The following is a 71,394-nucleotide window of genomic DNA, read 5'->3' as shown; positions in this document are numbered from 1 at the left end:
CCCTTTAGTGTTTATCAAAGAGGATAACTCATTGAAAAACTACAGAGACACCTACACAAAGCTTGGATTTTTTTTCTTGATGGTAACAATCCCTGGGTTTTTTTCCCCTCAATCCAAGCCAGACATCATGGAGTGAAAGTAAATCCCACCTTAAAATCCCCACAGCTTTCTCCCTTAGTAGAGATAAAATGTCACACAACAATGATTCCTGTTTCTTTTTCTCCTCTGCAGGTACTTGTGAAAAGATCAGTGAAAGAGGTAAGTAGCTGTTTATTTTTATTTATTTATTTTATGTTTATAGTCCACCTTTTTCACAATGCAATCCTATGAGGAGTTACTCCGGCCTAAGCCCATTGAAATCCATGAACCTAGACTGGAATAGCTCTTCATAGGATTGCACTGTCACTGAGACTCCAGGTGGGTTGCACAGTGTAAATGCAATCAATATGGTGAAATATCTAATCAAGCAATGAACTAAGACAAGAATGACAGACATCTGAACCAAGCATGGAACATTAGATATTATTCCGAATGCAGAAAACATGGTATTGCACCATCCTACTTCATAAAAGGCTAAGTGTATTCAAGACAACTCACTTTCTACCCTGGTGCACCACCAGAGGGCGCTGCTGTGGAGAGAAGCTCAGATGAGGCAGCCAGACCTCCAGAGAGCATGCCATGGTGGGAAGCCCAGGCTGGGATCAGGCGTGGAGCAGGTGGCACTGCCCATCTCCCACCTTCACCCAGCTGGAATCAGGAGCAGAGCAGGTGGCAATCCCCACTCCTGCTTCACCTGGCCAGGATCAGACGCAGAGCAGGCAGCAAGGTCCACCCCTTCACGCGGCCGGGATCAGGAGTGGAGTAGGTCGCAATGCCCACCATCTTTTCACCTGGCTGGGATCAGGCACAGAGGAGGTGGCCATGCCTGCCCCCCCTTCATCCGGCTGGGATCAGTGACAGAGGAGAAGGGAATGCCCGCCTGCCCGCTCCTCTTTTCTAGAGCCCGTTTTATTTTTTCCCACAACAGGCTTTGTTTCTAGTTAGATATAATGCATTAAATGATATTACATCAATAGAAAACAATACAAAGGAGGATTTATACATACAAGAAATAGATCCTATCCTCAGTGGTACAAGAAAATGGTATTTACATCACTGGGTTCTTGTTGCTCATCACATCAGCAGAGCACGATCAAAGCTTTGCTCTTCCAGTGTGTGGAGCAAAATATCTTATCCCACATTATGCCTGCACTTGGGGTCAAAACAGGATTTGTTAACATTTGGATTTTTGTTTTCTTCCCACAGGATGATGACAACGACGACGATGTAGAGGTTGTGGTAAGTGTTACGAACTAGTATTATAAAGCCTTTGTGCCCAATGTAATCCCTGAAGTGCAAATAGGAGCTTCAGGAAGAGGGAGAGGAAATTCAGATTTGCAAAATGGGCTGGGAGAAAGTGTGGCTGATCTCCTTCTTCCTAAACTATTTCTCCCCAAGGTAAAAATGAGGTTTCTTCAAAACAACTCCGTAACTATTCTTTGCTTTCTAGGAGGATACTGGAAATGCTGAATATGTCAAAGTGGGAGGAAAAGGAAAAGGAAAAGGCAAAGGAACAGAGAAAGGGAAAGGAAAAGGAAAAGGAAAAGGAAAAGGAAAAGGAAAAGAGAAAGGGAAAGGGAAAGGCGGGAAAGGAAAGGTAAGGATAACTTCCCACAGATCACTCTTTTTTCTTCCCGTGATTCTGATCACTGAACATTCTAGTTTAAGAGGGCTGCTGGCATCCAAATCTCTTAGACCACCACATGCTTCTGTTAGGACATGGGCTGCTTCCACACACGTTGGATAATCTACTTTCAATACTCTTTAGTGAACATTTGAAACTGATTTTCCTTGTGTGGAATAAAAAATCCACATCTAAAGGATTGCAAAAGTGCATTGAAAGTGCCTTATTCAAAGTGTGCGGAAATGGCCATTGACCGACAGACCCCTCTAGGTCCAAACCTTCATGCATCTGTCAGATCTCCTCTTGCTTCCCTGACTGCTCTCCCCATCATACCCTTTGGTTGCCTATAGAGGGGAGTAGGGGGACAAAATTCATGTCACGCGTAGATCTGGGGAAATGTTATTTATTTATTTTTATTTTATTTATTTCAAATTTTTATTCCGCCCTCCTCACAAGGGGGCTCAGGGCGGATAACAACATATTATGATTTGCATTCATATAATATGTGGGTTGAGTCTGCTTGGTGTTTGGGAGGCGACAGAAGTAATCCTTCTCTGGGGGGGGGGGTCGTGGTGAGTTGTAGCAGCTCTTGCCCCATAATACAGCGCTTGCAATTTTCTACATGGAAGTTACAAATCCAAAGCCTGGGAAATCTGTCCTGTTCCCTGCTGTGTCTGTACTATGCACTAATCTCAGGCATTTCCATGCAGGGAGGGAAAGGGAAAGGGAAAGGAAAGCCGCAAGAAGGAGATAGCGATGTAAGTAATCTTGATTGCTAGTCATGTTGATCGCTAGCAAATATGTCTGTAGACATCACGTGACTGACCTATAAAATGTTTTTGTACCTACCTATCAACAATAATGTTAGTTGATGGCCAGAAAGACAAAAACAATCCAATGTTTCTTCTAATCTACAAACACTTTTCCCAGTTTCCTGGAAACAATTTTAACTCACCCTAGGTGACCGGACAAGTTGGCCATGTAGCAGGCTGCTGTGTGTCCGTTAGTTAGTTAGTTAGTTAGTTAGTTAGTTAGTTAGTTAGTTAGTTAGTTAGTTAGTTAGTTAGTTAGTTAGTTAGTAAATGTTCTCTTGCCTCTCCAAAGTCCTACTTGAGACAGCTTACAAGGAAAAATACCATAAATCATCATAAAGTACTAGTATTAAAAATCCATTGAAAACAAGCCAGGAGCATAAAAACAGCAACAAAAAATATTGATAAAACATACTGGAAGCAATCATATCCAGCAGTCATCATCTGTGCAATGTCATGTTTATAGTCTACAGAGATTTCATCTTGGTTTTAATTTGGAATATTTTAATGATTTTGTGAGCCTCCTTGAACTGTGTGGAAAGTCAGGGTAATGCTTAGACAGACAGACAGACAGACAGACAGACGGCGAGGGAAAAAGTTACACTGAGTAGAGACTGTTTATAGGGGTTAGATTAGGAGAGCCCAGTTCAGATCTCTACTCTGCTATAAAGCTCTTTGTGTAACCTTGGGACAGCCATTCTCCTTCATCCAAACCTACCCCCTAGGGATGTTGTGGCAATAACATGGAAGGAATTCTGCCTGCACTTGATCTAAGGAAAGATCAATCCTTCATCTGGGAAGTTGTCAGGTGAATTACACAACAAGGCAGTCATAGAGGGCTCCCGATGTATTGAGTCGCTCAGAGAAAATGGAAGAATTAGGGGATACCCTTAAAAATAGATTATGCATTGGAAAGCAATAGGCCTTCCAGTTAATTATTACTGTAGATGTTATTACCTATCATGCTTTGCTGAAAAGAAATACGAAGCTCAGGATGCATTAAACTTTGTGTTCTCTCTAATAGGATAGTGAATAGACTGAAGAAGGATCCTGCAAATGGTAAGTCTCTTGATACTGAAGCTTCCAGAGGGAGAAGGTAGTGCCTCCAGGACCATTTTTCTTTTACCTAAATAAATGAGAGCCGTTCATTCCTCCGGGGATAGAGACTGGGTGAATTCAGATGCCCTAATGAACTAAATCTGCTCAGGTAACTCCTGTTTGTCTGTTATGATGGGGTGATTCTGCCCAGACTGCAGCCTGTATCATTCCTCCCATAGAACTGAATGGGAGCCATTGAAAATTGAGTCTGCTCCTTTCTGCCTAGCTCTACCCTCACCTCTCTTTTCTGAAGAAGTGCACTGAAACTCACAAAAGCCTTACCATACATTTTGTTAGTCTTATAGGTGGTACTGGACTCTTGCTCTTTTCTACTCTCTTTTCTTGGCAATACTAGAGAGGAATATGGGAAAACAGCTACTGGGAACAGAAAGTTAAATTCTGCAAATGCGGTGGTGAATGCTCATACTTTTTTGAATGCTGGCATTCCCATAGAAATGCCAACAATCCCACTTCGATTGAGAATGTCCAACAGCAGCGGAAGCAGCAGGTCTGAAGTCCCCCAGTCCAGGGATATATACAGAGTGATTCTAGCAGTCACATTTGGGTGAAGGTCAATATTTGCTGCTGAATCTTTGAATTTCCAGACATTCACGACATTTATCTGGAAGGTCAAGATCCACAGCTGAGCATCACCATTCACTGCTTTTCCAAGTTCCGCTGCAACATATAAATTAGTATTTGAGTCCGTTGGTCATAATTTCTCCTTCTTCACTTTTTTCCAGCTTTTGCCTAACGTCATTTGACATCTGAAGCAAGAAATTGACTGCTGATCTATAGACCTTCATCCATGTTAGATAAATAGACCAGAGATTCCACTAAAAAATAATACAAACTGTAGAGTACCAGGAATAAATGTTGCTTCTTTGCAAATTATCCTTTTTTTCCTGATCTAATTTGCTTCTACCTTCTGGGGCTTGGAAAGGTTCATGCCAATAAAATCCTAACACATCCGCAAGAATTTTGTTATCCTTTCATATTTATAACAAATGGGTTTTACATATCCTTGCAAGAAAGGCTAGGCCAAGTTACCAGTGGTTTCCTTACCCCCATATGCCAATGTTGGTAATTCATGAAAAGTTAAAGAGCCGACCCTCTGCTACTTAACAAAAACTTCTTTTGACTGGTTCTTTAGTTTGTCCACCAGACCCAAAATGGAGAGGATCTATGAGTCTTGAGTTTTGCCCTAATAAAAATGTACATTTTACCATTGTGGTGGAGAGTGATGTCAAGTCATAGTTGACTTATAGCAACCCCTGGTGGGGTTTTCGTGGCAAGAGACTAACTGAGGTGGTTTTCCATTGCCTGCCTCTGCAACCCTGGTCTTCGTTGGAGGTCTCCCATCCAATTACTAACCAAGGCCAACCCTGCTTAGCTTCTGAGGGCCAAGCTACACATGACGAATGACACTTGAATGACAAGTGTATTTCTCCCTGTTCACTTGCCCTCCACTCAATCCACTTGCCGTTCAAGTGTCATTCGTCATGTGTAGCTTGGCCCTGAGATCTGACATTTTGTCATTAATGGCAGGTGTTCTCCTAGAAGTTTGGAAGGGCTGTTTATTTGTTGTTGCTAATTCAAGTAACTATTTGTCTTCTGTTTTCTCTCCCTAACTGGGCTTCTGTGTTGCTAACGGCTGCAGAAATGTAACTGATGTGATTTGGTATCCCTAAGCCTCCATTCATGAAAAAGCTACCTCCAACAGCTGAAATGCAGTTTATTAGAGGCTCCTCCCCCCTTTTGTTTATTTCTTAACAGTCTGATGACCCAGCGGTCTTGAATAGAACCTATCTTACAAAGAACACTCTATGATCATTCTTGGACGGAAGCCACGGCTTTGAGAAATTGTTAGAGGCTTAAAATCCCTGTCAGAATCCAAGGTGGCTGGCTACCTTGATTTGGAATTATTTAGGAAAATAGATACTTGGTTTAGTTCCTCACTACCTTCAAGAACAAGTGCTATCAATAGGCAGAATTTACTGAGAGCAGCAAGGTATGAATAAATAATGGACATCCGTTGGAAAGTGAGGTCGCTTCAAGTTTTTTTCCCTGCACAAATCATTAGCATACATGTAGGGAGATGATAGCAAGAGTTAGCTTCCATATTTATAATTTCCTTGTAACAGCATTGCAAGGCAAACCTGTGGCATTATGCCCCTGATTTCCAAACAGAGATGGTGGTGGAACATGGTTGCCAACTCTATCTGGAGCTTGGAATTGGACATACCCAAGGTACACATCCCAAGAACCTATCAGAAACCTGACTGATAGATGCAATCTTTCTGCTTGTTCCCAAATTACAAGGAACATCCCATGCTGAAAATGGTGTTGCATCTTACACTGGAGCTCCAGCAATGATTTTTAAGAGAGCTGTAAGTTGCATTGGACAGCCATTATTATAGCCCGTGCCTTTCTTTTGCCACACTGCCATCTACAGTCCAAAAGATTTGGAAGATTTTTCCAATAATTAATTCTAGAGGGGAAAGTACGATAGGTATTTTGAAGTACTATGGAAACCTCCAAAATCAGGGAATAGAGACAGATGAAAGTGTATATCACATGATGTGCCTCTTGTATGTAGGGTTGCCAGCCTCCAGGTAGTGGCTGGGGATCTCCCGGAATTACAACTGGTCTCCAGGCCACAGAGATCAGTTCACCTGGAGAAAATGGCTACTTTGGGGGGTGGACTCTAGGGAATTATGCCATGTCAATGTCCTTTCCCTCCCCAAACTCCACTTTCTCCAGGTTTCACGCCCCAGATCTCCAGGAATTTCCCAACTTGGAGCTGGCAACCCTACTTGTATGCCACCTGTAACTATCCGAAAACCCTGATTATCTGTTTGCAGCCGTAATGTCTGGTCCTATGCATGTTTGGGGTGGCCTGATCTCATCAGACCTAGGAAGTGAAGTAGGCTCAGTACTTGAATGGGAGACTCTGCAGAGGAAGGCAATGGCAAAGACCCTTGCTGATGTTGCCATAAGTCGGTTGTGACTTGATGGTGCACAGACGTGCATGTTTACTTGTTCACCACCCAATTATTCTCACTAAGTGGGCATAGGATTGCTGGTGTAGTTTCATTACTTCGACAACATCATGGATAAGGTTCACTCTATTCTGAATGGTCATGCAAGCCTCGGTCTCCTCCGTCCAGTGCAATGAAACCACAGAGTTACAGAAATGGAAGTCTGTTTGTGGAATCAGGTTTCTTTATTTGCAAAGGGATACATGAGGAAAGAGCAACAGAGAAAGCTCATGTCGGAGGATCATTCAAGAGGGAATGACAAGTAACATTCTTGGATGGTGGAGGGCAGTTGGGCAGCTGTGGTGGTGGTGGGTTTCTGGTTGTCTAGTACTGTAAAAGAGGAAAAGAAGAATCCGTCAGAATTCAAATACAAGGAAGAAGAAGTGGGGTACCTGTCCCAATTACCCCATTAATGCAGAAGCAATTCTTTGAAGGTGCCAATTAGAGCAGAAGAGTGCATCATCTTTGTGCCACTAATAATGTCACCCTAAGTAGACTTACAACTGTCTGAGCCCATTAACCTCAATAATAATAACTGCACTTATATATCACTCTTCTAAATTAGTACTCCCCCATTCAGAGCAGTCAACAAAGTCAGTGTTATTATTATCCCCACATTACAACTGGGGAGCTGGGGCTGAGAGGAGTGGCTTGCCCAAGACCACCTGCTGAGCTCATGGCAGTAGCGGGATCAAACCAGCAGAATGCTGATTCACAGCCCGACCCCTTCTCCACTACGCTACAGCAGCTACTTAGACTTAGAAAGGCGATCACTCTGCTTACACACTGTAAATCCTGTAGTTAACAAAGAGGCATAGATATATTAATACTCACCCAAACTACAGGGCTGCCGTCATTATTCTGCAAGACAAAAAAAAAATCCATGTTATTCCAAAACATGCATAAAGCTGATCTAAACAGGTGATTTCCAGCTATTAGACCCTCTTCAAGATACTCCAGCATCCATTATGTGATGAAAAAATTATCTAATAAATACTTCACACTTCCTGGGAGCTGTAGAATGGTACAAGAGAGCTTCTTGCTCCAAACGTTCTGATTTGAAGCACAGCTGTATCATTGGAAGCCATCAGAGTAGATATAGATGCAATATAAAGTCCTCCAGGGATTAGCATCTATGGCTTGAGTTTGGGCCTAGCCAGTAGGTGGGGCTTGTATTTCTCAACAGTACCGAAGTGGAAGGCTTGCATGTGATAACTGCAGTATTTAAGTGAATGGTGGTGGAGAGTGCTCTCAAATCATAGCTGACTTATGATGACCCCTGGCAGGGTTTTCAAGGCAAGAGACTAACAGAGGTGGTTTGCCATTGCCTGCCTCTGCAACCCTGGTCTTTGTTGGAGGTCTCCCATCCAATTACTAACCAAGGCTGACTTTGCTTAGCTATTGAGATCTGATGATATATAGGGGCAGCACCAGGGTTTCTGGCAACCACAGCTGCCCCCACGTGCGCGCGCACATAGTGCGTGTGTGTGCTCCCCGGACTGTGTGATGACGTCACTGCATGATGACATCAACATGCAGCAAGCCAGTCCCATTGGCCGGCGGGTAGCTGGGACGGCATGTGGAGGCTGCCTGTGCTCCCAGTCGGGCGTGGTGGGTAGCCAGGGAGGTTCCGCATGCTACCCCGGACGCCTGCTGTGCCTGGCCCGCAGCTGCTGTGCCCAGCTGGGGGCATGTGTTGGTGGCGGCAGCAGCAGTGGCAGCACAGGACTGGCTGGCTGCAGCAGCTGTGGCGTGCACCTCCGCCCCCAGCACCCCTTTCAGTGCCCCCTTCGGCGCCCGCAGCACCCGCCTCACCACCTCAATGGTGGCGACGGCCCTGATGATATATATATATATATAGTTGATGATTTGTCTTCAAGGTCAAGCCTTAGGAAAAGCTGGCTGGCTGGTAGTTTGAGAGATGACTAATGGAAACCATAGACTATGTTGTTAAGGACTAGCGATATGATAAGATGTAAAATATCCACTGGGCTCCCTGGAACAGCTCTCCAGTATTTGGGCTTTTGAATGCTACAAGTATGACCCCTTCTAAGCTGCACAGTCAAGCCAAAGGGGTGGTTGGTGGAGCTGGAGACCCAATGAGATTGTGTTGACCTCTCACACTTACGCCATTGTTGTTGAAGCTGTTGTCCCCAACAGTGTTGTCATCGAAGCTGCCACCATTCTAGAGAAAAAATTGCAAGAGGGAGTGTTGGTTATGGGGGATTCCTCATTACCCTGAGGAACAGAAAGATTCAGACTGCACAGTTATGGAGATTTCAACATTGCAACTGTTGAAATCATTATGTGATTTCTTGGGGACAACCTGTTTCTCTTGAATATCTGATATAAGAAACAAATACAATTTCGATTCTTGTCAGTTCAGGAACTGAACATGAAATTAAAGCAGATGCCTGCAGTATTTAAGATTTAATACTGATTAGTCCAATTCCTTACAGAGAAAATTAGACCGATTTTTAGGATCCTAGATTTCAGCTCTGCAATAGAGAAGTGTTTCCCATGCTCTGAACAACAGAGGGCAGCAAAATACTCCTGTAGGATTAAACTGTGATTTTTTTTTCAATAGTAGCTTCAAAGAAGCTGCTACCCTTGCTACAATGGAAACATTGCAACTGTTGAAAAGACGGATGGTACAATTCTAAGCAAAGTTACTCTAGCCTAAGACCATTCATTTCAAGGACCTGAGGTGAAACTGACAGAGCCTTTGGGAGACAAAGAGGAAATTAACAAACCCTCTGAGGAACAATCTCCCCTGCTCTGTAGAGAGAGGAAATTGACACAGCCTTCCGATCTCTTTTAAAACTCAGCTTCCTGGCTAACATTGTGACTCCCTTCACGTGCTCCTCCTCGTGTAATTCGTCTCTTGTAGCTTGGCTCTGAGCTGCCTGCATGCAGACAGAGTGACTGGAACAATCCCTTCTGCTCCACAGCGCCACCCTCAAGATGGCCAGCAGAGGGACTGCCCACCAGCTACAAGAACCAATGAGTGATGCAGACATCAGCTGATCAGAAGAGCCAATGAGATCTACTCTGGAAGTATAAAGCTGTTTCCTCTGGGCAGTTGTGGTCTTGAGAAGATACTCATATTTCATATATCCCTCCTTCTGGCCTGGCCTAGTTCTTCCATGCCTGGTTACCAGTTGCCTGAACCTGATACTCTATTTACTTGATCTCTGGCCAGACATTAGAGTATTCCACCCTACCATGATCAACTTCACTTACTGGTTCCCAGCAATTCAACTGATTTTATACATTTTTTTTTTTTAGGATTTGGAGAGAATCCCAGTAGTGATATAGAATATTTGGAAATAGTGCCAGACTAGAAGTGTCTTGTGTACTGTTCAATACTTACTCCAGCAGCATAGGAATTCTGTAACCAAAAAAGAAAAGAAAAGGAGAGCTTAGGAACATCAACAAACACTCAAAACGTTTATCAGCAGAACACGTATCTCCCTAGTTTATTTAAACCTTCTGCAACAATAAAACGACTCGTCTACCCCTTTACATTACATGAAGATGGAATGATATGCTAATGGCCCAGAGGAGCTGTAGCACTAGAGGAGATTTAAAAGGGTAAATCATTCCATCTCTTTTGTTTTTTAAAATCTTGTGGAAGGCTTCAAAGAAAGAGTAATACTAACGATCTAATGAGCATAATCCATCTAAAAATATACAGAGATTCTGGGTACTTACCCCGTTGTCATTGAAGCTGTTGGATCCTACATCATTGCCATCAAAACTGCCAGAGTTCTGCAAAGGAACAAAAAAAGAGCGTCCTCTTAGGGGGGGGGTGACTGGACAAGATCGGGGTGTGCGGACTTTCACTTTAAAAAAAAAATTCTTCTGTTCAGTTGAGGAGAGGTTCAGATTGGAGGGTGGTATCTTAACACTGTTTGCTGTGCAGTTTTCCAGATTAGAATATTCCCCAAAATCAGCTGTTTGCCTCCAGTGGACAGCCATCTATGCTTCCGCTCGTGAACAATAGCTGCTTCAAGAGAAGAAGTGTTGAGATGAGGTAGATGTGTTGAGATGAGATGAAGTGAGGAGATGAGATGCTCCTCAAATAGTTTAAATTCTTTTTTTCCCAAAGGTAGTCTCTCCACTACCTTCAATCTATTTATTTATTTGAGTCATTGAGAGTCTACCTTTCTCACAGAGGCTCAAGGTGGATTACGTGGTGCAAAACAATATAATCCAGTATCATACAAAATCTGATAAGCAATGCAATAGAACTTGGATGATAAAAATCAGAAACAGTGCAAGACAAGGGTCAGACATGACATGTAAAGTGATGCAGAAAATGGAATTACTTAGCGAAAAAGGGGGGAGAGAGTCATGGAGTAACATGCAAAAAATAAATAAACTGCCAGGAAGAAGGGGATACCAGAAACAGGCACTCCTCGCATGCAAACCCGTAGCAGTTACTGCTAGTCTTTTTTGCAAGCTGTTTAGCTGCTATGTTAATTACTTGGGTTGTCACCTTCTAATCTTTTGTACGCAAACTTCCAGCTGCACTGAAACTGATTTATACGCTGATGGGACTGTGAACCCTTGTATCTCTTGTACCATGAAGAGTTCAGCATTTGCACTTTATAATCAACTTTGAGTGTTCACATGGGACTCGTTACATCCCCAGTAATTTTGTACCTGCTGTACTATTCACTTTAATTATTTATTGATTGTATTACATTTTGATATTGCTGTCTCTTTAATTGCTTTAGTTAGTCGGTCACGAAAATGGAATTACAGCAGTAGAAAACAATGCAGTGAGAACAGAATAATATATATCACAAATTATACATATATCTATAGAAATTATCTATAGTGTATACAACAGATGAGCTATGCTACTATATTATTCTCTATTAGCAAACACCATGCGCGCCATGTGTGCATATGAACACATGAAACTGCCTTATACTGACTCAGAACTTTGGTCTATCGGAATTTTGGTATTGTCTACTCAGACTGGCGGAGGCTTTCCAGGGTCTCAAGCGGAGGTATTTCCTATCACCTTCTACCTGCAACTTTGTTTTCCTGTCACTTTCTACCTGCTCTTTTGTCTTTCCTATCACCTTCTACCCGCTCCTTTAACTGGAGGTTCCAAAAATTGAACCCGGAACCACAGATGTTCTAACCACTGAGCCATAGTCCTTCCTCAGTCTTCTTCCCTTCATAAAAGCACCTTCCTGGACCATTCTGTTAAACTATTGCTCTGTTACCCTCAGGGCTCTTTTTTCAGCTGGAACGCAGGGGAACGGAGTTCCGGAACCTCTTGAAAATGGTCACATGGCTGGTGGCCCCGCCCCCTGATCTCCAGACAGCGCGGAGGGCAATCTAAACTCGCCTCTGCCTGGAGATCAGGGGGCGGGGCCACCAGCCATGTGACCATTTTCTCCGAGGGCAACCCACTGAGTTCCACCACCTCTTTTCCCAGAAAAAAAGCCCTGGTTACCCTTATTAAAATGCCTCCAGGACAATTCTGTCTTACATAGTTGGTGGAATGACAGAACTGTGGGGGGTCTGTCTGACCTCCTCCTCAGGTAGGCCATTCTACAAGGTGGGAGCCATAACAAAGAGAGAAAAAGAAAACAGATCCAAGTAGAGATCTCTCAACATGTCAACTAATTTGATCCTTAATTTGTTTTTCTGTTCAAAAAGTTCAGCCACCGTTCCCTTTGCAGGGGCTGCTTAGCCACCCGTCTTCCACCCATAAATCATGATAATTCTTACTGGAGCAGCTCTGATGCCCTGCAGGGAAAGCAGGCAGACCGCCAGGAAAGCAGCCACTAGCTGGACCTTCATCTTTTCTGTAGGAGTTCTCTTTCTCGAGTCGAATGTAGGAATGGCAGAGGAGGAGGGCTCTATTTATAGTGAGTTTCCTCTTTGGGCAGTGCCAGCTTCTGTGGACCAAACCCAGTGACTCAGACTTTGGGCCAAACCAGAGAAGAATCAAATGATTTGAGATTAAGATCTTCTGCAATTTTTAAAAAAATTATCAGCTCCAGCTGTTTTGAAGGTTAAAGAAAGTTTGCTGGCATGAGGCTGTTAACCCTTTCCTAACTACAATGTTTAACACTTCCTTCCTATGGCTCTTGCACAATTTCAATAGAATCCCACTCTCGGTTCCAATTTATTCTGTATGGAGAGAAACACAGTTCCAAGGGTCTGTGCATGTATTCTCAACACAGGAAAATATGCAGCTTTGGAAGTTGAGTGGGTGTTTTAATTGTAGAAGAGGCATGGATGGATAAAGATAAATATCTCTCTCCTGACAATGACCCTTTCCCAATTTTCAAAGCAACCACCTGGAATTACTCATTAGGTTTCTTCAGAAATTTTATTTTTATTCTTCAATTAGATTTACAGTCTGCTGACCTTACAAGTGGGCTCAGAGGGGATTACAACCATATATGTCACATAAATAAAAACATGGTGGCATAGAACAGTATAAAAATATCAATATATAATGTATTAAAAAACAGCAGTACACATATTGCACAACCCTCCAGCATCAACAAGCCCATGGGGCAGGGTGGCCACCTGACAAATAAACAGCAAAAACAGGGTGGGCTCCCATATGGCAGGAGGCCAGTTGAATGCCTCGCCCACCTCAACCACCATGTGCCTGGAGGAACATCTCTGTCTTACAGGCCCGGTGGAATGATAACAGATCCTGCTGGGCCTCAGTCTCCACAGACAGAAAGTTCCACCAGGTTGGTGCCAGGGCCGAAAAGGCCCTGGTGCTAGCTGAGGCGAGGCGAACCTCCTTTGGTCCAGGGTCACCAGTACATGTTTATCTGATGAATGGAACACCCTCCAGGGGACATATAGTGAGAGGCAGTCCTGCAGGTAGAGATCTTCATCACAGATCTCTCCTAACTCCTCTGGTCTAACCCTTAGCAAGAATTCAATACTTGCTCCCAGGTCTCTTCTCCAAGGAAGGGTTGCACATTTATTTGTTCAATATCCATGTGTTCCCTCATAATGGTGCTGCATCATAGGTTTTGTAGTATACAGGCTGTGATGAAGATCTTCATCATAGATTTTTCCTAAGTCTTCTGGTCTGAGCCTTAGCAAGGATTCAATGCTTGCTTTTCCTAGGTCTCTTCTACAAGGAAGTGTTGCTTGTTTATTTGTTCATAATCCATGTGTGTTCTCATAACGGTGCTGCATCATAGGTTTTATAGTGTACACGCTGTGTAAATGCCCATTTCCATGTGTGTGATTCACTCAAAAGAATACAGTAGTTTAACAAAAAAGAGTCAAACGTTTTGTCATCTAAAAGTATGCTAATTCTTCCAAAATTAGAAATCTGAAAATGTTTTAAATTCAAAAGCATGGAATCTGAAATCCTGCCAAACTTCAAAATGCAGACTGTTTGGCATGCAGATGTAAATAATGTAAATCATGGAAATAGTAATTATGCATCGTAAATGGATTTGTCCCAAAACATGACAGTATGTGAAAAGTGACAAAGTCTCCAATTCTGAACTGAAAGTGGTTGAGCGGAAATATTTCATCCCAGTTCCATTTTATTTGAATTTTTCAACATCTCCAAATTTTGAAAGACCAAATTACATTAGATGCACAACCATATGTAGTTTTCCCTTTATCTTTTTTCTTTAAGGGAAAAAAAACAGCCATTAACTCTAGTAAAATCTGAATTGGAAGACTGGGGAGGGCACAATCCTTCCCACTCTGGTAGTTTTCTGTTAATTCCCCCATGTTGTTTTCCTCCCCAGAGCGGGAAAGATTTAGGTACCCATGGGGGAAAAGAAATTGGGGCTATTTTAATGGGGGGAAATCCTCTAGATGGGGAAATTTTAAACAAATTGCTTCCTCCTCACTAATCTTCCTATCCAGACTATAGTTTCCATAGAAGCTTTTTGTAAATAAAAAAGCCAGGTGCAAATTAGCACAGCAAACTTTCGCAAGACTGCCAGTGTGGTGCAGTGGTTAGCGTGTTGGACTAGGACCTAGAAGAAGGGTTGCCAGGTTTCCTTACCCTCCCAGTGGGAGGGGAGACCTGGCATTTACCTATTCACCGCTCTTAGCATGCTCTTTGAGCTTACGTAATGACATCACTTCTAGGAAATGATGTCATCATGCAGGCATGGGGGCACACGTGCTTTGCAGTGGGCCGATTTGGGCACCAAATGGGCCTATTTGGGATCCAAATTGGCCCGCTGAGAAGTGCAGGACTGTTCTTGGGTGGCACAATAATGTCACTCTTGGGAAGTGACATTCCCTCACCTTCCCTCTCCACCAGCCAGGTAAGTGGTGGTGGAAGCAGAGGATGGAAGCAGGGGATCCCTGACCCTAGAAGACTTGGTTTAAGATTCCCACTTTTGTCAAGAAGCTCACCGGATGATTTAAAGCTAGGCATTTTCATCCTCACCTATCTCACAGGGGCCATTTTCACACTGCTTACCTTCCCTCGGAACGACCTGGAACATTGCACAAAAAATGTGGAAGATCACGTTTTCTCACGCAAGATTTTCGCAACGTCACGCAAATCTCGCACAAGAAAACGCGATCTTCCACATTTTTTGTGCAATGTTCCAGGTCGTTCCGAGGGAAGGTAAGCAGTGTGAAAACGGCCAGGGTTGTTAAGAGGGTACATTGGCAGAGAGTTATGTACACCCACACCCATGAGCTCCATGGAGTAAAAGTGAGATTAAAATGGATAGATAGTCCTGTAGGTTGCCCGCTTTGCGAGTGGGAAGAGCTGCATAGTCATTGCATAGTTAGAGGCCCATTTGCATGTTTAAGCAATATATGGTAAACTTTTGAACACTTGTTTAGTGGCTCTGGGTTTTCTGAATCAATCTTTCACAGAGAGAGAGAGAGTGAGAGAGAGAGAGGTTCCAACTCTGTTCATTCATTTTCCTTTATTTGCTTAAGGTGGATGGAAGTCAGTTTGCACAAGCTAGGTAAGACCCACCAAGAGTACTGTGCAATTTGTCTAAAGATAAAGGCCTGAGGGAGGGGTAAGATCTTGGGAAGGTGTCGATAACGACCGATAAAATGGGATTTGTTTGGACTTTGATATGGCATCATCAGTGAGATTAAGTGGAAATTTAAGTGCAGAGCAAAACCACAAAGACCAGGTGACCATATTCAATGTGGAAATCAAAATGGGCGTTCTTCAGGCATAGTGTGCCATGCGTCTAGTGGGATACCCTACGGCCTACACAATCCACAATACACCCCGCCACCCTTAAAGTGAAGCATAACATATTTTGCCCCAGTCTGAGGACAAAAAAATTGATATATAAAAGCACCCAGTGGGTAGCCCTCAACCATATTTTGATGCAAGCCTCCTGGCCCTTAAGATGACTTTCTACTTGAAAATCAAACTGAGAATATTACTAGAGATGCTGCAAACCTTGTAGGGAACAGATTTAGTAGGCGAACCTACTGTGTTCAGCAGCTTTCTAGGCAGTTAACTTCAGGAGTGGCGCCAGGGTTTCCGGTGCTCGCAGCCGGCTGGCCAGGCATGTGCATGCACGCACCCACACACCAGCCTGCATGATGACGTCACATGTGACATCATCACGGCTGTGCGCACGAGCCGCCCCCGATTGCTGCAGCGGGTGGCTGGGATGGTGCATGGGGGGCCTCCCAGCTCTCCCACTCAGTTGCCCTGTGCTGCCCCAGACGCCTGCCCGTGGTTGCAGTGTCCAGTGCTGGCGGCAGTGGCAGCAGCAGCGTAGGGTGGGAGGGCTGGGAGGCTGCAGCTCCATGGCACACACTTCCACCCCCAGTGCCTCCTCTGGCACCCCCTCTGGCACCCCGCACCCTGAGGCAACCACCTATCTGGGCTCAATGGGCGCATCGGCCCTGGCTAACTTCCAGGTGGATCCTGGAGATCTTCTGGAATTACAGCTGATTTTCAGACTACAGAGATCAGTTCATGTGGAGAAAATGGTAGGTAACCCTGTTGGTCTGCAGTAGAACAGCAGGATTTGGGTCTAGTGTCACCTTAAAGACCAACAAGATTGTCAGGACGTAATCTTTCAAGATTCATAGTTCCCTTCATCATGGAGAAAATGGCTGCTTTGGAGGGTGGGTTGCATGGCATTATACCCTGCTGAGGTCCCTCTCTTCCCCAAACCCTGTCTTCTTCGGGGTCCATCCCCAAATCTCTAGGGATCTTCTAATGTGAACAAGTTTATGAGTGATTGGCTCAGGGCCAAGCTACACATGACGAATGACACTTGAACAGCAAGTGGATTGAGTGGAGGGCAAGTGAACAGGGAGAAATACACTTGCCGTTCAAGTGTCATTCGTCACTTGTAGCTTGGCCCTCAGATTAGGGGAAGGGAATTAAGAGGCAAAAACAGCTGTGAAAAACCCTGTGGTGCGGGGCCATGCATGCACACGGAGTGTCTGGAAACAACCAGGAAGGTTAGTGCTGAGACCCCTCCGCTCCCACCAGGAGGGTACGTGGACCTGGCCACCCTCCTGCAATCAGAATTGGTGGTGGAGAGGGCCCTCAAGTCACAGCTGACTTATGGCGACCCCTGGAGGGGTTTTCATGGCAAGATACTATCAGAGATGGTTTGCCATTGCCTTCCTCTCCAGCCCTGGTCTTCTTTGGAGGTCTCCCATTCAATTACTAACCAAGACTGACCCTGCTTAGCTTCTGAGATCTGACGAGGTCAGGCTTACCTGGGCTATCCAGGTCAGGGCACAATCAGAATTAGGGAGAGGTAAATATGTCCTTTTTGTTGTCATGGTTTCAGTTCATCCAGTTTTGCTGCTGGCATTTTATTTTCTTTCATGGATACTGTATGATTTATTTATTTGCAACATATTTACTCTGCCTTTTTCCAGTAAGGACTCCAGGCAGGTGACAATGTTATTTAAAACCATAATTCAAGATAGAGAAATTAATCATAACAGTGTCACTGTTGTTGGTGGAAAGTGCTACTAAGTCACAGTCCACTTATGGTGACCCCGTAGGGTTTTTAAGGCAAGAGACAAACAGAGATGGTTTGCCATTGCTTGCCTCTGCATAGTGACCCTGGACTTCCTCGGTGGTCTCCTGTCTAAGTACTAACCAGGGCTGACCCAGCTTAGCTTCCAAGATGTGATGAGATCACACTAACCTAGGCTACCCAGGTCACGGTATATAAAATATTACATAACAGGAAATCTGCACTGTAGCAAAAACTTATTTCTCAACCTAGAACTTACACACCAAAATATGAGAGCGCCCAAGTTCACATAAACGCCCTTCTGAATAATTCACCATGCAGTGCTTCCAAAGAGCCAATAATACGGAGGTTGGTGTCACAGAGTGTGGTTGGTTGTGTGAAGTATATCCTTCACTTGTTTGCTAAAGGTGTCAGTTTGCAGAAGCCAAGAAAGACGTACAGAACAGTTGAGGTGCCGGATTTGAAGATAAAGGTACGTGAGGGAAAATCTCTTGGGAGAATGCCAATGAATTCACCAGAAAGTGATAAGATGAAGTTTATTTGGCTTTGAGTATGATTAATTGGAATTTTAAATGAGAGAAAAAAAGAATGTGCTCTGATCAGGTGTCCTAGTGGTTACACATTATAATGACAGTTCTTTAGATTCCATCTCTCTGATAGAACCCCAAATCTCCCCATGATTTTTTATAGGGACTCAGTTCATTCCCTCCCTTCCCAAAGAATCATGAAATACAAATATCTTTTATGTTACAGAGTGTGAGGTAGAGGTTAGAATGTGGGATTAAGATCAGGAAAATTCAATGCAAATCCTCACTCTGCCATGACTTCTCTGTAGGACCATGGGCTGGTCACCCTCTCGCAGCTGAACCTACCTCGCATGGATGTTGTGATGGTTAAATAGGGAGGGGGGTACCATATATGCAACCCTGATCTCCTGGGAGACAAGTGGATAAAAACGTTAAGAATACATAGTATTACAATTAACTGTAGGGTTGTCAACTTCCAGGTGGGGCCTAGAGATCTTGTGGAATTACAACTGATCTCCGGACAACAGAGATCCGTTCCCCTGGAGGAAATAAGCTTTGGACGGTATGGTATTATGATATGCTATGGTCCCTCTGCTCTGTAAACCCCACTAGCCACAGACTCCATTATGAAAACTGGCTTGCTCCCAGACCATTTTTACAGCTCAGTCTGGCCATCAGCTTTCAGTCTGATAAACTCTGTGAGAGAGTAGAGCAGGGCCTTCTGTGCTGTGGCACCCACTTTTTGGAATTCCTGTTGAGAGCAAACTTGCCTTCAATTTTGTTTCCTACTTTTTGCCAGCAGAGAATGATCTTCTTTTGTCAGAACTCAAGCTCAGCCTGTTGAATGGGGAACGGGGGGGGGGGGATGATGTTGACTTTTGAAGTAATTGCTGTGTGATGGTTTTTCATTGTGATAGTAGAGAACTTTTAAACAAAGATCTATGTGGCTGTTTCTGACTTTAACTCTATCTAGGTCATCTCTGTGTGCTTACAGCTTAAGTGGGACCGGGGGTAACCACAATTCTAACCACACAAGTTCAAGGTTAGGCCAACTGGCTAGCCACAACAACTTCTCTGTGTGGGAACTTTCAGACAATATATTCCGAGTCTGTTCCTTTTGAGTTGTGGCACAGTGGTAGCCAATGAAAATACACTTTGCATCCAAGATTGAATGCCACAGAGTTAAAGTAGGTTAATGGGACATCTCTCTGATGCTGGGAAGGGTGCAGACCCCAGGAGCTGTCCACCCACCGAGGCTTATAAATTTCCAGAAGCTACTGTGGTGTCACTGTTATACTAGGTCAGGGGGAGTCCTGGGTTCAAATCTCTATTCAGACTAAGGTTACCAGTCCCTTCCCTGGCACCACAAGAAAGGGAAGGTTCCTGTGCCGGGCTGATTTGATGAAAATCAGTCCCTTGGGTAAGTACCCCACATGTACCCCCCACAACCCCCCCATCCCTTGGGTTGGGCTCCATGAGACCTGGCAACCCTAATTCAGTCTTCCTGTATGCCCTGTCCTCCCTATTTAATCTGTGATATTCTATATGATCCTTTTTATTAGACTGTCTTCCAATAAATAATTATTAGTTGCCTTAAAATCCATTAAATATACCTGTTATCCAAATGTACAGTTTACCACTCACTGTAAGCCAAAAAGAACATATTGAATACTTCCCATTTTCTATTGCTATAGTCCCATATTCTGTTAATTCCATATTTCTGTTAATTCCATACTTTAGCATACATGAACCAAAACACATTCCTTCCTCCACTTCCTAATTAGCCTTCTCTCACACCTCTTTTTACTCTGTCCACTCCTTATCACTTCACTAGTTCATTACCTTTCACACCCCTTATCTTCACTCTCCGTGCTCCAAGTTATCTCTTGCTTCCCAACTAATCTAGCTTACTTCAATATCCATAAAACAAACATAAAAGAAAATGAATAAAATAAAATAAATACCCTGACAATAGAGCATAGCCCACAAGTGTTATAACTCAACATAGCTGGAACTGGAAACCAGCGAAAACACACTCAAAATATGCAACTCTGCCCTTAAAATCCTCCACCAGAATTTGCTTTATTTGTTCAAAACTGATTAATTAGCAAAAGCCTTGAACTGGCTAATTATTGGTTCAGCCCTTCAAATTCAGTTCAAAGGTTTAACATTATTTTGCATAATTTTATTTCTTTGTATCTGAGGTAATTAGGAATGGGGCAGGAAGGGAACTTTTTAGTCTATTCTTAAATGACCGAAGAAGGAAAAAGTAGGTGGGTGGGTTCTTGTAAATTTCTTTCTTTCTTGTCAAAAGTTTTAGACCAAGTGGGAGGGGGAGGATTAAATGTGTTGCCCATAACAGGACAACTGTTCTAATGATAGCTTTAAAATTGTTTTCTGGGGAAAGAAAATGGTTGGTTTCAGCCCCAAGTAAAAGTATATGGGAGGAGGCATATTCTGTCAGACGAAAAAGGCCAGAAGCGATCCACGTCCATGCTGTCAAACAGGTAATAAAGCACTTAACTCAATCGTTAATCCATCAAAATGGAATCATTGGTGTTACAGATTTAACCCAAGGGAATTGGGTTAGAATGTGAATCCCCTTTTAACAGGTCCTAACAGGCCCGTGATGATTCTGATAGCCTCTCTAGACCAAAGTGACAAAGAGAAAGATAGCAAATGGGGAAATGGAAAAATACAGAGCACGCGTGGACTGAAAGGGCACTGCCATTTGCACTAAGAATGAATCCAAAGTTTGCAAATTTTCTGGACTTCAGTCTCACTGAATAAGGAAAAGATTAAAGATTTGGGGGGGATTGTTGCTATGGAGTGTGTTTTATTATCTCTTGCTTTTACTTGAAACCTGTTTCTTCTTTGCCTGTCAGGTAATCCACTACACACCAGCATGTGAAAGTCTTTGTAACACTAAGACAGGAGTCCCTAACATGGTGCCCGTGGGCACCATGGTGCCTCCCAACACTTGCCTCCCAACACTTTTTAGAAAGTGGGAAGGCCATGGCAGGGTTCTTGATCAACCACTAGAGATCTGATTAGCTGTGCAGATTCAAACATTGCCTCAGCAACTGCTGTCAACATAGCACAAAGATCTTCACTGCATGACTTAAGGAAAGTTGTGTGTATGCAAAAAAAAAAATTAAGAACAATATCTTCATTTTTAAAGGCATCATGTTAAGCAGAGTTTTGGTCTGAGATACTGAAGAATTACCATAACCTCACCTCCTTGGTATTTTGTGGTTGGCTCCATCTCCTGAAGCAGCTGTTTTGTAGTTGGCTCCGCCTCCAGTGGCAGCCATTTTATGGTTGCACCCACCACCTTGTATCAGAATTCCAAAGATGCTCAAAACATGCTCAAAAACTCTGCACTATTACCTGAAACATGTGCTTTTTGATTTTTGATTTTGTATTTTGTAATATCTAGCCTGATGAAGAGTTCTGGGGGACTCAAAATGTTGCCCACTGTTACGTATCGTTGGGTTGGTCCTACTAAAGTTACAACATGGTCTCAATTCAAATACACCCATCTCAATTTCATTTCTTCCTTATGAGCATCAAAATGCAATTTCTGTTCCTTCGTGCTGAGTTTTCTGCATTAAAAAATAGGCATTTTTCAACAGTGTTTATGTATCAGCTGCCTGGAAGGAAACAAAAGACTTGGTAACAAAAATGAGGTGGACTGAAACAGACAACACACAAACTCAAAAAGAAAGAAAAAACAGATGTGCTCTTACACAATTGACTAGCAAAGAATTCATTACCTACATATATCATTTTTTCCTATCTACATGTCCCAAAACTCTGGCAGAAAGAACCCATTAGGATCATCTACCAATCATTTGTTGTCTTATCTATTTATTTTGCTCAGACACTCTTTCCTCTACAACACATATTTCCCTTAATACGTTCCCATCTGGAGGAAAGGTGAAGCTCCAATTAGACCAGCCCCTCTGATGTCCAGTTTTTATCCATGACTTTTGTGTCCCCTCTTGTTAAACCTCACATTCCCGTGAAAAAGTTTAGAGTTTCAGTGCAGACACCGTCCAGCCACAAATGTAACACCGTATAGACTGCTGTTTCCAGTGGCAGTGTGTCCCAAAGATCAAACTGGAAGCAGCGGAGGGAAATCTTGTATTTGGTTTCATTTGTTACAGATTAATTGAGTGGCCCAGCGAATTTGAAAAATGACTGATAAGAAGCCCAAGCAGCTTATTTTCTCTTCTTTGGGACCTGCACTAAAACAAGTGCAAAATTATATCTCCACCCTGTTTCAATTTTTCAAGGGAGGTGGCTAAGACAATGTGGAGATATGGTCTGTGTGGCCTCTAGTTCCACCCAAGATTTTAAAAAAATCTTTAATGAGATGCTGATTCCAGGGCGGGTTATAGTACAACCCCATCAAGGAACGAGAAAAATGCAATATCAACACAGGCGATAGACATTTAGCTACCTTTTCCGGAGTCAGACCTGTGGACTGTCAAGGTCAGCACTGTGAGTGGCAACACTTCTCCAGGGTGTTAGGCACAGGTCTTTCAGACCACCTGCTCACTCAGTCCTTCAACAGGAGACGGCAGATTGAACATGGGGCATTCTGTACACAAAGCAAATACTGTATCACTTGCTAATTGCTGCCGATCAAATAGCAGGTAAAGGGAGATCTGCAGGGGACATTGTTAAAAACCGGCACCTCTACCTCACAAAGAAGCCTCCCTTTTGCAACTGGGGAATGCTTGAAGCGGCATTTTTTCTGGGTCAGACCCTTTGGGGGTGCAAGATTTCCCATGCCTCTAGTGCAAAAGCCACTGGCTAAAATCTGACCTAGGAAATTGGGGAAAGAAATTCCACCAGGCACATGGTTGAGGTCTGGGCTTCCACCAACCTGAAACAACAAGGAATGTATAAAATCTAACCCTCCCTGTGAAGGCTGTCCACTATCCTGTTTTTTGTAAAGCTGATTGCTGTATAATTAGAAATATGTTTTTATTTTAATGATGTTTTTAAGTGTTTTATGGAGATGGAATTTTACTGTATTTTAATGGATTGTGATCCACCTTGAGCCCGCTTGTGGGGAGGGTGGAATAGAAATGTGAAATAAATAAATAATAAATAGTTCTTCCTTCCCCATTTTAATCTTACAACGACCCTGTGAGGAAGGTTAGGTGAAGTGGTATGACCGGGCCCAAAGTCATGGAGTTAGACTCCTTGCAGCATGGAGATCATTCATCATGATCCTAATCTAACGCTGTAAGCCTCATGCAATGTTGGGATCTGTGGAATCTCACAAGGGTGATCAGCCTTGTGCAATGTCTTGATTTCTATGCATGTCAGCTTGCCTGCAGTGCAGGGCTTGCTGATACGTTTTCCAGAAGGCTAAGACCTTCTACAGAGGAAGCAAGGACTCCAATCACTAAGCTATGGGTCATTTTGACTTACATGTGCCAGATGCTTGTGTTGCCCAATTGCAGTTGCTCAGCAATAAGGAGAAGCCATTCTACGGATGTTCTGAAGCACCTTTTTGGAATTATTAATGTACAGGTCCCAGATAATACCTGTAATACAAATTTTGGGGCTGAGCACAGATTCCACTTGGATCTTGGGGAAGCGTCGGCATAAAGAAGGAAGCCCCGATAAGTTCAGCTTCGTAACCTTAAGAGGAACTGCTGGGTTTCTTTTCATGTGATACTCGAGCCTCGTTGGTTCTCTGGAGGGAACTTCAGTCCTTAGTGAGCTATCAAGCTGAGCAGCCGTACGCCATGGGTCTGAAACAAGATGTTTTCTTGCTGGGGATTCCCATCTTGTTCTGGGTTCCAAACTCCTCCCCGGGTGAGTACTAAGCCCATATCTGCTTTTATGTGAGACTAGAAACAAAGCCCATTGTGCAAATAAATACAATGGGCTCTAGAAAGCTGGGGCTGGGGAGGGTTGGTGGGGGGGGGGGGTCTAGGAAAGGCTGGCAGGCAGGCAAGCAGGCAGGCAGGGGGGGCTAACAGGCAGGAGGGCTCTGGGGAGGCATGGCAGGTAGGGGGCAAGGGGGGTCTCGGGAGGGCTGAGAGGCAGGAGGGCTCTGGGGAGGGTTGGCAGGGAGGGGGCAAGGGGGGTCTGGGGAGGGCTGAGAGGCAGGAGGGGTCTGGGGAGGGTTGGCAGGTAGGGAGGCAATGAGGGTTTGGGGAGGGTGGAGAGGCAGAAGGAGTATGGGGAGGTTTGGCAGGTAGGGGCAAGGGGGGTCTGGGATGCAGGGGATGACATGCCCCTCACCCTGTGAGCCCAGGTCATGCCTTGCTGCTCTTGGTGGAGTCGGGGTTATGGGGCGGGGGGGCAAAGTGCCCGTTGCTCTGTGATCCCAGCTGGAAGGGCATGCCCCGGCTCCAGCAAGGCTTAGAGGGCAGCAGGCACATTGCCCCCTGGCCCCATTGCCCCGGCTCCACCGAGACCGGCGCTGCTCAGCTCCGGCAGGGCTCAGAAGGCAGCAGGCGCTTCACCCCCACCCCTCCACCCCTGCTCTGCGGAGAGCGACATTCCCGGCTCTAGCAGGGCTCAGAGGGTAATGGGCACTTCATCCCACCCCGGCTCCACTGGCGCTTGCAGATGCACTGCCCTCCTCCTCCTCCCACTGGGCATGACCAGGGTGACGGGGCGTCCGCCAAGAGCGGTATAGCATGGCTCAGCACGGCTCCAGCTGGGCTCATAGGGCAGCAGGCACTTCATCCCCCCACCCTGTCACCTTGGCTCCACGGAGAGAGTTGCCGCCCAGCTCCGGCAGCACTGATAGGGCAGCAGGCACTTCACCCCCGCCCCATCACCCTGGCTCTGCCAAAAGCAGTGCAGCTGGGCTCCAGCAGGGCTCCAATGGCAGCAGGTGCTTCACCCCCACCCAGGCTCCACCAGGGCTTGCAGGCGCACTGCCCTTCCCATGCCACCCTCCTCCTCCTCCAGCTGGGCTACAAAGCCCTGCGGCAGAGGACCGGGCAGACTCGCCTGGCCCTCCACCGCCAGCGATGCCCTCCGGAGTCAGCATTCCGCGGCACCCTTTTTATCCTGATGCACCCACGCAGGCATACCAGGATAAATGTGCGTAGTCTGAAACACACTAAGAGAATTATGTTGTAGGATGTAGCAGCATCCCTGTATTGCTTCTATAAAAATGATATGAGAGTGTGGAAGGAGACCGAACTCTGTTGAATTTTAGCTCCAGCTCTGAAAAGGAAGCAGTCTAGCCAGAGAGTGATGGCATGCTGCAATTTGATTCCAAACTCTTCTGACATAAGACTTTCTTACTATAGCACTTCATGTGCATTAGAATAACATGCTTGTAGCATCTTGTGTTGGGAAGTTCCACAGTCTTTTCTGAAAATAATTTTTATACAACATGTGTAGATTTTCTATGGAGAGCACTGTAGAAAACTGAAAGTGTGCTCAAGTCTGAACATTTTGCTTCCATATTCCCATATCTAAACAGCCACAGCCAGTGTGGTGTAGTGGTTAGAGTGTCAGACTAGGATCTGGGAAATCCAGGTTTCAATCCCCATTCTGCCATGGCTGCTTGCTGGGTGACCTTGGGCCAGTCACATACTCAGCCTAACCTACCTCACAGGGTTGTTCTGAGGATAAATGGAGAAGAAGATAATGATGTAAGCTGCTTTGGATCCCAACTGGAGTGAATTGTGGGGGAACTTCATGTGTTCATGTCACTTACAATAATTCCTCACTAGGGTTCTTCACAGGATCCCTACTGATTAACTTAATTTGTTATAATAATAAGCCCTAAGCACTGGGTTAATAACACAGGAGGCAAATTAGCAACCATTGAGGCTCATTATCCCATTAGCAACAGCTGTATTAAAAACCCTGCTCTAAAGTTCTGAATGGCACTTGTCTCTTTCAAAGGGAAAATCAGCTTCGCTAAAACATTCTCAGCGAATATTACCATCATTATAGAACGAGAGGCGAAGCTTCTAATGAAATGCACGTCATCTGGAAAACCCGATGAATAGATCTGGCCGTCAACTCTATCGTGGCAAACAAAGGCTCTCGCATTTCCAGTCGAGGACCAGACAAAAGCCTATTATGCAAATAGACTTGTTTAATTTTGGCAGAGTCCATTTGCAAAAGGGTACATGGCCTTTTTGAATAGAAGCGTTCGTTGATACATAGGGAAGCCAGGAATTCTAATTCTAGGTTGCACAACCAGCTCACAGCTCAGTGATCATACCACTCATGTGTCTCCATTGACTCCCGCCACTCTGTTTTAAAGGGGAAGATCAAAGGTGGCAGACAAAATTTAAAAAGTTCCACTGAAGAGCCCCTGATCATCCGTCAAGGAACCACAGGTTTCCCACAGTTTTGAGGGGCAAAACATCACTCCCCTAAATAGTGCATAATTTATTTGATTGGAAGGAAGCATACATGGATTCCACACACGCACACATACACACTGTGCCCATTGTATAGGTTAGCCAAGAGGGCTGAGACTTGCCTAAGGTGAGTTTCATGGATAAGCGGGGATTAGAAACTGGTCCAAAGTGCTTCCACATGCTGGTCTGGGGCAGCCTGCCCATTAGGCAGACATTGCGATTGCCTAGAGCTCCAGTTGGTGGCGGAGGGGAGAAGGTTGCTGGAGGTAAGCTGCAGCCCTGAGTGGTGCCCCCAGCCTGCAACCCCATGCCCTGTCACCATGAAGGTGGGAGGAAGAACGGAAAGCCTCTAGCTCCACCATCACCAAATTCACTCATTTGCTGTGCTTTAGGACTAGAGATGGGCACGAACTGAAATACGAACCAAAATTCATGACAAACCAGGCCTGTTTGTGGTTCGCGAACAGCAGTTCGTTAGATCCCATTTCTGACAAACCGCCACAAACTTTGGGCTGGTTCATTTAGTTCATTTTTTAGTTCGTCACTGCATACAGCCTGGTGCCAATCAATCAGTTTCCTAGGCAACAGGGGATGGACTTCCTGCAGACCTTCTGCTAACCCAGAAGTGGCCTTCTGCTGATCCGGAAGTGACCTTCTACTGGTCCAGAAGTGATGATTTTCTGACCTGGATGTGACCTTTTCACGAACCAAACGAACCAGTTCGTGAACTGGGGGCAGGTTCGTGAAAATTCGTGGTGTGTGGTTCGTGAAATTTGACGAACCATGAACCACATGGTTCTTTTTTTTCTGGTTCATGCCCATCTCTGTTTAGGACTAGGGTGCAGAGCATGCTCGAGGTCTCACATGGATATGTTGCCAGTACACTGAGAGAAGGTTTAGTCTTCACTTATGGAGTTACGCATCCAGTCCCGTCCATGTTGCCCCTCTCCAGATCTTGTTGCTGATGATTCCGTGATCCAGTTTCCATCGGAGGTCAGTGCCATCAAAGGAGACAACATCACCCTGAAATGTTCCTTCTCCATCAGGGCTGAGCAGTCCTCTTCAGCCAAAGGAGCTATGACCTGGTTCAAAGGCCCAAGAGAGGCAGAATCTGTGGTAGTTTCAGGGCCCCGATTCAGCCTGATCTATCCTGACACTTTCCTCAGCCCAGGAGAAGGACTGCTCGTCATCACCAACATCTCCTTGGAAGATGCTGGGATCTACACTTGCCAAGTGATACTGTGGAGAGAAGGGGAGATGCGTGGAAATGGTGCACACCTCCGTGTTTATGGTAAGAGAGATCAATTATGGATAGACCCATCAGAACTCTGGCAAGTTGACTTTTTTGTTCCTAATCTCAAATGAGGCCTCAGCTTTCCTTATAATTGTCCCATTATCTGCTAAATGTATTTTTATCATGCAGATATATGAAAGGTGGTCAGCCCTAGGACAGGAGTGTTTGGCTAGGAAAACCTCTAGACTGCAAAGAGCTTTATAGTTAATTTCTCCTTGGGAGAATTTGGGAGAGAGATGTTGGTAGGGAAAACTCTAGGAGCATGTCTATTGAGTCGTTATTCTGCTGCCCCCTGCAGGAGACTTGGAAGCTATGTACACATATTAGCAAGCTGAAGATCTCTTATATCTCGATGTGAACTGTCTTCTGTAGCCTGCTGTCTCTCTTTTTGCTAGAACCTTCCTATCCACAAACATTTTTAAAATTAGAGTGGACACTTAGTATCCCATACCAGGAAAGACACAATGAATCAGCATTAACTTAAGGTTTTAGGGTTTACCCAGGGCCGAATCAATGGGGGGCAGGGAGGTAGTCTGCCCCTGGCGCCATCAAAGAGGGGGCACTGGGCGCAGCTGCCAGATGCTGGGAGCGTGCTAATGAAGATACCGCCGCCTGGTCCTTGGAGCATTTGTGTAAAGTGTGTAAAGTGTATGAGAGGTTGATCGCAGAGGCCACGCCCCTGAAGAAGATATTCACGAAATCCGATGCACAGCCGGCCCCGGATTGGGCGCACGGCCCGGATTGTATTGTTCAACACTCCCGTGATCAAGGAACATATATTTGGGACCATTTGGACACAGGACTGCTTTTGTGAACAAGTCTGGGGACTTTGAGTTTCATGTGAATTGGTGTATGATTAATAAGCATTGTGGACTATGAATAAGATATATAGTAAATAATATTCTTAGTACAAACTTTTGTGTAATAATTTTGACTCTCCCTGGGGTATCCCCTCCAATTGTGGGAGCATGCAGACGGCTGAGCAGAGGGCTGGAAGCCCGCCCATGTCATTTGCCTGGCCCGAGGGCAGGGGGCGCATGGCAAGCCTGCCACCCTGTCAACATGCCGCCCACTCAGAAAGCCGGCCACCCACTCAGTGGGGCAGGCGAATGGCATGGGTGGCCTCCCAGCCACCCGTGCTGCCACCACCAGTTCCACGGCACGCTGGGGCAGCTGGCTTGCTGTGCGGGTGGGGTGCTCCACCCAGCATGATGATGTCACGGAAGTGATGTCATCACACAGCACTGGGAGCGCACGCGTGCTGTGCGCACACACACAGGTCAACTGCATATAAATAGCATGCATTATATCACTGGCATAAAATGGCATAAAAGAAAAACTAATTAGGAACACCAGTGATGAACACGATTTGAAAGAAAACCTTCATGATAGCAATATATAACCCACCACCAAAAGTCTCTCTACACAAGACACCTCAATGCATGTTTGTCAAGTGTAGGGAGACGCAATGTTAGCCGGGAAATGTAGTTTAAAAGACAGAGCTGGTGGAGATCACTCATCAGAAGGTTTGTTAATTTCATCTTTGCCCCTCTGAAGGCTCTGTCAATTTCATTTCTCCAGTCTAAGACTGTGTGGGATCTCAACCAGAGTGCAGAGAGGAATGAAAAAGGGTTGGAGCTGCCTTCCAGAGCCAGGCTTGGACCGGGAGAGGTTATAATGGGCTGAAGTGGCATTTCACGGCCCCTTCACACAGCTCCAGTGTATAGCAAAGCCTTTGCCCTGCCACAGAATCTGTCTTTTTGAACTACTCTTCCCAGCTACCATTGTATCTCCCGACACATGTTCTTCACATGTCAGATGGCTTGTGTAGAAAGACTCCAAGAAACAGGAAATAACTGTGTTTATGCACCCTTCATTGATTCCTGAAGCAGCTAAGAATAATTGAATACAAACAAATATCCCTAAAATGACAGCAGAAAATAGCTGAAACATAAACCTCATTAGCAGCAGCTGAATACAAACTAATGACAGCTATTTTAAAAGCCAGTTAGCAGCATAAAGCAGTAAAAGGCAATCCACAGATGGGGGAGGTGCTGCAGTTCAGTGGCAGAACATCTGCTTGGCATGTAGAAGGTCCCAGGTTTGATCCCCAGAATCTCCATTTAAAAAGGTCAAGAAGTATATGATGAGAGAGACCTTTTTGCCTGAAGATCCAATGACAGCCAGAAGAGACAACACCCACCTGATTAGACTAATGGTCCAACTCAAGAGAAGGCAGCTTCTGGTATATGTGTGTATGAAGAGTCAGCATCAATATATAAAGCGAGAGCAAAGAGCAGAATGAAAAATAGCTTAGAAGTCACAAAAAAGCCAAGCAACAGTGTATCATGCCCAGAGCAAAAAAAATAAAGGCACCAGAGGAACGGCCATGGGGTGGACATTCCAAGGCTGAGGTGCCACAACTGAGAAGGCCCTGTAGTTTGTGGCTGCATAGGTGGGGCACCTTGAATGAAGCCTACAAAACTATGGCAGCGGTTGGTCTTTTTAAGCACCCTGATCTACCACTCATTACAGCTTTAGGCATTATTTATACTCAGGGCCAGGGCTTTTTTTTCAGGGGGAACGCAGGGGAACGGAGTTCCGGCATCTCTTGAAAATACTTGGCAATAGTGCTTGAAAATAATATATCAAATATAATAATATTTCAAAGAATCCTGTGTGTTTCATCCTCATTTCCCTCTTGAGAGTTCCGCCACCTCATTTCCCAGGAAAAAAACCCTGCTCAGGGCCAATTGATGAGACTAGAGTGGGGCCCAGAGACCTCCTGGAATCACAACTGATCTCCAGTCCACAGAGATCAGTTCCTTGGGAGGAAATGGCTGCTTCGGAGGGTGGACTGTATGGCATTATACCCCACAGAGGTCCCTCCCCATTCCAAACCCTTCCCTGCCCAGGCTCCACCCCCAAATTTCCAGGAATTTCCCTACCCAGAGTTGGTAACCCTAGAGGTAAATATTTGAGTGGTATCTTGGTCGAATTGGTAATGTGGCTGTACATAACTGTTTCCTCCTGTTCTGCAGCTCGCCCTTCCCATCCAGTCATTTCCTTGCAGCTCCAAACCTTGCCAGAGACAAAATGGACCTTCGTTTGCAGAACTGATGGCTTCTTCCCTGATGCAGTGGTGCTTACGTGGTATCACTTAGGGCTCAAGCTCCCTTCCTCCCAGCATGTCTACACAGACCTCGGTGGCTTCCTCCAGGCCTCCAGCTATCTGGAGCTGCATAATCCTGACAAGAGGGCAAATTACGTTTGCAGCGTGGAGCACCCATCCTTGGCCAATCCACTGAGAGCTCAATATTATTATGGTGAGTGAGGGCTGAGGAGCCAGGATTTTTTATGCTATTTGCTGCCCCTTAGTGGCGCCCAGAGAATGTGCACAAAATTCAGCACTCTGGCTGAAAAGATGTTCAGCGAGGGTTCTTCTCTCAAGCAATTATCTCCATTTCAATTTTGTTAAAAAAAAATACACCGAAGATACCACATGATAGACATTTAAAGTCAAGGCACTAGATTTACTTCTGCCAACACTTGAATGGTCTGTTACATAAATATAAATGTACAGGCAAATATTTAATAACAAAATTATGATGTTACCAAAAATATGTTCTGTCCATAACATTATGAAGTCCAGTCCTTAATCCTATGCACATCCGGTATCCCATGCATTTCAAACACTTGGTCAGAGTCGCATTCCACAAATCGTCTGGACAAGAGAACTTGCAATTACTATGCCTGCTTGCAGGGCTTTTTTTCTGGGAAAAGAGGTGGTGGAACTCAGGACCGCACAATGTCATCACTTTGGGTCAGCTGGATCAAGTTTAAATTGCCGTCGGCGAAAATGGTCACATGGCCGGTGGCCGGTGGCCTGATCGCCAGACAGAGGAAAGTCGAGATTGCCCTCCATGCCGCTGGCACAGAGGGCTATCTAAACTTCCCCTCTGTCTGGCGATCAGGGGGCGGGGCCACCGGCCATGTGACCATTTTCAAGAGGTGCTGGAACTCCGTTCCACCACGTTCCTGCTGAAAAAAAGCCCTGCCTGCTTGTAAATTCACCTGAGCCGAGTAGCTTCACTGCTCCTTTTAAGTAATGAAAGTAATGTCAGAAATCTATCATACAATGTCTTCGGTGTATTTTTTAATGCTCACATGATGGTCCAGTTGTATTGTATTTCAATTTTGTTAGCAAAATTGATATGCTTTTCAATGGATTTTTACACCAGTACCAAAGACACTTGGACTATACCAGAAAATAAAAATTGACAATCCTTGAAGAAAAGGTATCACTTTCTACTCTACTAAAATATGGGTGCTTCTCCTTCCAGAACCGTTCCTTCAGACCCAACTGCCTCCCTCACTGACCATCGTTCTGAATTCGCTGAAGATCGTGGTAATCTTGGCCATCACAACTGGCTTTTTCACAGCTGGTATGGTACAGTCCTCTCCTCGTCCCCCTGTTCTCATTTCTGTATTTATATTAGAAAAAAGAGTTGTGCTGAATATTCTCCAGTTTAATTTTTATGTGAAATTAGCAATTTTGGTGGAGTATTTTTTTTTCTTGAATAACTGCTTAGATAACACATTGAATACCACCCCACTTCCCCATTCTGGTTTAGTACCATTCTTTACTCCAGCTTCAGTACCAGTTCTTTCCTCATTCCAACTGTTGCAACTTCCTCCTTCCTCACATAGGGGATCCCAGATGATCAGGATTTACCCGATCTCATCCGGATCTCATTTGATCTCATCCTGTTCACTGGGATTTACCCAGTGGACAGGATGAGATCAAAATATGACATAGCTGTATTTGGATGCATGATGACCTATTGAGGGCAAGTGAGGGCAATGGCAAATGAGGGCAAAGTAAATAAGCAAGCAAGCATTTACACCCCCAAAAAAGGAAGGCAGCTTTTGACACTGCTCCAATGGTTTTATAACTTCAGTTCAGCTCTGTGCTGAGTGATCAGATACAAAGAAAGACAGTTAACAGCTTTGTAGAAGAGGCAAAGCAACTTCTCCACACTGGAGCATTTGGGTTTAGCTCAGATATCATTGCAATAGAAGGGATATTTAGAATTTAAAGGCAAGGCTACCAAATGACCCCCGCCCCAATACCAGGCCCAAAATGGTTTTGTTCTTTAAAAACAACCTGGTCTGTTGTCCCAATGTTGTTAATAGCAACTTCTTCCACAACAGCTGCTTTAGCAGAACTGGTTGCCATTCAAAGCACAGCTACAATGGTTAGCTTAAAAAGTTAGCAATCCTCATTGTTAACTGGCAGCTCTAGCTACCCTGACAAGCAGAAATCCAGCCCTTTCCAAATAAGAAGGTGGAAAGTTGGGGAAAGTTTCCTCTTTTTCCCCTTTGTTATACAGCCACTAAAAGTACAGAAGCTGATGAAGGAAAGCATTTGGCAATCCTGTCTAAGACCCTCAGCCCTCCTGGTTGCCTGTGCCCTTGACCACATACCTTTGCTTCTTCTCTCACAGGATGCCTACATTGCTGCAGAAAAAATCTGAGCAGATCTCCGGTAGTGATGCTCCAGAATCAAAATGGTCACTAGATTGGGACACTGCAAAGTGCGTATAAAGGCAAAGGCAAACGTAACGTCTGTGCCACTCTATCACTTTCGTACGGGTGTGTGTACCTGAGGCAGGAAGGCACCCTCCTTGAGGGCATCCCAATGTGGAATCCTTGCTGTATAATTCCATTTCAAATTGCAGGTGCCCCCCCAAACCAAACTGACAGCCCTTTGCTTCTGTTTGGCCGGAAGCAGCCTGCTGCCTCTGAACATGGAAGTTCCTTTGGCCTGTTCTGGCTCATATCTGTTACAATGCCTTTGCCTGGTCCCCTTCTAAACTCTCCTTCCAAGCCAGTGACTCTCTCTCACTTCCTCTTGTGGCAATAAATTCTTCCTTCATGTGCCTCATACGAAGAAGTGCTACGAATGGTCTGTGTGAATCTATTGCCTGACGATTTCCTTTGGTGACCCGAGTTTCAATGCAAGAGGAGAGGGAGAAGAAATCCTCTCCGCTGACTTCTTATCATCTGTCTCATCCATGTCTGGTTATAACATATTAAGGACAAAAGGCAGCGCATTCCTGAGAGTTTTCGCATTTGTTCCATCGGCAGCCGCTGTCCCCTGCCTCCGAGCTAGAAAAATGTCAACTTCTGCTGGCCAGAATGCTGCTTAACATCTCTCTTCCTGACAGCTGCAATAACCCATAGCTTATTTTAATTGCTTATCATTGTTTTCTCCCCTATGTGCAAAGCAAGCAGTGTTATATAGTGGTTGCAGTGTTAACTCTGGACTTAGGAGTATTCAAATCTTCACTCCACCATAAAGCTCATGGGTAGCCTTCGTCCTGTCCTGTGCTCTCTCTCTCTCTCTCTCTCTGCAGCCTCCCTCACAAGCTTGTTGTGAAGGCAAAATCGAACAAGGGAGAATAGTGAGCTGCCCAGAGGATCAAAATGTGATAGCTTCCTTTGTCCAATTACCCTGTGAGAAAATCTTGTATTACATTTTTATCTCTCCTTTCCTCCAATGAGATCCAAGCAGTATGCAGGTTACCTCACTACCCTCTATCACTATAACAGAGTATTGCAGCTAGAGTGTGGAAGGTACAGCCAAAGAGACCTGGGTTCTAATCCCCACTCTGTCATGAAGCAATCTGGATAACCTGGGGACATCCCAGGTCTCTTAGCCTACCTCACAGGGTTGTGAAGAAAAGACGGGAGACCTGTATACTGCCATGAGCTCCTTGGATGAAGAGTAGGATAAAGATCAGAGAAACAAACAAGCCTGCAATGTAGTCTAGGCTGAAAGACACTGACCAGCCCAGGATCACCTGATGAGCTTCTTGAGCAATGGAGAAATTGCATCTGGGTCTCTTCTGCCCTAGTTGGATCCTCTGACCATCACCAGTACAAACAGGGTTTTCAAAGACTATGTAGTACATTGACTTGAGCTTTCAGTGTAGAACATTCAGTAATTTATTTGGCATCAATGGGTATGACATCTTACAAAGTACAAGAAGAAAGATCTCTGTCCCAAGAAGTTTACAACCTAATGCTCAGTGGTAGATTGGAAGGGGGAAAATGGCCTGGGAAAAGCCGCCCTCCCATGGAAGGATGGAGGAAGGCGCCTGCCCTGTGCTACATACAGCTAAGTCAGGTGCTTCCGTCTCCACCTGGCCTGGGACTCATCCCATAGGGTAAAGACCGCCAGTTCATGGGGGAGGCTGCTACCTGCCCTGCACAGGATGAAGGCTTCCCTTCATTTTATTTATTTTATCTCCTGCAAGCAGGCTGGGGTGGCTCAGGGAGAGAGGAACCGGAGATGGCTCCTTAGGCCATTGGATTAAGAACCAAGAAAGTTAAAGAAATCCAAATCACAGGGCCAAATATTAAACTTACTAAGTGCAGAACATAAATATATATCAATGTACAACAATATGAGGAGCCCCGTGGCACAGAGCGGTAAGCTGCAGTACTGCAGCCCAAGCTCTGCTCACACGACCTGAGTTCAGTCCCAGCGGAAGCCGGGTTCAGGTAGCCAGCTCAAGGTTGATTCAGCCTTCCATCCTTCCGAGGTCAGTTTCCTGGGTGTAAAGTGCAGATGACTGGAGAAGGCAATGGCACACCACCCCATAACAAAAAGTCTGCCAAGAAAACGTCATGATACGACATCACCCCATAGGTCAGTAATGACTCGGTGCTTGCACAGGGGACTACCTTTACCTTTACCTACAACAAAATATACATTTTTATTACAGAATAATATAAAAACCGATTACAGGCCCAAATATAGCCTCAATACAGATTAAAATCTTACAACAAAAAAAACAGACCAGAACCTTATGCGATCCTGACCAAACGCGTTTCGGACATACGGCCTTCTTTTGTGATCAAGCATTACAAAGTAACTCCAGACAATACAGTAATAATTAATAAATATAATCAATATAGAACCAAGTTGGAATATATGTCCAAATTCATATCAATAACTCAAGGCAGAGATAGGCTTAAAAGTCCTTCTGCCCTAGTCAGGTATATGTGTCTTAGGTGGCAATCCAGATTGTGTACTTTCTTATTTTGGTCCAAGAAGAATCAGTGGTATTTGTATTCTGAAGTCATGTAGTAATATGTAGAGCCTTCTTGGTTCTTAATTCAGTTTTGTTTGGGTTTAGGTTCCCCCCCCTGCCCCCACTTTTTTCCTTCCCTTAGCCCACAAAGTAGGGGTACCAACTCCAAATTGGGACATTCATGGAGGTTGGGAAAGGTGGGCATTGGAGAGGGGTGGGAGGTCAGTCGGGACGTGATGCCACAGATTCAACTCTCTGAAGCTGCCATTTTCAGCAGGGGAAGGAACCCCTGCAGTCCAGAGATCAGTTGAAATTCTGGGACACTCCAGGCCCTACCTGTAAGTTGGCAACTTTACTGCTAGAACTTTTTCCAGGGGCCTTAATGGCCAGTCTGTCCCTGCTAACACTGGGCATAAGACCACAAAAGGAAAGAGATAGACATGGGGATAAACAGGGGAAGAACTCTCTTAATTTCATTGTGGGTTCATTTCAGTCGTATTTAAGTTCACAATTTACACCAGTGCCCCCTTACCAACGATACACCTGGTAGTATATCCATACTCCATAGCTGTTCACTTTCCCCACCAATGCTGATTAACCATTGTATACTCCCTTGCTGGCTTGCCCTTTTAACCCCGTAGGAGAGACTAAAGCAGTGCTTATCACGTTATGATCTCATCTAACAACATCAAGTACTTTGCAAACATGAGCTAATTAGATTTTCTTAAGCTCCTCTGGAGCTTGGTACAGCCAAACACTCAATAGCGTAGGGTGCATGGCAACCAGAAGGCACATGGAAGAGGGGGTGAGGCACCTAGGGAATAGAAAAAACCCAGAAACTCTGCCTCCTCCAATCCCACCCTCCATTTCTAGGTATGGAGGGAGGACATCAGGTTTCATGGATGGAACCACAGAATAGACCATAGGGGTCTGGCCCCTTCAGGGGTATTCTCCTAGCCCTCAGTCTAGAAAAGTATGTTGGTGGTATATTGATTTAAGAAACAGGTAGAGCAAATACTGAGAGTGAGACTCCTGAACCAGTCATGTTATTAACTAAACGTACTGGAGATCTGACCTGGATAGCCCAGGTGAGCCTGATCTCGTCAGATATCAGAAGCTAAGCAGGGTCACCCTTGGTTCATACTTGGATGAGATACCTCCAACGAAGACCAAGGTTGCAAAGGCAGGCAATAGCAAAGCACCTCTGTTAGTCTCTTACCTTGGAAACCCCATCAGGGGTCGCCATAAGTCAACTATGACTTGAGGACACTCTCTACCTATGGGAGATCCTAATGGGACTGCAACACTGGTCAAGGGAGATTTAACCCTTTCTCCCCGCACTGTTTCCCCAACCTCAAACTATCCCCTGGAGCTATTTACACCATGAGCTTGGAGCAAAGGGGAGGAGGACAGCATAAGGCAGTTTATATGTTCCCGTACCAGAACACATACTTTCTTGGGGAGTCTGAGGTTCGGATAAGGGCATGATGAGACTAAACTCTTCTCCATACCAAATACCTGACCCAGCTGGGATGGACACACACTGTAGATGCTAATGAAAAAAAAATGTTTCATAAATGCATTTGTGCATTTCCAAGTGTCCAATGTGGTTTGGCTCTAAGATGTTAACCTGCTCCTACCTCCCCACGTTCTAGATGCTGAATTCTAGATGCCCAGGATAAGCGGCAAGTACCAGGCCCTCATTTATGAATTTTCTAAAATTATTTTCTAACATTCAATACAATGCTATCTCTTAATTTGGCAACTTGGATGGAAATTTTCTGAGTTCAGCTTGGATTCTGTTGTTGCTCCTACACCCCTTCAGATCTTTCTCCTTCTCAGTACAGTTATGGCTGGCTCTCCTTTTCTTAAGCTTTCCTCTTCCAAACAGCCCCTCCTTCATTTGAAGGAAAACTGTCATGCTATCCAGTCTCCAAGCTTCTCTTTTCTCTCTGCTCATTCCCCACCTCTCTTGCGTCACAAAGACATCCCCAGGATAGTCAATTGCCCAACATAGGTGGCTCTTTTTTCAGGCTAGTCACGTCCCTTCGAGATGGGCAAAGTCTGCCAAGCTGCTAATGAGCCACTTTTAACTTGAGAGGGAACAAGCGGTTGTTAAGATACAGGGCGGGAGAAAGGACGGCCAGGTCGGCACCCCCAAGCCAGACTCTGCTCATTTCAGACTCATTAACCTGATGCAGTTAAGAAAGCGGTGTTAATTCAATTGTCAGTCATGCCCCCTCTGTTCCCCTATACCACATCCGTCACTAGCGCTTGGTGCTCCATACAGCAGGCAGGGCCGAAAGCCTTACATTTCAGTGTTCTTCATGTGTCCTCAGGGGCCAACTGTACTGTTCAGATTTCTTCCACATTTTTAAAAAGGGATGAGACAGACTGAGCGTCAATCTAGGGTTGGCAACTCCAGCTCGGGAAATTCCTGAAGATTTGGGGGCAGAGCACGGGGAACGTGGAATTTGGGAAGGGATATGATCTCATAGTGGGGGATATGATGTCATAGACTCTGCCCTCCAAAGCTGCCATTTTTTCCCAGGGAACTGATCTCTGTTTTGTGGAGATAAGTTGTAATCCAGGGAGATTGCTGGCCACGACCTGGAAGTTGGCAATCCTAGGTCCATCAGTAGCGATTAGCCATGGTGACTAAAGGAAATCTCTTTATTTAGAAATAGCAAACCTCTGAATGCTAACACTACGAGCCAACATCAGGGGGATGTTTTGGCCTCTGGCCTGTTTGTTGGCCCGCCATGGCAACTGGTTGGCTGCTGTCTGAAACAGGAGGCTGAGCTATATGAACTAATCTAGTCTGATTCAGCCAGCATCTTTTTATTTTCTCTTGTCTATTTTAATGAACTCCCCCACCCCTCTTTTGCAAACCCAGCTGCCCAGGATTGCTTGAGCAAAAAGGAGAACAGCAGAGGGCTAAGAGGAGAGAAACATTAACCCTTTCCATTCTCTGCTTTTCCCCCCTCACCCAATAAAATACCCAAGTTGCTTTTTTTGTTCTTTCTGAAGGGAAGAAGTACAAATATACATCAGCTTTCTCCAAAAGGAGCCCAGAGGTGGATTCTGAGAAAATGGATTAGTTCTTCACAGTTTTCTTCCTTGTTAAAGCATTCTCAGAGTCCGCACTGGACTTGTGGAAGCCATGCCACATACTCTATTCACAAGCTCCATTTTGGAGAGGAGAAAAAGGAAAGCGAATGGGACATATGGCAGTGGGATGGCTTGTGGGAAGAGGCTAGTCTGGAGAGAGAATGCACAAAAAGCAACTGTGCTCTCTGCAGAGAATAACCTCTTAATGGGCTCAAAAGTAAAACTGATTCGCTTTAATGCAGAATTAAATTATTTGGTTCACTCTCCATTCTAAACTGGGGCAAGAGGAATTTGCCAAACCTACGTTTCTAGAACAGAGTGGGAAAACAGATTTCAAGCCAGTGAAAGAAAGACAATGTCACAGATGTCCAAATTAGGGATTCCAACTCCAGGCAATGAAATTCCTAAAGATTTGGAGACAGAGACTAGGGATGGCAAAGTTTGGGGAGGGGGCGCTCAGCAGGGATAGAAGCCATAGAGTCTGCCCTCCAAAGCTGTCCTTTTCTCCAGTGGTCTGGAGATCAATCGTAATTCCAGAAGTCCAGGCCCCACTTGAAGGTTGGTAAACTTAAGACCAGACATTCTCTTCTCTCCAGAAGCTGAAGCTACAGCTATGAACATTAATGACATGGGAGCTTTGGAGAACTGATGCTATTTCAGAAAATTCCCAGATCAAATTTTGACCATTTTGCCTATATAGAAGGAAAGGATTCAGTCTCTGGAGGTTTCCATAAACAGAGGAGATCAAAGCTTGGAACAGCAATCTGGCTCCTGGGCACTTACTCTCCTCAGTTTCTCTGTCTCTTTGCAGAAGAGTTTCCGGACTAGAGGAGGGAAAGTGCGGAGCTTTTTGACCTTGGTCAGGAAGCCCCAACATGAATGTTGCACAGCGGAGGAGGAAAAGTAGAAGATGATGGGGTCCAAGCTTGCATTGAAGGTGCTAAGGAGCAAGGCCTTATCTCTCCAACATGGACTCTCCCCGATGATAAAACCGACTAAGTGGGAAATGTTGTAGGGGGAAAAGCAGATGAGGAAGACAGCTAGAGTGGCTGCCACCAACCCCACAGCTCGTTGCTTTTTGTTCCTGTGGATATGGGGTGAAGAGATCACAATCCTCATAAAGCCACAGTAGCAGAAGGAGGTTATCACGGATGGGACCAGGAAGAGGACAATGCCAAGCTCCAGCCGGGCTGGGAGCAGGACTTCAAGCTGTTCCTTTGTGAAGTTGTCATAACAGATGTTACTGTCATTTGGTGAAGAATAGTTGGGCTGATGGAACTCAGTGATGAACACAATGCTGCAGTGGGCAAAAGAGCAGGCCCAGAGGCCTAGGCTGGCCACTGCCGCATAGGCCGAGTGGCGCCTCAGCTTGTACTGGATAGGATAGGCCACACCCAGGTAGCGCTCCACGCTCACTGCCGTGAGGAAGAGAGTACTGGAGTAGATAGTGCTGAAGTAGAGGAGGCCACTGAGGGGACATAGGACATTAGGCAGTGGCCAGTAGTCGGTAGTTGCCTCAACTACCTTGAAGGGCAAGAAGGCCAGGAAACAGAGGTCAGAAATAGTGAGATTGAGAAGGAGGACACAGTTGGGTGTGGCCTTGGTCTTCAGCTTCCGGATGAGGGCCCATAAAGCCAGAATGTTGGTGGGAAGGCCAGTGAGAATAGTGAGCAGGTAGATGGAAACGTAAAGACCCCCGTTCTTCATGCTTGGGAGCCATGTTGGAGGCATATCACCTGGAATGAGAGAGCAGATTGTGAAAAGGAGCATTAAGAAAGACTAAGAGGAAATAAATAAAGAAGGCAACTCCCCAAACATTCTCTTCAAATTTCCTCCACAAATTCTGAGGGGTGAAATTTTGCATATTTTCACCAGCCAATAAGGCTGCTCCCCAAAAACTCTCTTCAAATTCCCTTCACAAATTTTGATGGGCAAAATTTTGCATATTTTCACCAGCCATTCATCATTTCCCATTATTTGGTAGAATGCCATTATTTTGACAACCAACCATATTTCCTTTCAGTATTTGATCACTGACCTGTTAAAGAATTGATGTGTCATGGTATTTCGTATGGGACTGATGGTATCTGAGATCTCCTGTTGGACACCTGCCAAAATTACAGCAGACGAGAAATGTCACATGTATTCTAAACGTTGCATTTAAAACTTGGAAACCAAAATTTGAAGACAGCCCTGGGACTAGGGTTGCCAACTGCCAGGTGGATCTGGAGATCTCCCAGAATCACAACTGAAAGAGACCAGATGAAAGAGACCAGGTCTCCTAGAGAAAATGGCTGCTATAGAGTGTAGACTCTGTGGCATTATACCCTGCTGAGGACCCTCCCCTCCATAAACCCTGCCCACTCCAGGCTCCAACCCCCAAATCTCCAAGAAATTCCTAACCTGGAGTTGGCAACCTTTCCTGGATCTCCAGGGTACTCCACATTCCACCTCCGAAACCCAGGTCTTCAGTGATGCTCTTCCTGATCGTTCTTCCTCTGGCCCACCCTACTGCCAATGCTATTGTCACTTGCTTCTTATTTATACACAGACCCACCTATAATCAAAGGGGGTGCCAAGAACAGAAGCAACTCTTCTGATTGCAACATGAAAAACTGCTGGGGAAACAGATGGAGCAGACCTGAGCGAATGCCGAGGCATCAATTTGTCCATCTCAGGGCAAACATCTGTCCCAATCTCTATCAAACAAATCTCTCCGGGTCATAGCTTTTCTATTGCTGATAACTGGGGGAAAACTAACATGTGAATATCTACGTCTTTCATTTCTCATTGCTGCTCAATAGGGATCTTTCCCACCTTTGGGCAGACTGCCTCTGAACACAGAAATTCTGTTTAGCCATCATGACTCGTCAACATTTTTGAGCCGTCCCTCCAGTGATCTGTCTAAGCCTTAGCCATCTAAACCAGAGGCTACAACCATGCAGCTGTGAATCCCTGAAGTTAATTGTGCATTATGTGAAGAAGTGTTTCCTTCCGTTTGACATGAATCTATTGCTGACCAATTTTTCTATGTGATAAATAAATCGTATGTTGGCCCCAGAAACCTAATTAAAGGATTCCATGTTTGGGCTGTTAGCAGAGTTTATCGTTTAGCAGAGGAAGCATGATTATCAGTGGTGGTGAGCTGCTTCTGCTAGCTGGTGTTTGTGCAGGAGAGAAAATAACAAAGCATACACTTGCTTATATTTAGAAAGGAAATAAGAGTGCTTATAGTAGGAACTCCATACTCTGATAAGAAAGGAGGAGAGACCGATCCTAACTACCTATCTAGTCTAAGGATGGGCATGGATGCTAGGACAAGTCCTGCATCCATGCTTCCAAGATGGAGGGAGGAGGAGAGAGAGATGGTGCCTGGAACAAAGCCAGGAAGAGAATAATGAGAAGGAGGATGTGGAGGAAGAAGTCCTGGGAATAGCAATCTACATATCAAAAGGATAGTCAGAGCAGTAAACAGTAAACAGATGCTCTGACCTCTCTGTCTTTCTAACTCTTTGGTTTGCCCCCCTCTGAAAGCTGAGGAAAGGGACAGTGCTGAGTCCTCCTCTTCCAACACTATGTTCCATGTTCTAGTATTATCTATTACATTTTCATCCCACCATTTCCCCAAGGAGCTTGGTGTGGTGTATATAGTTCTGTCATCCATTTTATCTTCACAACAACCCTGTAAGGTAGATTACATTGGGAAGGAGGAGGAGGCACAAGGTCATAGAGCAAACTTCACTATAGAGTGGGGATTGAATGCATGAAGACGCCTTCCACCGAATCAGACCTTCGTATTTCTCTACTCAGATTGGCAGCGGCTCTCCAGGGTCTCAGGTCTTTCCCATCACTTCATATCTGATCCTTTAACTGGGAGACGCTGGAGATTGAAATAGGCAGGGCTTTTTTTCAGCAGGAACACGGTGGAACGGAGTTCCGGAACCTCTTGAAAATGGTCACATGGCTGGTGGCCCCGCCCCCTGATCTCCAGACAGAGGGGAGTTTAGATCGCCTCCACGCTCGGAGGGCAATCTAAACTCCCCTCTGTCTGGAGATCAGGGGGCGGGGCCACCAGCCATGTGACCATTTCTCTGAGAGCAAACCCACTGAGTTCCACCACCTCTTTTCCCAGAAAAAAAGCCTGGAAATGGGGATCTTAGCTTGGAAAGCAGATGCTCTGCCGCTGAGCTATGGACTGTCTCTGAGCCACAGCTGCGCAGATTTGAATCTGCACCTTTCTAATCCTAGTCCAACACCGTTAACCACTATACCACACTGGTTCTCCATCCCTAATTGTCAAGCATACTTTATGTGACAACCGGCATGGTTAGAGTGTCGGACTAACAAGGCATCTTTTATTTTACTAGTCAAAAAGAAAGAAAGAAAGAAAGAAAGAAAGAAAGAAAGAAAGAAAGAAAGAAAGAAAGAGAAGAAAGAAAGAAAGAAGGAAGGAAGGAAGGAAGGAAGGAAGGAAGGAAGGAAGGAAGGAAGGAAGGAAGGAAGGAAGGAAGGAAGGAAGGAAGGAAGAAAGAAAGAAAGAAAGAAAGAAAGAAAGAAAGAAAGAAAGAAAGAAAGAAAGAAAGAAGGAAGGAAGGAAGGAAGGAAGGAAGGAAGGAAGGAAGGGAAGGAAGGAAGGAAGGAAGGAAGGAAGGAAGAAAGAAAGAAAGAAAGAAAGAAAGAAAGAAAGAAAGAAAGAAAAAGAAGGAAGGAAAGAAAGAAAGAAAGAAAGAAAAAGAAAGAAAGAAAGAAAGAAGGAAAGGAAGGAAGGAAGGAAGGAAGGAAGGAAGGAAGGAAGGAAGGAAGGAAGGAAGGAAGGAAGGAAACTAGTCTACTTCAAACCTGGCCCAGGAAATCATGGCAAAGGAGCAGCAAGGATTATTTAAACCCTGCCCCCAGTTCCCCAGTGCAGTGTGATGTGCTGTTGGGATAGTTCCTTCTTTGTCCTCAGTGTCGATAAACCCATTCCAGGGTTGGCTGCTTTGATCTGCAGCTCTCTCTTCCAGGTTGGCAACATCCCCAGAAAAGTTGAAAGAGAAAGTGTAGTTTACAAAGCTTGCAGTAAGGAATTGTGTGTTTGGATAAAAAGACTGCTGAATGGGCCCTGGGCCAGCTGGCTGGCATAGGCCATCCTGATGCACTTTGCATGACACTCTAGACACCCTCGACTAGGATGGAGCATCGGGAGGGCGAAGTTTTGGAAGGGGAGGGAGCTCAGTGTATATATGATACCACAAAGTCCACCCTGCAAAGCAGCCGTCTTCTCCAGGGGAACTGATTTCTGAAGTCTGGATATCAGTTGTAATTCCAGGAGATCTCCAGGCCCCACCTGGAGGTTGGCATGACAACCATAAACATAACAACATCCTAGTGGAGATGTGGGCTCTGGACGGAGTAAATATCTTAGCCTCTAAGATGTCACAAGGTTCTCCAGTTTGGCTACAGAAGACTAAGATGGCTACCTCCCTTTCCGAAAATTTCCCACGAAACAATACCCACCATATTTTTACCCCATCCCAGTCCTCAACGGAGCTCACAGGAAATCATGAAGCTTCCTTGTCCTGAGTCATACCTGTGACCTCCCAAGATCAGGTGTGTCTGTTCTGACTGGCAGCTGCCCTTCAGGGCCTCAGGCAGAGGTCTTTCACACCACTTCCTCCACGATCCCTTTATCTGGGTATTCTGGGGATTGAACCTGGAACCTTCTACATTCAAAGCTGATGCTGAATTTTATGTTTCAATTTGATTTTATTGTGATTTATACAATGGGCTCTAGCAGAGTGTGTTGGGTCGAGCCGCCCTACACCAGGCAGCCCCAGGCGGCTGGGCAACCCGTGCTGCAGTGGTCCGGCGGCCTGCATCTCGGCCCGGTGGCCCACTCACCAGCCCAACATGGTATCCCAACCTGACAGCCCAGCCCGATGTTCCAGCATCCTACACCGCAGACCATGTCGTGTCCATGCCTAGCAGCCCACACCACATCCCAGCCCGCCACCCTCTGCATCCCAGCCTGGCACCCTCTGCATCCCGGTGTCCTAGCATCCAGCACCGCAGCCCATGCCATGTCCCAGCCCAGCAGCCTGCTCCACATCCTGGCCTGCAACCCTCTGCATCCCAACATCCTAGCATCCTGCACCACAGTGCACGTCATCATGGCCCGGCCTGGCCGCCTGCACCACATCTCAGCCCAGCAGCCTGGCACGGCGTCCCAGCATCCCGCATCATGGCCCAGTGATCCACCCTGGGCCACCGGGCCAGGCCACCACAGGCCACCAGGCCAAGCCACCCCATACCCCGCTGCCAGCTCTGCAGGCAGGCCTCTGAGGGGCCGGAGCCAGCAGGGAAGCACAACGCGGCCCGGAGCTGCTGCAGAGGCAGCAGGAAGGCCATGGAGGGGGGGGGGCTCCCCGTGCCACACCTCCCCGTCAACTCTGCAGCCCCTCAGAGGCCTGCTGCCCAACAACTCAATTCTTATTCTGGCGCAGGCACACTTGCAGACCCCTCAATGCTCCAGCACCAGGATAAGAAGTAAGTCGTCAGGAACACGGTTTGGCTTTTATGTCTTTGGATGATGTTATCTGCTCTGAGCCTCCTTGCAGGGACAGCAGACTACAAATTTAATACTGATGAGGAGGAGGAGGAGGAGGAGGAGGAGGAGGAGGATCTCGCATTGATCTACAGCCTCTTCCCTCAAATTGCTCATTAATTTGCTTAACTTTCAGAGACAAAGACAAACAGAAAGTGGTGTACAGTCAAAACAGTGCATGCAAGAAAACTAGCATGGGATCCTTATGTTTTCAACATTCACCCAAAAGTTCAATTTAGATGGGCATTTTTGTAATCTCTTCCAATACAAGTCTATCAGGAAATGATATGATCCAAACAAAATCTCTTTTTGCTTACAGATCTTCATTTCCCAAATTCTGTTGCATGTGTTTTTAGTTCCTTTTAAAAAAAATAATAATAATTCACCAAAAGAAGAGTCCCTGTTGGTACCACTCAGTAAAGTTGGCTTTAGTCAAGCCAAAGGACAGAGATAAGGACTAGTTTATGGCACCTGGATTTATTGACAAGGGAAAAGAACTGTTCCTCTTATGAGATAACACTGCCTGATTTAACAGCTGCCCTGCATGGAGACAACAGGGCTAATTACAAGCTCTCTTATTAAGAAGGTAAATGAAATGCCTGCCATAGATGTCACTGGGAGATAATAGCAGTTGGTAAAAGCAGAGCTCTGCAAACAGAGAGGCGAGCTCATTTCAGGCACAGAGCCTGATAAGGTGGGAAGTCCCTTCCAGCTGGGCTGTGCATCATTTAGTCTTGCTGGGGGCTTGGACACGGAGCACCCATCTGTCCCTCCGTTATTGTTCCTTGTTTTCTCCAACTGTGGTTATGCTGCAGGTGGCAGAATGCAACTCAACGTAATGGTGCCCTCTACTGAGTCAAGCCCGTGGTCCATCGAGGCCAGTCCTGCTGCTCAGGTCACCAGAGTCTCAGGTGGGTGGCTTTCCCATCACCGCCTACCTGATCTTTTAAAGAAGAGATGCCAGGAATGAAACCAGGTCTTCCTCCAGGCATTGAGCCGCAGTCCCTCCACATCACGTGAACACATGAAGCTGTTTTCTCCTGGGTCTGATTATTAGTCTAACAAGATCAGTCTTGTTTACACTGACTGGCAGCAGCTCTGCCTCCTCTCCAAAGCAGAGGTCCTTCACATCATCGACTACCTGATCCTGTTAATTGGAGAAGCTGGGGATTGAACCTGCAACCTTCTGCAGTCAAAGCAGATGTTCTGTCACTGTGCTATGTTCTCTCCCCTGCATCCTTCTTTCTTCTTTTAACCCCACTGGTACTGTTGGGTCTGGAAGTCATTGCCATGGAACAGGGGCCTCTTGGCTAATTGGGAGGAGCTCCTAGAGGAGGCAGCAGAGCACAACTGGGGAGGAGCTTTGGGTCGGTGGTACGGCATCCGCTTGGCATGCAGAAGGTCCCAGGTTCGGTCACCAGCAGCTCCAGTTTAAAGAATGGGACAGGAGGTGATGTGAAAGACCTCAGCCTGAGACCCTGAGTCACTGCTAGTCTGACGAGACAAAACTGACTTCGATGGATCAAGGCTTTGTGTGAGCTTTCATAAACCACAGCTCACTTCATCAGATACAGCTAGAATGTAAGTCCATCTGTCCTTATATCTTGGAGAGTGGAGTGTTTACAGACAAAGGCAGGTGGGATTCCTGCAGAGGAATTTCAAAGGGAGGTTAGAAAGAGAGACTGCTGAATTGCAACTGATAACGAAGCTCAAGACAATGCATCCACCTGGACTAAATCAAGACCTAGGCTTCCTTTCTTATTACCAATGCTGGTTTCTCCACACCCACTACCCCTCTGCATACCCCACCCTATTCAATCATGCCTGCCTTTGTCATTCACCAGCTATTATCATTTGGCTTCTGTAATCACTCCACTCTCCAAGACAGAAGGACAGATGGACTCACATTCTAGCTGTATCTGAAGAAGCGAGCTGTGACTCACGAAAGCCTACCACTAATTTTGTTAGTCTTACAGGTGCTACTAGATTCTTGCTCTTTTCCACTGCTACAGACAGACTAACACAGATACCCATCTTGATCTAAGGCTTTGTGTGTCCCTCTGTGTTCACAGTTCATCCTCTGCCATTGGAAACTAGAGAATAACCCAGTGTTTCCAGTGTGTGCGTGGGGATGGAGGGGGGGACCTTCTGCCATGGTTGCCAAACTTCTGGTTGAATCTGGAATTCTCCCACAATTGCAACTGATCTCTGAACTACAGAGGTCAGTTCCTCTAGAAGAAATGGAACCCTTGGAGAACTGACTCTATGGCCCTCCAAGTCCAACCCTGCTGAGATCCCTCCCAAAACTTTGCCCTCCCTAGACACTGCCTCCAAATATCTAGCGATTTTCTGAGCAGGAGCTGGCAACTGTATCTGCCAGGCTGGCGGTCTCAGCAGGTGCTCAACCATGCCACGCGTCCCCTGATGCCAGCCTCGATCTGCCTAGGGTTGTAGAGCCTGCAGGGTCCACATCTACACAGAATCCGCCTCTATCTTTGACCAGAGTTTGCTCTCCTCTTTGGTCCACAAGCTGCCCATCTTGTTTCTTTCAGTGCCACGAGGACCAGAAAGAAACTGCAAGGTGGACTTCCCAACACACACACACACCTTGCACAATTGCGGGAAATGGCTAAGTGCTTCCTCCTCTCCCCTTTCCATCAGTGACCAAAGAGCTGGCTGGGACCTGAAATTGTGGCCACACACTCCCTGAAAGCATCAACAGGCTTGGCTTCCTGGACAAGTTGCTTCCCTGGAAGAGTCACTGCCCTGTTCCAAAGGAAATGCCCCCATGTTTGTAAATAAACAGCATGAGATCAACAAAGCAAGCAATTGATGGAAGGAGACAAGCCCAGGAGAGACCAGAGATAAGATTTTGCCAGATCAGATGGCAAATTGCTCACTCCAGCTATTGACTTGTGTTCTTATTACCCTGCAAGAGGAAATTGCTGCGGATCTAACACTATTGCCTTTGTCCCCAATAAGGTGAATAATACATTTGCCGGGGGGGGGGGGGGGGGGTTCAGCCACATGCTGTTGGGTTCATTCATTTCTGGAGTGGCACTGCAGGCTCTGAGACTGAGGCAATTATCACATGTGACATTTATAAGTCAATCCCACCAAGTTGTTTCAAAGGACCTAAGGGGACTTTCGACCAACTAGTCTTTTCTCCTCTTGCATTAAGTCCCGAATGAAACCAGGACTTAATGCAAATCAGAGCTCAATAGGATTTCAGTTCTGATATTTCTCTTCATCATATAGTCCCCAGGGTTTGATAATGATGAGAAAGTTTCCTCTGAGCATGTACAGAGTAATTCTTCCTCAGCACTGTCTGGGCAGGAAAAATTATATATTTATGTGTTTACTCCATTTATATCCCGCTTTTCTTGCCCATTGGGGAGGGACCCATAGTGGTTTACAACTTTCTCCCCTTCTTCATTTTGCCCTTCTCCAAAAATTCACAATGTAGTAAAATTGTTTATATACTATACCACTTCAGGGTTGCAAATGGGGAACTATGTGACAGAAAGTTCTCCCATGACAATAACCACAAACACTCTCCTACCTAACTAGCATCTCGCAAAGTAATCCTAGATTCTTTTCACAGACGTTGAACTTCCTACATGCAGGGAAGATTTCTTACTCTGTGGGGGAAGCGTGCATTCTTGCAGTTCCTCATTTGCAGCCTGAAGTGGTACAGTCCTAGCACAGTACAGACACCCGTTATTCGCCTATAGAACCACTGAAAAATTAAAGCCCCCCCCCCCCAGTGTGGAGTCTGGAGTTCTCTCACAATTATAACTAATCTCAAGACTACAGACATCCCTGGAGGAACGGCAGCTTTGGAGGGCAGCCTCTATGGCATCTCCAGGAATTTCCCAAGCCAAAGTTGGCAACCCTGGAGTCGGAATTGTGAGCCACATCAACAATCTCTGGTATATATAGCATTAGGGTTGCTAGCCTCCAGGTAGTGGCTGGAGATCTCCTGGAATTACAACTGGTCTCCAGGCCATAGAGATCAATTCACCTGGCGAAAATGGCTACTTCGAGGGGTGGACTCTATGGAATTATGCCATGCTAAGGTCCTTTCCCTCCCCATACCCCACCTTCTCCACGTTTCTCCAGCTTTCACCCCCCAGATCTCCAGGAATTTCCGAACGTGGAGCTGGCAACCCTATACAGCATCCTCCCTTTTGTTGGTTCGAGTGATTGGCATGTGCACTTCAGCAACAAAGTCAAAAGAGTTTGTCTCTACAACCCCTTGGGAGATTTTGTTCCGACGTACACTGGCCTCTGTGGCGCCAGCCAGGTCTCCAAGAGAGAGCACTATGCAAGAAAACATGATGCCAACAATATCTCACACCTAAGCAAGCACTGACAGAGAGCACCGATCTCATCATAAATTTTGATACATTAAATGGCAGTTGAGGGGGCGGGGAATGAAGGCTTGAAGTAGAACAGAAGGCTTACTGTCTCACAGACTCTAAGGGCGAGTAGAAATGTCTGTCTATGCATTTTTATTCTATTCTTCCAGTGAACTCTAGGTGGTGCACATGGCTGTATCCTCTCCCCATTTTACTGTCGCAACAACCCTGTGAGGTATCTTCAAGGCTGCCAGCTCTCTCTCAGGGCAGCAGGAGGAAAAAATAGTCAAAAATTGGTAAAGAGTCCAGTAGCACCTTTAAGACTAACCAGCTTTATTGTAGCATAAGCTTTTGAGAACCACAAGTTCTCTGACCCAAACTCACCCAAAATGACCCCAAATCACCCAGATGCATGTGACTAAGAGAGCTGTGGTTCTCGAAAGCTTATGCTACAATAAAGTGGGTTAGTCTTAAAGGTGCTACTGGACTCTTTACTATTTTGCATTTACAGACTAACACGGCTAACTCCTCTGGATCAAAAATCGGCGTTAGTGTTTCCGGTGAATGCTAGAGCATTGCATCGATGGTGTGATGGCCCTTCTGTGTTTGCACTGGAAATGATGTCATGAGGTGATGGTGTGACATCATTTCCAGTGCTAACCTGGAAGGGCCAACATGACATCAATGCAATGCTACCCCCCCTCCCCATGTTCCCACCCCAGTCTCCCACTGGCTGGCAACCTTAGGTAAGTCAAGCTGATACCAGTCATATGGGGAGCTTCATTGCAGAGTGAAGATTGGAAATCTGGTCTCCCTAGTTGTAGTCTAGCATGCTAACCACTACACCATACCACCCTCCCTTTTTTGTCAAAGATGAGATGGAATTTAAAGTCTGAGCTGTCCCTAAGGCACAGGAACAATCTTTGAAGATTAGCGATGCTTCTGTATGTTATCCTTCATACATTCAGAATATGCTTCCAAAAAGCATGTTCATGAGGAGGGGCTGTGGCTCGGAGGCAGAACATCTGCTTTGCACACAGAAGGTTCTAGGTTCAATTCCCGGCATCTCTAGCTAAAATTAATAGGTGATTGTTAAGATCTTAACCTGGGAATCTGGAAAGTTGCTGCCACTCAGTAGACAAACAGCCCTTCATAGTCCAATGGACTGACTCAAAATAAAAAGATGGATTCAAACTAAATTCACAATTTTCAGCGATTTTCCCTTCCTACTGAGACCTCTGCCCGCAATGTTGTTCTTCAAGAGTGGTATATCATGGAGACAAGTGGGCTGCAGTGGCAGGAAATTTTCATACTGTGACAGGAAAATTTAGTCCGGATCCAACCCAAAGCATCTCTGTGGGTCCACATGAGAATGTTACCAAAGAATGACAAACTTAGAAAACAACTGATGTGGGGAAAAAACAGGGAATCTATTTTTAGAATGCTTTGATTAAACATTTGGTTGCTGATATATCAACTTAAGCACTGGATCTTTGCCTACTTTTTCTGACCTGCCTGCCTCCCTTCCCCTGGCGTGTGTGAACCTCTGTCCCTTCTCCTCTGTTTTTCTTAATATGCCTCAGTGGTGCCAACTGTGCTGTCCTAAAAAGGAGATGACCGGGCCACATTTGGCACATGAATTAGATTTATGTTGGCTGGAAATGGGCTGGTTAGTTTTGTAATGAGGTCAGGGTGCATATTATTGGAAGAGTATCATTCCGGACTATTTTGAAATGTTTTTCATGCTCCTTTTATACCAAAAACCATTAAAACTGTTAATAGAAAAGATGGCACGCTCTGTAGATATAAGTGGTATTGAGGAATGACATCTTGTGGCCTAAAATCCTTTGACTTTCACCTCTGTATTGGTACGGTGGAGGGGGGGATCCTACCAGTCTCAAAGGAGTTCTGGGTGGCACATAGGGTTGCCAGCCTCCAGGTAGTGGCTGGAGATCTCCCGGAATTACAACTGGTCTCCAGGCCCCAGAGATCAGTTCCCCTGGAGAAAATGGCTACTTTGGGGGGTGGACTGTATGGAATTATGCCATGCCAAGGTCCTTTCCCTCCCCAAACCCAACTTTCTCCAGGTTTCTCCAGGTTTCACCCCCCAGATCTCCAGGAATTTCCCAACTTGGAGCTGGCAACCCTAGTGGCACACAAAGTCCTCCCCTCTCACATTCAGCCCTACAACATCCCTGTAAGGTAGGTTAAGGCAAGAGAGAGATTGAATGACCCAGAATCACCCAGCAGTAACTAATACACCAAACTGGTTTCCACACTGGCACAGACCACAAAGTGGTCAATTCCCAATTTGTTTTTGACTGCCCAGAGAAAGGAAAAGCATCACTGGTTTCCAGTCCATGGCCTGCACATTTGTGTGTATATGTGTGTGTATATGGAGGTCCCTTCAGTCAGTAGGCTTGCCAACTTCAGCCTGGAGAATTCCTGGAGATTTGGGGGGGTGCCTGTAGAGGGGAGAATTTGGAGAGGGGTTTTGCCTAGAATCTACGGTACACTGTAGAGTTTGCCATCTAAAGCTGCCATTTTCTTCAGGGAAACTGATCCCTGTAAAATGGAGAGCAGTTATAATTCCAGGAGAACTCCAGCCCCAACCTGGATGTTGGCAACGTTACAGCCTGGATCACTTCCGCAAGGCCAAATCAAAACGGAGTATAACAAAATTGAGGCACGTTGCTGCCCCATGCATCCAAATATTAGCTATGCATCTTCATCTTTTCCAAACGGTGCTGACACTATTGGTCATCTCCAGGCCACTGGCAAATTGCTCCATAATTGCTCTGTCTTCCTCGATCCTCTGTAGAATGTTCATCTCTGAGAATCATTACAGCTAATGGCTTGAGGGCTGTCTGGCTCCTGGACTTGTATCATCCTAATTGTACACTAACACAGCGTGTCATAACTAGACAGAAGTCCTGTTATGATAAAGTTGCTTGAAACAAAGAAAAACCCAAACTCCCCTACTGAATAATACTCCCGGACCAACTTATAGATTTGAAAATCCAAATGTCTCCTCCTCCCCTCCATGTAATTTGAGGCCCAATCCACTGGGAAGTTCTCCAGTAGGCAGAAGTGCTGCCTTGCAGATGTTGTCTATTGGACTTTAGGGCAGAAGTTGAGAGTCCCCCTTCACAGTCTTAGCAGGGAATCCCAAAGCAGAGTGTAACTTCACATCTGAAGTATACATTATTGGAGCACCAACCCATTAAGTACTGATTGCTCTCTTCTCTCCATTCCCCACTTAATGAGACTCCTAAAACACTCCTACAATGGCTGTCTCCTGGCACCGCATGGCAGGGACACTTTTGCACCGAACCCAGGTTGGTCTGCAGTAGAACAGCAGGATTTGAGTCCAGAGGCACCTCAGAGACCAACAAAATGCATCTGCAGAAGGGCTCTTGGACTCTTGAAAGCTTATACAATAAAAATCTTGTCGGTCTCTAGCAGGGCTTTTTTTCTGGGAAAAGAGGTGGTGGAACTCAGAGGGTTACCCTCGGAGAAAATGGTCACATGGCTGGTGGCCCCGCCCCCTGATCTCCAGACAGAGGGGAGTTTAGATTGCCCTCCGAGCGGCATGGAGGGCAATCTAAACTCCCCTCTGTCTGGAGATCAGGGGGCGGGGCCACCAGCCATGTGACCATTTTCAAGAGGTTCCGGAACTCCGTTCCCCTGCGTTCCCCCTGAAAAAAAGCCCTGCTCCCCAGGCAAACAGAGGAGGGAGTGGAGGGCAATCTAAACTCCCCTCTGTCTGGAGATCAGGGGGCGGGGCCACCAGCCATGTGACCATTTTCAAGAGGTTCCGGAACTCCGTTCCCCTGCGTTCCCCCTGAAAAAAAGCCCTGCTCCCCAGGCAAACAGAGGAGGGAGTGGAGGGCAATCTAAACTCCCCTCTGTCTGGAGATCAGGGGGCGGGGCCACCAGCCATATGACCATTTTCAAGAGGTTCCGGAACTCCATTCCCCCGCATTCCCCCTGAAAAAAAGCCCTGGTCTCTAGGCACCACTGGACTCAGATCCTGCCATCAGATGAAAGTAATTCACTTGCCCAGCTCCATGGGACCCTGGAGTGATCAGGAATTTAGTCTCCCAGTTCTCCCTTCTGAGCAGCCCTGCCAAATGGTACTTGAATTGTAGAGGGGGGTGTATGGGACCCCCTAATACAATCCACACACCGTACCATCTAAGTCCCACGATTCAATACAGCTGCAAAGATTAACACTGCAGATCTAAGCAGAGCTTAATCAAACAGACTTAGAAAGGTGCGGATCTGCTTAGGATAGCATAATAAGGCTCCAGGTGTCTTTCGGATGCTATAAATCTATTCAGATAGCAGAGGAGCACTCCTCCAGCGCAAAGCTCCCTCCTCTGGTGGAACATCTTTTCTGCACCTTCTTGCGCCACACGAAAGCTCCACACCAGTAGAATGGATTCATAAAATCTTATTCAGTGTTTAAGGCTGATTTCACACACACTGGATGATGCATTTGCAGTGCACTTTAGTGATTGTTTGCAACTGGATTTTCCTGCGTGTGAAAACAGATGGGTGCTCACATAAACACACACACTCCCCATAATCGGAACAGCGAAGTTGACCAACAGTCCTAGTTGATGCTGAAATCTATACAGATCAGACCTGAATCTAACATATAGCAGTGATCAAAAACAACAACAAGTCTTTGTAAGATGCCCTTTAGCCATAGTGACTGGTAGCTGTCTCTGAAAGAAGGGGCATCTATTTCACAACACAAGAGCAATCCACGTACTCTCTCTCCTCTAGGCTGATGCAAGCTCACATCAGCAGACTGGTGACTGGTTGAGAAACTGCATCCTAGCTAGGAGCAGCAGACTGAACGGTGGTGCTGTGCAGGAAAGCACCTTGCCACAACATAGTCACATGACCAGCAGTGTCCCACAATTGTAGCCCTTGCCAGACTACCCCTTTGATGGATCTCCAAAGTGGGGGGAAGGACTTTGCCGGAGCACACCCAAGCACCCATCAAATCCAGCACATTTCCACAGATGCCCAATGAAGCCCACAGGCAGAACACATTGTCCTCCCCTGTGCTCTGACCTGCCCTATGCTCTGATGTCTCTTAGCAACTCAAACTCATCAGCGACTGCTAATGGTCTGCACGTAGAAAGCTACCATGTCAGGGGAAAGAGTAATACCCTATCCCTCCCTGCAATATGCTCATTTTCCATGTGGGCAGAAGATCACATCCCTACCATGTCAGAACAGTGATCCATCTTGCCCTGCTCCACACAGTGGCCAACTAGATGAACCTGGAATCAGGGTGAGAGGCTCTGTCTTTGTCCTGCAGTCTAGATATTCAAAGGTACACTGCCTTTGACCATGGAGGTTCCATTTAGTCCTCATGGCCAAAGATGGACCTCTCTTCTGGGAATATAGTTTCAAGTGCATAGCCGTGTTGGTCTGTAGTAGAAGAGCAAGATTCAGGTCCAGTAGCACCTTAAAGACTAACTAGATTTCCATAGGATGAGCTTTCAAGAGTCAAAGATCCCTTAGGGGGTGCTTTGACTCATAGGCTCATACCCTGGAAATCTAGTTGGTCTTTGAGGTGCTACTGAACCCATGCCTTGTTCTTCTCCCAGGAATGTTTACTTTATCCATGCCCCACCTTTCTCCCCAATGGGAACCCAAAGTGGCTTACATAATTCTTTCTGTTTTATCCTCATAACAACCCTGTCATGTAGGTTACACTGAGAGCCAAGCTACAAGTGATGCCTTACACAGGTTGGACACTTGTCAGCTTCCCTCAAGTTTTGATGGGAAATGTAGGCATCCTGGTTTTACAGCTTGGCTCTCTATTACAGCTGCAAGACCAGGATGCCTACATTTCCCATCAAAACTTGAGGGAAGCTGACAAGTGTCCAACCTGTGTCAGGCGTCACTTGTAGCTTGGCTCTGAGAGTGTGTGACTGGCCCATGATAACCGAGCAAATTTCTGTGACGGAGTGGAAATTCAAACTTGGGTCTCTACATTCTAACTCCTACACCACAGGTTTCTTCAATATAAGGATGGGTTCATACGTATGATGCTTTGCCTGCAGTCAGAAGTGGGTTCAGGCTGGCAAGAGCTCTGTCACGTGATGCCCTCGCTGAGCATCAAAGCAACTGTAAACTGATGCAGCCATGGGAACATGGCCTCAGCTGGTATCTGTCAGCCTTCGTTATCTTCCTCCATAAACCACTTTGTCGTCATCCCCTGATAATCAGAAGGCCTTCACTACGGGCAAAAATGAGGATATCAGTTTCATTAAGGGCTCAGGAAGCCAAAAAAAAAAAAGAAGTTCCCAGGATCCAAGAGTTTTTCTACAACGGATAAGCAGAGAATGTTGCAGCCAGAGTGAGCCAGCGTAGGGGAAGAGCAAATGGAGTTTTCCCCCGCTCCTTGATTAGTAATCAAGGATCTAGCAGACCATTTGGTTTGGAACTTGGGAAAAACAAATGCAGTGTGCCTCTGAGCATGTGCAGAATGTCTTTCCCTTGTGTGCATGGAACCACAACCCAAGAGCCCATACCTCTAGAACTAGAGTTGCCAGCTGAGAAAAAAGTCCTGTTCCTTTCTTAGAAGCTTAATGGGTTGTTATTTACCTCCATGCCAGGAACAGCTACAGATGCCTTTGCCCACCCATTAAGCAGAGTTGCCACCTCCAGGTTGGAAAATTCCTGAAGATTTTTGGGGTGGAGCCTGGAGGGGGTGGGGTTTGGGAGGGGAGGAACCTTAGCAGGGTATAATGTCATAGTCTACCCTCTAAAGCTGCAATTTCTCCAGGGGAACTGATCCTTGTGGCCTGGAGATCAGTTGTAATTCCACAAGATCTCCAGCTACTACCTGGAGGCAAGCAACCCTACCATTAAGACTCTATGAAAGGGCCATTTTTCTCCAGGCCTGCTGGCAATCTTAATGCTAGCTTCTTGCCTTCCAGGGCAATGCCCTAGCACTGAAAAAAAATGCCTGGACTGAATCCTGGCATAAACTCTGCCCTGACTTAAATCAACGCAAAGTTTAAGTGTTTTGACTTAACTGGATTATAGATGGAACTGTTAGGGGTTTTTTTTCATAATTCTTGGGTTATTCAGTAAACTGGGGGGAAGGTGCTGTAGTCTAAGGAGAATGATGAGATTGAGAGCATCATTTGCCCCAGAGAGAGGAAGGTAGAAAATCCAAGTGGTTACAGCTCCACTGCATGAGAGACATTAACTGGGTTGCATGCAGAGGTCTAACAGCTGTTTCACAAATTGAAGTTGCATCCCAGTGCAATACTAAACATGTGAAAACTCCAAGCATCTGATTGGTTGGCAGTAGAGAAGGAGGGAAGAGGAAGTTAAGTGGGCTGATCCTGTCAACTTTAGTGCGACAACACTGCACATGGGAAACACAGTTAGCCTCTCTCTTGCACCCCAAAATATCAGAGTTTGGTGACACCTTAAAGACTGACACATTTTGTCTTCAACCAGAAATCCTCCATGTGGTTCCTATGGCCTGATGCCAATGGCAGCCATTTTGTATTTGGCTTCAACCCATGGCAGCCATTTTGTGGGTGGTGTCTGCTACCTGCTCTCAAAATTCCAAAAGTGCCCTCTGGCTCAACGTTTGGGACTCCCTGTCATAAATTCTTAAAGATCCCAATCTAGTGTTGCTTTAAGCAGAGTTGCCAACTCTGTGTTGGAAAAGTTCTGGAGATTTGGGGGTACAGCTGGGGAAGAATGGGGTTTGGGGATGAGCGACCTCAGCAGGGTATAATAATAATAATAATAATAATAATAATAATAATAATAGCAGCAGCAGCAGCAGCAGCACTTATATACCACTCTTCTAGTCTTCTAGACAGATTAGTGCCTCATCCAAAGCGGTGAACAAGTTAGTGTTATTACTATCCCCACAATACAGCTGGGGCTGAGAGGAGTGGCTGACCAAGGCCACCTATTGAGCTCATGGTAGTAGTGGGATTCAAACCAGTACTCTGCTGATTCACAGCCAAACTACTTAACCACTGTGCTACGTTCAAAGCAGCCATTTTCTCCAGGGGAGCTGATCTCTTTAATTTGAAGAACATTTGTAATTCCAGATCGCCAGTCCTCACCTGGAGATAGCGAACCCTAGCATTAAGTGTTCACCACTGGAGTACAGAGAGAAGGGACAGAAATATATATATATATATATATATATATATATATATATATATATATATATATATATATATATATATATATATATATATATATATATATATATATATATATATATATATATATATATATATATATATATTTCTGTTTCAGGTAGCAGACACCACCCACAAAATGGCTGCCATGGGTTGAAGCCAAATACAGAATGGCTGCCATGGGCATCAGGCCGTAGGAACCACATGGAGGATTTCCGGTTGAAGACAAAATGTGTCAGTCTTTAAGGTGTCACCAAACTCTGATATTTTGGGGTGCAAGAGAGAGGCTAACTGTGTTTCCCATGTAACCATATATATATTCCACTCACTCGCCCCCCAAGTGAGATCAAAAGTTCAAGCGACTCGAGTTATTGCTGGAGATATAAATACCCAGAACACAAACACTTGTGAAATTCAGTCCAATAAATCCAAGATAGGATCAACGTGGGTGTGAGAGGCTGCCAATAAAGTGGACTGTAGCAAGAGAGATCAACAACGTATGTAAACACCTAAAGAGGGGCAATTTCTTTCAGCAGCAAGCTAGCAATTACCCAAACACGTTGACAGCAAGTTCCATAGATTACCAGGGTTTTCATGAACAAGAGCTCTCGGTTATCTCACGAAACCTGGCATTATTCCCTTCACGGAGAGAATGGGTTCCTCTCACACTCCAGGTGTTAAACTAACTTTGCAACCAGACATGGAGTCTATTCAGCAGTTGCACCTCACCTGTGAAATGCCTTTTATTTTAAGGACGGTGTGGTGTAGTGGTTAGAGTGACCAACTAGGATCTGGGAAGCCCACATTTGATTCCTTGCCCTCCCCTGGATGCTCACTGAGTGACCTGGGCCTGTCATAAACTCTCACAGGGTTTGGTCAGAGGAAAAACGGAGGAGAGGAGAAAGATGTACGCTGCTTTGGGTTCCCACTGGGGAGAAAGACAGAGTATGAATGAAGTAAAAGTAAAAAATTAAAAAGCTCATTTTAATATAGATCAGCCTGCTGTTTTTTATGATTTGATGGGAATGTTTTTACTTCATGAGCCACTTCGAGCAGGTGTTTGAGGAGACAACACATACATTTTTCTAAATACAGAAAACTAATCTCACAGGTTGTGTTATTACCAAATATTGCTTTTGCCAAGGGCTGTTCCTTGTTTTTAAACACAATGCAGCTTTACATAGAGATGTTGAGGCTGTAATAGGGTTGCCAGCCTCCAGGTACTGGCTGGAGTTCTCCCAGAATTACAACTGGTCTCCAGGCCGCAGAGATCAGTTCACCTGGAGAAAATGGCTACTTTTGGGAGTGGACTCCACGGAATTACGCCATGCCAAGGTCCTTTTCCTCACAAACCCCACTTTCTCCAGGTTTCACCCCTCAGATCTCCAGGAATTTCCTAACCTGGAGCTGGCAACCATAGGCTGTACTGTTCACCCTCCATTCAGTATGTATATACTGAGGATGCATCTCATGCATCTCACGAAGAGGACTGTAGCCTAACAAACTTTCAGCCATGATTTTTCTGTTAGTATTTAAGGTACCAGAAGTTTGTTGTGGTTGTGAGTTTGTTGGCTGCAACAAACTCATGTAACTACATAACTACTGTTCCATGTGGCCAGCTTCACAATGAAGAATGAAGACTTCCAGGTCTACCACAGATTATTCAGTGAGAACTTACTCCACTTTAGTGGACTGTACATCTCATCCATAGAAACAATTATCCTGTGAACGTTTATAACGAACAAAGTTTATAATGAACATTTATAATGAACAAAGTTTTCTGGCCAATTTCCAAAGAAGCACATTTCATTCCACAGTCCAATGGAGTTTTGAAATCATATTTCAAACACAAACAATTGTGTTTGAAGCTCTCGCTTCAAATCCTTACTCAGCCATGGGCAGCTGTGGGAAGTCAGTTTTGTTCACCCTCCCTCTCTCTCTCTGTGTCCAACCTACTTTGCAGGATTGTCGTAAGGTTAAAGTGAGTCAAATGCCAAGTACAGGATCCCTTGGCTTCTAATAAACAACAGCCAGACATGCTGAAATTCAGCCTGGATGCTTTCTCTGCTATATATCTCCACCACCAGTAAAATTTCGCTTCATTCATTACATTGCAAAGTCTCAGGGTACAGTTAACAGCTCAAGAGCAGAGCCAGTAAAATGTTGGAAACTGTACCACACAGCAAAACCTAGAAGAAGAACCTGATGCTGAAAACTTCGAAGCCAAAACTCTTTTCACATTTCCTCCTTTAAGTGACTTTAGTTTGCCATCTTGCTCTGAGACTTAACAAAGCCAATAACTTTGGGAGACCCTGGTTCAAATCCCCACTCCCTCCTGATGTTTGTGGAGTGTCCTAAGACCTGCCACTTCCTCCTAATTTAAATTAGTTTTAAGAATTAAAGGGGAAGAAGGAAAACCTCTGAGCAACTTGGGGGAAAGGGGGGGGGATAAAAATGTACTAGATTGATAGATGGACTTGATTGAGGATTTCCATCCGACATTCCCTTCATGACCTCTGCTTTATTTAATAGCATTTAATAAAGTTCACAGTACCGGATTAACAGGGATGTTTCTTTAGAGGAGAAGGGAAAAAATCAGTGTCAAAAAAAGTAGCCCTAGAATCTATATTACAGATTTTTGATACACATTAGAAAACTGAATTCGTGGTTCTTAAATCTGGAAGCGCATTGCCATGTAATTGGGGGTGTTTGTGAAGATTCCAATTCTTAGAAAATCTGGCTGGAGACTTGCACACACACACACACACACACACACACCCCGCCAACTTCCTGGGAAGACAGTGGAGATGAAGGAGTCAGCGCTGGGGGGGGTGGGGTAGTATTTGGATTAGTTCTTCCAAGCTAAAGGTGAGGCTAACTTTGATGCCAGGTTGCTTGTTCCTTAGAAAAGAACAAGGATCTATGGAAGGAGTATTGGATCTCCCCCAAATCACACCCGCCCACCTTCTGTAGAGGCAGCATTTGTTCTCTGCTCTCAGGCAGGAATCAGATGTGCAAGCAGTTCTCGTAGCACCTACCTCCCTAGATGCTCCAGTTCCTCAAGGAGAAGAAAGGCATTCCTGAGAGCCAGATCCTATGATCCTCCAACGTCCCTTAGCAGTGGCGCTGGCGGTGGATCCCCTCTTTGCACGCCCGAGCCTCCAGACCTCGCCAGCCCGATTCTTTGGTCTTGCAAAAAGCAATACGATTGCCCGACTCCAGAACTACGGACAGCCCAGGGGAGGGGCTAGGAAGAAACGGGGCGGAGCTTAGAGGAGCCCCGCGGCAAACTGAATGAATCGGCTCGCGGGTTTGGAGAGGCTGGTTCGCGCCACGTGCGTATCCGGATCGGGGCGCACTTTGACACTGGCTGTCTCCGGATGCATTGAGGCTTACTCTCGCGTAAGCGTGCCTGAGACAGCGACCCTTCTCGTATGCAGGCAAGCCAAAAATGACCTGGGAAAACTTTGTGGAGTGAGGTAACGGAGTTGCCAATCTCCAGGTGGCTGTAACAATAGAAAGCAGACAGCCCAACTGGGTCAAAAAGTTTTTTTTCTTTTTCAAAGTAACAAATGCTCACGCTTTATACAATGTATTTCAGAAATAGCATTTAAAAATGACCTGGGAAAACCTTGTGGAGTGAGGTAACGGAGTTGCCAATCTCCAGGTGGCAGCTGGAAATCTACCAGACTTACAAGTTTGCTCCAGGCCACCGAGATCAGTTCCACTGGAGAAACTGGCTGCTTTGGAGGGTGGATTTCAAGGCACTATACCCTGCTGTGGCCACTCCTAGGGTTGCCAACATCCAGATGGGGCCTGGAGATCTCCTGAAATTACAGTTGATCTCCAGGAGCACCTATAAGACTAACAAAATTTGTGGTAGGGTATGAGATTTTGTGAGCCACAGCTCACTTCTTCAGATACAGCTAGAATGTGAGTCCATCTGTCCCTATATCTAGGAGAGTGGAGTGATTACAGAAGCCAAATGATAACTGATCTCCAGTAGAAAAGAGCAAGAGTCCAGTAGCACCTATAAGACTAACAAAGTTTGTGGTAGGGTATGAGCTACAGCTCACTTGCGCCTTTGTTATGCTAGTGGACTCTTGCTCTTTTCTACTGCTACAGATTAACAAGGCTACCTATCTTAATTGATCTCTAGATTACAGAGAGTAGTTCCCTTGGAGAAAACGGCTGCTTTGGAAGGAGGACTTTATGGCATTATACTCCACTGAAGCCCTTCCCTTCCCCAAACTCATCCTTCCCCAGGCTCCATCCCCCAAATCTCCAGGACTTTCCCAACCCAACGTTGGCAACTCCAGTCACTCCCCTGAACTTTGCCCTCCACAGGGTCCACCACTCCCCATATCTCTAGGATCTTCCTATCCTGGAGTTGGTAACCAATTTGTCTTGGGGAAGGCTCAAGATGCTGAATTTGGCTTTTTTCTAGTCTCCCAGATCCTGGCCTGACTCTCAACGGAGTGCTGGCTCAGGAGTAAAACTGGAGTGATTCCTAACCACCACGGTTCACCACAGCTTCATCTTAAGTAATGGCGGCATCTGTTGCCTCCCCTGTGCCTTTGGCAGGAATGTGACCAAAAAACAAGAGAGGGGCATTTTTCTTTGCTTTGGAGCAGCCTGGAAATTCTCCCTGCATCGAGTAGCCATTAAAAACATGGGAGCCTTGGTGGAAAAGAGGGGGGCATCGACTTAATATCAGGACTTAACCTATGAGCATGCTAAACAATATTGAATGACACTTCTTAATGAGATCAGTTTCTAAGGCCAGGGGTCTCCAGCAGGCAGTTTGCCCTGTAGTTCCCACATCCCGCAGAGTGAGGATCCCCAATGTGGTGCTGTGGGTGTTGTGACACCCACCAATACCTTTCTTGGTGCCCACCAAATTATACCAAGTGGATGGGGCTTTTGTCCAGCTAGGCTTTTGGTTGTCCGCTGAAGATTTGATTGGCTGTACAGATTTTTAGAAATGTTGCTTTGGCAGCAGCTTCCACCACAGCACAAGGACCTTTACTATATGAGTGAAGGTAAGCTGAGGCAGCCATTTTGGGGTTGGCCCCACCTCCTGTGGCAGCCATTTTGGGGCTCGTCCCACCTCCTGTGACAGCCATTTTGGGGCTGTGCCCATCACGCTGTGTCAAAATTCCAAAGATGCCAGCAGGCACAAAAGGGTTGGGGACGCCTGCCCTAGAAGATCCAGGAAAGGGGTATGAAAGTGGGGTGCGGGAGCTTTCATTTCATAGGATTTTGCATCATATTTTGCATCATTCATATATGTTTCATATCATATCATATCATATAGGATGTTTTTCTCTGTGTTGCTTAGCTGTAGCATTTTTGGTACGGTGACCCACAAGTCCAAGTTTACTTGATACGTGGACCCCCTTGAAAAAACAGAACATTCACAAGTTACTAAAACTGAGAAATTCCTGGGACCCACTTTTATAAGTTTCACACCCATCTTTAGGTCATGACACACAGGCTGAGAAACACAGGCTTAGGTGATAGCTTCATTTCTGGTGTTCTTCAGTGCTCTGTTTCTAGAGGGAGGGAGTCGTTCATGATATTTTTCATTATTCAGAAGTAGCTCTTATTAAAGAAAAAGGTGAAACAATATTTATTCTAAGAAGTGTTACCTATGTATGTTTTAATGTACTTTATTGTGCTTAATGTTTAATCTTGAAAACTGCCGAGCATTTTGGATTGGGGAAACAGCATAGAAAGGTTCCGGTTGCATTCAGGGACTGGTTGTAGTTCTTCAGTTCTGCTAGACCACACCGTTTGATAAGAAGTTTCAAGGGGTTAACGTTCTTCTCAAATTCTCCAAGGGAAAGAGTAAAATTTTGGGGTGAAAAGCCAGAAACAATGTTCTCAGAGCTGACTGGCCCCCTCCCTGTCCCTGCCAAGAGAGGTTGCAATTCAGGCCCAGTAGTATGTAATAACAACAACAACAACATTCGATTTATATATCACCCTTCAGGACAATTTAATGCCCTCTCAGAGCAGTTTACAAAGTGTGTTGTTATTATCCCCACAACAATCACCCTGTGAGGTGACTAGGGCTGAGAGTACTCTGAAAGAGCTGTGACAGACTCAAAGTCAACCAGCTGGCTTCACGCGGAGGAGTGGGGAATCAAACCTGGTTGTCCAGATGAGAGTCCTGCTGCTCTTACACCAAACTGGCTCTCTGTACATGTTCAGAGGTTCACTCCCTTTTATTTTCATTTGGCATACTCTGAGTATGTGTCCATTGCTAAATCACTGTAAAGAAGCCATCTTGAGGCGACTGTGCGTATGGTCACACCGCCAAAACAGTGTTTTTCTCCCCATGTTCTCTTGATGCAGACACAACGCCACTGTGACTCTTCTGAGGTCATCAAAGGGCTTCCAGGAAACCATCAGCAGACACATCGGTCCCCGGTGAGTTGTTAATTCAGGAGGCTGTTTCTTAAGGACCATGACTATGTCATTGTGTTGATAGTCCACAGATGGGCCCCAGACAGGAGTGAGCCAATGGACCTCAAAGTTCAAGTCTTGAAGTCTGCTCGGAAGCCCTTTGTCCCAGCTCCCTGTGGATGAGGGCTTTGTTTTGGTAACTGGACAGCAAAGAAAAGAGCAACATCATTTCATATTAAATTTCACGTCTGCCAGAGATGATTTCTGAATCATCGTATTCCAGCCGGCTTCAGCCTTCCAATCGTCTAGATAACTATCAAATAGATTTTTATCTAAAGTATTTATTATTTATGTAATATCTTTGTATTGAAAGCCAGTGTGGTGTAGTAGATAGGCTAGGATCTGGGAGACCTAGGTTTGAATCCCCACTCTATCATGGGAGCGTTTTGTGTGTCCTCGGGCCAGTCACACACTCTCGGCCTAACCTACCTCATAGGGTTGTCGTGGGGATAAACTGGAGGAGAGGAGAACAATGTAAGCTGCTTTGGATTGCCATTGGGGAGAAAGATGAGGTAGAAATGATATAATAAAGTAAAATAAAATAATCTCACACTTCTTCGCAGGATCTCAGAGTCTCTCTACAGGAGACACCTCTGCGCGTGTTTGTCAAGTGTAGGGAGATGCAATGTTAGCTGGGAAGCATAGTTTTAAAAGACTGAGCCGGTGGAGGTCGCTCCTCCGAGGGTTTTTTAATTTCATCTTTGCCTCCCCAAAGGCTCTGTCAATTTCACCTCTCCAGTCTAAAACTGTGTGGGCTCGCAACCAGAGGGCAGCAAGGAAAGGAAATGGGCTGGAGCTGTATTCCGGGGCTGGGCTTGGATCTGAAGACGTTATAATGGGCTGAAGTTTCCCTTCTGGCATTTCACAGTCCCTTCACACAGCTCCAGTATATAGCAAAGCCTTTGCCCTGCTGCTGGCTGCTGTCTTTGCCCTGCCATCAACTCTGTCTTTTTAAACTACCCTTCCCGGCTAACATTGCATCTCCCGACATGTGTTCTTCACGTGTCAGATGTCTCATGTAGAGAGACTCTCAGAGAGGCAAATAGGGCTCTCTCCCTCTTCCATTGTATTCTCACAAGTGCCTTGTGAGGTTGGTTTGGTGGAGAGAGAGCCCAACAGGCTCAGGATTACCCAGTAAATTTCCTGTCTGAGTGGCCGTTTGCTTAGCCTCCCAAATATCTCAGCATAACCCAGGTTCTTCAGAGCAAAGCAGAGCCAGTCCTGTGTAGAACTTGTATGGGAGAGCACCAAAGACCACCAGGGTTGCTATGCAGAGAAAAGTAATGGCAAACCACCTCTGCGCGTCTCTTGCCTGATACACCCTGTGGATGGGATCATCATGAGTTGGTTGTGACTCAACAGTACATTATTCTTTTCCTCCCAGGTTCTAACACAACATGTTAACCACTACACCACACTGCCTGTCCTAATTAAATCAAAATATGGGAGTAGAATACAGGAGAGAAAGAAGCCCAGGATGGTAGAGCAATTGAACTTGTCAAATCAACTCACGCTTAACGGTTGCCTGACAGATTGGAGGAATATTGGCTGGTTGGTAACACTAATGTTAATATGTTGAAAGGTACAGATGGGAAGACCTAGCAACCACCTAGCAGCAAGAATGGGCCCTGAGCATAACAAAATGGAGAGAGCTTGGTTGAAAGATTCTCCTGTGAGCTCAGTAAATTCTTTTCCAAGCCACGTGCCCGCTCCTGTGCCAATATTTGTGCATCTTTTCTTTGGCGACCTTTCCTATTATGTCCAATGACTTCCCCAATAAAAAGCCTTTGTCCCTGGCTCCGAGCAACCTTTTGCCCGTACATCACCAGCTATCTCTGACCTCCCCCCCTTTTTATGGCCTGTTCCTTATAGAATTAATAACCTCATAAACACAGTTACAGGAGAGCCACGGTTCCCAAAGTAACACAGCCTTGACTTGATTGCGCGCAACGCAGGAAGAGCCCAGTGCAAGGAAGTGCCTTGAGTGTTGTCTGTCTCGTTGACTAATGCATTTCGTCTCACCCCTCAGCAGGGCTTTTTTTCAGCAGGAACACGGTGGAACGGAGTTCCGGAACCTCTTGAAAATGGTCACATGGCTGGTGGCCCCGCCCCCTGATCTCCAGACAGAGGGGAGTTGAGATTGCCCTCCGCACTATGCGGCGCGGAGGGCAATCTACACTCCCCTCTATCTGGAGATCAGGGGGCGGGGCCACCAGCCATGTGGTGATTTTCTCCGAGGGCAACCCACGGAGTTCCACCACCTCTTTTCCCAGAAAAAAAGCCCTGCCCTTCAGGCTGACTTCGCTCCCAAAGGCTTCTGGTTGGTATTTATTAGTAAGAGAATGCTGCAACACAGCTGACATTTATTAGCAACAAAACATGAGGTGATATTAACTCTCTCCGTCAGGCCTCCTACATTCTTATGGACAATTATTCTCCACATGGTGCATAGAGGGTGCAACCAGATGTCTGTTAACAGGGAAAGAGGGAGTGAGACGGGTGTCCAAAACTCTTCTGGCCAAGGTGGTTCTGGGAAAGGCCGAAAAGTCCACCTGCCTCATTTTCTTCTCGTGAACATAAGAAGTGTTCTGCTGGATCATACCAGTGCTCCATTGATTCCAGGATCCTGTTTCACTCAGGGCCAAGCTACAAGTGACGAACGACACAAGTTGGACACTTGTCAGCTTCCCTCAAGTTTTGATGGGAAATGTAGGCGTCCTGGTCTTGCAGCTTGGCTCTCCGACTGCTGTCCAGTGGACTTTTCAACTGTCACTTGTCCAACATTCCACCAAACTGCCTACATTTCCCATCAAAACTTGAGGGAAGCTGACAAGTGTCCAACCTGTGTCATTCATCACTTGTAGTTTGGCCCACGGTGCCCTGGAGGGCAAACAAATAGGGCACAAAGGCCAAGGCCTTTCTCTAATTTTGACTCCTAGCTCTGGTATTCAGAAGTCAGCTGCCTCTGGATGTTGAGGTTCTCTTTGGTCCTCGTGGCTGGTAGCTGCTGACGGGCTTCTCCTCCATGAATTCATCTAATCTTCTTTTAACCCTATCAGTGCCACTGGCTGCCCTGCCCTGGCTAGTGTAGGTAAACCCAATCTCATCAGATCTCAAAAGCTAAGCAGGGTCATCCTTGGTTAGTAATTGAATGGGAGACCTCCAACGAAGACCAGGGCTGGAGAGGCAGGCCATGGCAAATGACCTCTGTTAGTCTCTTGCCTTGAAAATCCCAATAGGGGGCACTATAAGTCAGCTATGACTTGATGGCACTTTCCACCACCAGGCCACTGGCCACTACCACATCCATTGACAGTGAATTCTACAACTGAATTACATGTTGAGTAAAGAAGCAGCCGTATCTATTAACAGCCTTTGATTTCTTCCATATTTGTAAATCAATCTCTTTGTTGACAACTGACTCGGCTTTTCTAGTTTCCCAGTTACTTCCCAAAGGAAGAGCATCCTTTTACTACAGGTCTTGGAAAATCTTCTCCTTTTCTTTCTGAAAATACTCAATGCATTCTTCAACGTGAAGATTTAGAATACCCCTTAGCTTTACCTAGGAGCCTAATCAAATTTTCCTTCGTTGGACACTGAAAGTTTTTTTGCAGGTTGCTATATTAAAGACTGAGAAAAATTTATCCTGTGTCATATTTGCTTGCTATGGGCTTGCTATGGGCTGGGTTGGGTAGGTCTTGCTTGGGGGGAGTGCGGATCCTGCTTTCCAAGAATAGCCCCAACTTTCTGGAGCCAGTTCCTCAGGGTGGCAGGGGAAGTATATCCTATTTGTGAAAGGGAATAGGTTGGATGCTGGAGAAGAGACCTCCCTGTTGAAGTCTAGGCGTTTGAGACCCAGGCCAGCTGAGTAAACACCTCATTCCCTGTGGTAAACAATGAGGACCTGCTGAGTCATTTTGCCTCAGGCCCTCATTGCTACAAAGTGTGGGTGTGTTTTAGCTAGCTGAGCCTTCCCGTCATATCTAATAATGATAATAATGATAAATACCACCCTTGCAGACAGGTTAGTGCCCACTCAGTGCAGTGAACAAAGTCAGAGTTATTCCCACAATACAGTTGGTGAGCTGAAGCTGAGAGGAGTCGCTTACTCAAGACCACCTGGAGAGCTCATGGCAGGAGTGGGATTCGAACCAGCAGAGTACTGAATCACCACTTAACTACTATGCTACAGTATCTCTCATAATAACAACTATGCTTATATACTGCTCTTCTAGACAAATTAGTGCCCCATTCAGAGGGGTGAACAAAGTCAATGGTATTATTATCCCCACAATATAGCTGGGGAGCTGGGGCTGAGAGGAGTGGCTTACCCAGGGCCACCTGCTGAGCTCATGGCAGGAGTGGGTTTCAAACCAGCAGAGTGCTTATTCACAGCCCAACCACTTAACCAAACCTAATGAAGCAGCTTTCTATTATTGCGCTACCTGTAACCTTCACCAAGCAGGAAACTACAGAAAGTAAAAAGAGGGACTGATTTGTGATCTGCTAATGGTTAGTAATCGGATGGGAGATCTCCAAGGAAGAGCTGGGTCGATATACAGAAGCAGGCAATAGCAAACCACCTCTGTTAGTCTCTTGCCTTGGAAAACCCAGCTGTGATTTGATGGCACTTTCCATCACCACCAGTGGGCTCTTGAAGTGAAGGAGGTCATATATGTCTAGTCTATTTTCCTGGGTAAAATGGAATAACCCTCAATGACAGAAAACAACCCCCCCCCCTCCTTATGGCAGGTCAAAATGCCCCACGTCCTCCAAGTGGCTTCTGCGTGGAAGAACATTGGTGCCCTTGCACAAGCAGTATCAGAAGGAAGAATAATACCTTTAGGAGAATTTCAGCATCTGCCCCTTCTTCTGACATAACACTATGGAGGTGGGAGAAATTACTGCTATGGGATTAGTTGTGTCCTGTCGGGCAAACATAAATACTATTTGGCTTTTGCATTCCCCTTGCCCCAAGTATATCTTTAACCAAGTACAACAGGAGAAGGGAGTGGTTCCTTGTTCCATTTTCCCACCCCTCAAATAGGGGAACATCTCCTCTCATCATCTCTGGCGCACAATGGCTCAAATCCTGCATCTTAACTACTGGAAAGAGTCCAACAGGACAAGAAGCAATAGCCAGGACAGGGGAGCTGTCCAGAAGGAAATCTGGCTGGTCCTCTTCTTCCTCCTCCTCCTTCCAGACCCAGTTCCAGTCCTACATGTCCAAAATTCTTCCTCGTGTGAGAAGGAGCTCCAAAAAAAGCTCCTTTCAGCATGAGCTTCAGCTGCTTTCTTGTGTGTAGGGTATGACTTCAGGGCATCTCAGGGTGAGGAGAAGTGCTGGGTATACCTGTAGCTCTCAGGATCCATCAGGGCCTATTTCTGACTTCCCTGGCAGAAGTTCCTCAGGTGATGATGGAGGGGAGAACTGACCAGGTTAAAAATGTTCACCTCACTGCTGTGCTATCCATCCCCTTCTTGGCAAAAGAAGGGGAGATATCAGACCCCATAATACGCCGGGGTTTGGACCCCTTCCACTCAAGTGACTACTTTAAGGGAACGCATTTGGACCTGAGAGTGATCCACCTCTGCAGAGATTAAGAACATAAGAGGAGCCCTGCTGAATCAGATTGGTTGACCGTCTAGTCCTGCATCCTGTCTCACAGTGACCAACCAGTTACTCCAGATGACCAACAATAGGTCATAGAGACCGAGGCCCCTCTGATGTTGCCTTCTGGCCATAGTATTCAGAGGTTGACTGCCTCTGAATGTGGAGGTTCTCTTTAGCTACCATAGCAAGTAGCCACCAATAGACCTGTCCTCCGTGATTTATTACACCTTATGTATCTCTGGTGTGGAGGAAACCTCTCTGTTAAAATGTCTGCAACAGCCCCTTTCAAGAGGAAATCGGCACAACTCTAGGCAGAGCCTGGAATTTTGCCAAGAGAAGGGAAAAGATTCGAGCTTCTTAGCGGAAAACAGTTTGTTCTTATTTTTCCTAGGGGGATGCTGCTCTTTGGAAGCATACTTTCATAAAAAGCACCCCCATTTTGACTCAGCATTGATAAATCCAAAGGAGCTAGCCGTGTTAGTCTGTAGTAGCAAAATAGTGAAGAGTCCATTGGCACCTTTAAGACTAACCAACTTTACTGTAGCATAAGCTTTCGAGAACCACAGCTCTCTTCATCAGATGTTGATAAAGTGATGGTTGGATCAGCTTTGATTGATGCAGGATTTCTATTGACAAACCATGATTAACACCCCCCCCCACACACACACACACACACACCACTAAAATGTCAAAACTGAGGCTATTGTACTTTGGTCACATCATGAGAAGACAAGATTCTCTAGAAAAGTCAATAATGCTAGGAAAAGTGGAAGGCAGTAATAAAAGACCTAAAATGAGATGGCTTGACTCAATAAAAGAAGTTTGCAAGATGTGAGCAAGTCTGTTAATGATAAGATGGTTTGGAGGTCTTTCATTCACAGGGTCACCATTGGTCAGAGGTGACTTCATGGTACATAATAAACACACACCACCCAACCCAGTCAGCCTCGGCCCCTTACCCATTTTTCTTTAGAGCTCCCACCTCCACTTCCATATAACAGCCAAAGAAGAATACTTTTGGAATAATAAATAGGTTACTTTATTTATGGACCCATTTGATAAGTCTGCAGGCACCCTAATAGGTTAGACATTTTAGGGTGGGAAAAGGCAAAGCTTC

At 45.6% G+C, this 71,394-nt stretch overlaps 3 protein-coding genes across 3 annotated transcripts in view; 1 reads left to right on the top strand and 2 right to left on the bottom strand.

Annotated features, from left to right (window-relative positions):
* Window positions 1-4,604, top strand: part of LOC129342950 (dynein regulatory complex protein 10-like) — a 9,350-nt gene extending 4,746 nt beyond the window's left edge. The window contains exons 5-10 of the mRNA XM_054998906.1: window positions 232-258; window positions 1,306-1,338; window positions 1,550-1,696; window positions 2,434-2,481; window positions 3,560-3,594; window positions 4,377-4,604. Of these exons, the coding sequence (XP_054854881.1) occupies window positions 232-258; window positions 1,306-1,338; window positions 1,550-1,696; window positions 2,434-2,481; window positions 3,560-3,571 (267 nt within the window). The 3' untranslated portion in view covers window positions 3,572-3,594; window positions 4,377-4,604. The remainder of the gene's footprint in view (window positions 1-231; window positions 259-1,305; window positions 1,339-1,549; window positions 1,697-2,433; window positions 2,482-3,559; window positions 3,595-4,376) is intronic.
* Window positions 4,605-6,856: 2,252 nt separating this feature from the next.
* On the bottom strand, window positions 6,857-12,515 carry LOC129342849 (insoluble matrix shell protein 4-like). The gene is made up of 6 exons (XM_054998776.1): window positions 12,429-12,515; window positions 10,389-10,445; window positions 10,048-10,065; window positions 8,803-8,859; window positions 7,509-7,535; window positions 6,857-7,004 (listed from the first exon to the last, which is right to left on the bottom strand). Exons 1-6 carry the CDS (start codon window positions 12,498-12,500, stop codon window positions 6,999-7,001), a joined length of 237 nt encoding a protein of 78 aa, XP_054854751.1. The 5' UTR covers window positions 12,501-12,515; the 3' UTR covers window positions 6,857-6,998.
* Window positions 12,516-39,697: 27,182 nt separating this feature from the next.
* LOC129343588 (free fatty acid receptor 2-like) lies at window positions 39,698-61,294 on the bottom strand. The gene is made up of 3 exons (XM_054999880.1): window positions 61,231-61,294; window positions 41,080-41,149; window positions 39,698-40,777 (listed from the first exon to the last, which is right to left on the bottom strand). The coding sequence occupies exon 3, from the start codon at window positions 40,770-40,772 to the stop codon at window positions 39,786-39,788; it is 987 nt and encodes a 328-aa protein (XP_054855855.1). The 5' UTR covers window positions 40,773-40,777; window positions 41,080-41,149; window positions 61,231-61,294; the 3' UTR covers window positions 39,698-39,785.
* Window positions 61,295-71,394: the final 10,100 nt, after the last annotated feature.

This window comes from Eublepharis macularius, chromosome 15 (genome assembly GCF_028583425.1).
Source record: "Eublepharis macularius isolate TG4126 chromosome 15, MPM_Emac_v1.0, whole genome shotgun sequence".
Taxonomy (NCBI): Eukaryota; Metazoa; Chordata; class Lepidosauria; order Squamata; family Eublepharidae; genus Eublepharis; species Eublepharis macularius.
The sequence above is the reverse complement of the archived record's forward strand: the minus strand, read 5'-3'. Positions and strand labels throughout refer to the sequence as shown.

Coding starts and splice junctions, on each gene's coding strand:
- LOC129342849 (XM_054998776.1), bottom strand. CDS start 12,500: ATGAAGGTCCAGCTAGTGGCTGCTTTCCTGGCGGTCTGCCTGCTTTCC. Junction 10,446..12,428: donor AGGGCATCAGAGCTGCTCCA/GTAAGAATTATC, acceptor GTTCCTTTGCAG/AACTCTGGCAGTTTTGATGG. Junction 7,536..8,802: donor ACAGCTTCAACAACAATGGC/GTAAGTGTGAGA, acceptor TTTGTCTTGCAG/AATAATGACGGCAGCCCTGT.
- LOC129343588 (XM_054999880.1), bottom strand. CDS start 40,772: ATGCCTCCAACATGGCTCCCAAGCATGAAGAACGGGGGTCTTTACGTT.